Source organism: Chelmon rostratus, chromosome 2 (genome assembly GCF_017976325.1).
Source record: "Chelmon rostratus isolate fCheRos1 chromosome 2, fCheRos1.pri, whole genome shotgun sequence".
NCBI classification, from domain to species: Eukaryota; Metazoa; Chordata; class Actinopteri; order Chaetodontiformes; family Chaetodontidae; genus Chelmon; species Chelmon rostratus.
In genome coordinates, this window is record NC_055659.1 from 24873873 (window position 1) to 24936037 (window position 62165).

Consider the following 62165-nt stretch of genomic DNA (forward strand, 5'->3'; position numbering starts at 1 on the left):
AATAAAGGGCCTCGGAGCAATGGTACGGCAGCACATTTCTTGGCTGAGCCACAGCTAGGCTAATTGTCTCCTGGCTCTAGCTTCACACTGAATGGACAGATGTGACGGTGTGTCATCTTCTCATCTCATTCTCGGCTAGAAAGCGAGTAAGGGTATTTCCAAAATGTCTGACTCCTCCTGCAGTTTAAATGTTTCAGTTCGACAGGCCTGAAACTCATGAAAATCTTTCAGAATTCATCTGGATGAACTTAAAAATGCTCGGTCATCAAGCTGGAGAAACAGATTGTGTTTCTTAGCTCCTGAAAAGTTGACATCTTAGAGGTTTTCACCTGACAACAACGATATTTTGGAAAAACATCCTTCACACAGAATTCTGCCTTAAAGTCTGAAACTGTATTTTACAGATTTCTTTTTTTTTTTTTTTACGCAGAGAGAAGTGTGCTGAGGTTTTTGATGTTTCATACTTTTTGAATTATGGTCTGGGTTTTTCAGAGTAACGCTTTAATCTTCCTGTAAGAACACACTTTGAGGAAACAAAGAAAATGCCACCAGCCAAACATAGAAGTGGGGGATTCCAGATTGAGATGCAAGATGGATTCATATATATTCATGAATTCAGTCAGAAAAGTCAAACGGAAGCAGTATGATAATCTTGCAGTAATTGCATTTTTCCCTCCAACTGTTTTTGGCAGAGCTGAGAGTCACATCCTGAGACACGCGACAGGGAATGCAGTCTCGAGGACTGTCACAGCGGCGAACGGTGGATACACTCTGACCCTGTAGCTAAGGCCAGTCAATCCACGGCGGGGTCAAGTGGTGGTTATGCCAAATCCACTGGATTCATGGGTAATGGGAAGACTATCATTAGTCCTCGGATGGTCAATTATATGTTTAATTAAGCAAGACAGACATCAGATAATTGAACTATTGACTGGCCTCTCCTAGTCACATCTGTCTTCTGATTCTGGACAGCACAGCTGAAGTCATATCACATTTGTTTGCAGGCATGAGATCCTGATGAGAGTGGAAATAAAATCCAGTCCTTTCATTGGATGTTCTGACCTCTGACTGAAGAACTTTTCGGTCTAATTTTTGGACTGCGCACTCATTCTCTTCCAGGCCTCAGGAAATGCCATTATAAGTGCAGAAAAAAAAGGAATATCCAAAGGACCATATTTCAAACTATCAAGCTTTTTTCATACTTGTCAGTCTGCTGGATACATGTCAGCAGCCGTCTGAAAAGTGCTGACATTGCTGCCCTCCTGTCCGGCAGCCCGCTCCCTCTGTGTGAACTTGGATTTAGCTCAAGGGTATAGCCACCCTGCTAATGTGATGTAGCTCCAAGAAGGAAACAAATTGGCCTGACGTCTCATACACTGCCTTGTCTTGATTGTGTGATGGCTTCTACTGCTAATGTGTTACGATGGGTAGACCAGCACATGGAGGGAGACGTGTGTGTGTGTGTGTGTGTGTGTGTGTGCGTGAGACAGAGAGAGAGGGAGGGAGAGGGAGGGAGAGGGAGGATGGGGGAAGGGCCTCAGTCTGCAAGATCAGCACAAGTGGAATTGCATTGATTCAGTTAACTGCAGAGTTGGAGCGTGATGTGGAATTCTGTTTATCAAGGGTGGAGTTTACACGATAGGCTCCATTTTGATCTTATTTTCTACATTGCATTCATAATCAGTCCCTGCTCGCTGACTTTCAGCAATAAAACATCAGATCATCTTTATACATATAGCTCAGCCCCACCTGGAGTTTCACATGTGCAATAAAATGAGCAGTTTTTCTCACTGATTTACTGTATTAATTTAAATGGCCACATATTGTATTTCCCGAGTGCCTTTTGTAACAAAAACATAACCGCAATTGCTCACACAGCTCAGACGCGATGATACTGGCAGACACACACTGTAAACATCATCATAATCTCCATTAATCTACCAGATCAGATGTAAACAATTGACATCATGTTCTGTAAATCACCAGGAAACGTGCCGCATATTCCAAGTAAATACTGACTCGTGTTTTATATTCAAACTGAAGCCACTGGCCCAGAAACGACATCTGCTGAATCTTAACAAACTGCTAAATAAATCTCAAACATTGTATTAATTATAGGGAACAAAGCTTAGAGCTGTAGCTTTGTAACTGGCTCGTTCTTATGAATGAGGAGTGGTGGTTGAAAATACACAGACAGCACTGACGACGTGATGTATTTATTATCCTGAAAGTACAATACAGAAAGCACATAGTGAAACTGACTGATGTTCCTATATAATAAATCTGTGTCACATCAGATAAGATTAGCTAATATATAAAAACCCTACAGCTGCTGTTTTATGTGTTTAAAAGCCGTCTGCGTGCAGTAGGTCTGCGTTTTTGGCTTTCAGGGAGGATGCACGTATTGTAAATTAATGAGGCTCTCTCTTAAACATACATTTAAAATGTGCATGTTGCAAATATATTTTCGTTTCTCCTTTACCTCTCTTCCCCTCTTCCCTCTCCTCATTTCTCCGTCTAGCTGCAGGGAATTTGTCTCTAAGGGTTTATCATGACTGCCTCATATCCCCCTCCCTAGTTTGTCATTTTGCTGATCCAGACGCTTTTTCATATTTCAGTATTCTTATCATCCACTGGCAGTAAGATGATCCATTTCACTTATTTCTTAGAAGTGTGACTGCCTAAGTCAATATCTACAGAATGAATTCAGTGAATGGAGGTCCAGCCGAGGAGGGGCAGCTAGTTAGCGGCTGTGGTGGTGGTGGTGGTGGTGGTACTGGTGTAGGACACTTTTTTTTTAAGAGTCAGCAAGGGTAAAATGTCAAGCATTTCTTAGGGAAGCAGCTCCATAGGACTCCATTCAAAGCTTTAATCTTAATTGAGAGCATCGCACATTGATATTCCATAGGCCTCTTTGCCCTTCGCCTCTCAGCTACTTTCATTTAGAGGACAGCCGTACTGCACTAGAGCATGGGGATTGCTTTGTCAGACAGCCAAGAGGCCAAAGGCAAGGTCAACGTCTCTTTGTAATGGTGGCTCACCATGGAGTGAAGGCATCACCTCTTTGATGCCGTCAGTACTTTTATGAAACATTTCCGAATCTTCCTAAAGTGAAACTGAATGAAAAGCATCACATCCCGACCTCGTATCGGTATGGAATATTGTGGCGGACTCACATTTACTTTATTATATCACAGGAGTAAAGTTAGTTTCACAGCTTCCCGACTTGTGGATCTAAAAAAAACCCACTTCTTTCCCCCGACAGCTCGGGGCCAAACAGAATGACAATTTCATGCAGTGTGGACTAAAGGAAGATATTTGCATATTTAGCAGTGAGAGTCCATAGCAGCCCCAGAGATTATTCAATTATGCTTAAGATTATCTTAAATAATCGTTCGACTCTAAATACGGACTCTTCACAGAGGAAGAGATCTGTGCCTCGTCCGTGTCGGAAAGCTCCCAATTTAGTGCTCCGTAGCTCACAATGCCTGCAGAAGCGTCGCCTAATCCTCAAACAAAGGGGAAGGACTAACTGGCCCCGCAGATGCAGCGATAAGGCCCATGTCATTGAGTAAGGTGAGGAGAGGAGGAAGGTGCGGGACGGCAACGCTCTCGCCACTCCTGTGGGAAGACTCGTCATGCCACCTTTCCAGAAGTGATGAAAACAGATGGAAATAAAGACTCACGACACACACACACACACACACACAGAAACCGTTTACAGATGAGTGCACAGCCCCTATCCATGGGACTGAGGACCGAGCTCGCCTCCATTTCTCATGCTCCTGCCTCAGCCTACTGCTGACACAGATATACTGTAAAGAGATGGCAGCACAGATAGGTATGCACGTGCATGTCAGAGAAGCCCCAGGGGTAAGCAGTTCTGAAAACACAGAGTGAAGGGATAACATACGATCCATCTGCCACACTTTCCTCATTAATCTCAAATATTTATGTGACACTTAAAACTGATTTGGGAAGCAACACTCGAGATAACAAGTTTAAGTCTGTGCAGCAAACACAAGTGATTCTTCTGCTGATGAAACACTGAATCAGGCTTAAAGGATTAGTCCTTCAAAGATTTGTTTTACTAGCACATACTATGAATAACAGGTTCCTATGGAGGGAGTGCAGCTTCTGACAGATTTATCAGGTGATCAGGGCTTGATAAAGCTTCAGAGAAGCTGCTCCTATTTCAAAGTCCTCTGCTCTGGTTGTGTGGGAAAGCCCAGTGCTCCTGCTTTCCACTCCTTCCACCAATCAACCACAGTGGCCTTTACTAAACACCCCAGCAGCCACTGACAAATCAACACACTTAGCCTCCAGATCTATCCAGACAACAAAGCAACTGAACTCCTCAGCGGGACATTGGGAAAGAATCTTTAAAGAGAGGGTTCACTTTATCACATGGGTCAATAAAATCTATTCTAACCACGCAGTGATACTTCATTCTGTCCAATAAAATGTAACCTACTTACTAACGTATCAGGAGACATGATGACTTTGTCCAAAACAGATATATTCTTTTTCATTTTTCATATCTAATTGTTCCTTCGGAATTGCCCTTTACTTCTTTTCTTCTATTTCAGGTTGCTGTTTGGCAATATTTGTTTCAGCAATCCTGCAAGACATTACAGAATCAGCGTCTTGAAATAATCGTGTCACTAAATGGCATTTTATTTTGGGCGACTTTTCGAAGAAGAGCAATTTTCTGTGTGGAAAGAGCGCAAGGCCCTGAGCCTTGACTCAGGGTCCATGCGTGAGTCAAGGCTGTTCCTCTCCTCGGGATTTAAATATAGCCCCACTCACCATTACTGCTGTCACTCTCAGACTTATAGTGACCTTTTGACCCTGCCTGTACAAAAGAGACTTGAAGCTGACATGCTCCCTCCAAATGTTTTTCACCAGAGCAGAAAAACAGAGGCAGAGACATTTTAAGATTGTCTAGTTGTCGTTTTTTCTGGGCTCTGATGTTATCAGCCTGCGGTCTGATTGGCATCATTTCCTCTCATCTGTCTGATTTTGTCTAAGGTTTCATCTGCGTAAAGGCACGGGAGGCAGGCAGATTGGGGGTTCCCACAACAATTGGACAGTTGAACATTTCTCAACACCTGACGCGCAGGCTGAGGTCAGAGTTTGTTGGGTTACAACTCAGAGGCCACCTACGTGTGTTGTTGTTCGGCTCGGGCATGTTAGTGCTGCAGGCCATTGCTTGGCCACGTGTGGGCGGTGTGTTCCTTCTCACAACTCACTTTCCCTTCCCTGACACTGGACTGCTGCCTTTTTTGAAATCATTTGCAGTTTTACATCAGTGGCTTTCAGTTAGTTTCTTGCCTCGTAAAGGCGATAAGGACTTGTAAAGTCAGTTAACAATCAGCTGTATCTCGTGATAAATAATAAGGAGACGCAATATAACGCAATCCAGCATGACATCACCACAAACTACAGCCTCAAAACTAACTTTTAAGTTGGACAAACACATCAAATACCTGCTATAATAACTTGAGTCTCCATGATTGAAATATTTCCGCAATAGTTATGGAGTGAAATTGTATACAGATATTCATGTTCCCCAGAGGATGAATCCTACAGACTTCTTCCATCCCCTGACTTCTCCTCAAGCACCACCATGAGGTTGATATTTGTGGTTTTGAATAAAATGTCTCAACGGCTATGGCATAGATTGGCATGAAATTTTGAAAAGACATTTGTGTCCACCCGTAGGATGAATGGTAACATATTTGGTGACATTGCAATGCATCATCGTGTCAAAATTTGAATTTGTCACTAAACTAAGAGGGTGAACATGTGAACATTGCACTTGCTGAACATCAACATGTTAACATTGTCACTGTGAGCATGTTAGCATACTGATGTTATTAGCTCAAAGCACCGCTGGGCCTGAGCAGTGCTCAGCACAGCCTCACAGAGCAGCTAGCTCGGCTGTAGACTTTTAGTCTTGCTATATTAACAATGGATGAAATGACAACGTATAAGAGAGTCGCTTGTAATGATAAACAGAGAATTATCACCTAACTCTGCAGATCCCCTCAGCTCTACAGTATCAGGCGTTTTAGTATCTTTCAGCTCACCTTTTTGGTTCAGTCTTGCTGCCCTCATTAAAATTTCAAGCAGCTGTTTTCACAGAAAAAAGTTCTGATTGAGCCTCTGTCTGCTTGCCACATCAACCTAAAGGCATAGTTTGACATTTTGGAAAAAACTTTTATTCACTTTCTTAGATGAGAAGACTGATACCACTCGTCACTGTGAGGTTCATAAAGTCACTGCTTCCAGCCAAGAAATGGCACATAACCCCCGTAAAAACACAACTTGACATGTTTATACTTCAGTTTTTTTTTTTCCAACCAATTCTACAAGATACACTGTGTTAGTCTGTCATATTTTGAGGGCCTGGTAGGAGGATTTTTTTTATCTTTGAACAGAGCCAGGCTAGCTGTGTCCAGTCTGTACGCTAAACTCAAACTAATCCTTTAAAAGGTGATAATGTGTGTTGCATTTTTCATTTGTTTATGCTCCCCCTAAGTGGCCAAACATTTCGTTTAAATCAGGTTTGACTTCATAAATTATCAATAACATAAAAATGATTCGCATTTACTGCATTTGTCAAAGTTCACCATTTGCAAATAAGCATGAGAATTTTATTTCTGTTTGCAACAATCAGGACAGGGGGAGCAGATTTATGTGGCTGCTGGCACTTTCAGACATTTGTCTTACAAGTGAACTCTATCTTAATTTCAGCGGGCAATCTTATTACACCCTCCATAAACTTTGTTGTTTACTTGTAACCTTTCATTTAATTTTTTTGAGAAGTCAGGGTTTCTTTTTTTTTCTGCTGTTAAATCCCAGAACAAAGTACTTCCTGTATCTTGACCACAAAAAGAGCAAACAAGTACATGGGTTCACTGTAGTATAAAGGCCTGCATCCCCTTAAATAGATCCCATATAAGTTCTGTGTTGGCCAATCCCAGGCTTCTCTCCCTGACAGTCCAACCACAGCACACAGTTGGTTGTTCCTCAGTTGTTGTAGAGGAGGCTTAACATCGAGCATGATGACAAAGATGGCCAGAGAATCAAAGAATGGGCGTGTGAACACTGTTCTGCCAAGCTCTGCAGCTGCGTTGAAGCCAAAGACGGATACCGCTGCGCTAAAATCAGCCGAAAGGGAAAATAATATGGCTTTAAGTGCAGCGTACTGCTTCTGAGAAACATGACGGAAGAGTTATGACACAAGGGAGATGTTAACATGACACATTAGTGGGAGCGTGACACACCCAATTCCGAAGAGGCCTGTTAGACTTCACCAGAACGTATGACACTGCTGCCATATTCTCAAGTCAGCGACACCTGCAGAAACGAATGGAGAAGGGCATTGAATGGTATATGTGTAGTGACAACAGTAGCTTCAATTTCAAACCCCACCATCTGCTCATATCTCATTTTCACACTATTTTTAAGGGAATCTATATTTAATCTACAGTATGTCAGAAACATTCATGCATAAATGACATCTCTTTTTTTTTTGGAATTTCCCAAAAACCAAAAAGTATCTACAGTATCTACTAAACACAAAATCACCACAAAACATGCTTTCCTCTTTTTTTATTCCTAACAGCAGCAAGTACTGTCTATTTTCTCATCTGCACCACCACCAGCCCCACCATTACTTTTCCTGGATGCAAGTTTGTTATAAACCAGAGACATAATATGGTCCCAGAGGGCTGGACCAGCTTTCCTGGTTGTGTTAAACTTGCCAGGGTGCACATGCTGGTGTCTGAGCAGGAGCTGACCCTTAATCAGCCCAGCTTTGCCAACAGCAACTGAGAGCCACAATTATCTGCCCTATAGATAGGTAGGTTGTATACTGGGGGCTGGGGAAAGGGAAGAGGCTGTCAGGGGGGGAAGAGCCTGAGTTAACCTCTGTGGCTCGTGTTTCTACTGTGCACTAATGGACGCCTGTCATCATTATGGACAGAAACAGGAGGGCGCCTGCCAGCTGCATGACCCCCATAAAACAGAGCAGGAAATCCTAGCAGGGAATGAAAGGGAAAGAGATCTCTTCTTTTTTCTACTCTTCTCTTCTCTTTAATGATCCTTCCTCCACTCTTGGGCTTGCAAACTGCAGTGTCACTCAGAAAACAGGAGAATATGTTGTGCATCTATCGTAGGAAAGAAAGTCAAGGTGTTGGGGGAGGAGGCTTATTGGAAGGTATATTAAATGATTAGTCACTCTGACATTAGTTGCATGGTTCATTTAACCCTGTTGTGCATGCTTGTAAAACTCCTCTGTTTTTCACCTCTTTTAAAAGACTCAGGGTGTTTTATAATGTTTCTGTCACGCTGGGAGGAACCTGTATAATCATTACATACAGTAGTTCACCCTTTGCTCTGTAACCAAAGTCCAGGGTCTGTAATGTGACAGGACTTTGTCACACTTGTCTCAGTAGTGTCCACTTAAACGTGACAAGCACTTTATCAGACGGCCTTCCTATCAGATCCCCAGGAGTTCATGCACAAACACACTGAACACGTCCCCAGGAAGCCAGATTGCTTATTGCAGCCAATAAGATAGCAAGAAAAGCTTTATTGTAGTTCTAAAGCTACACATTAATCCACTCTGTTGGAGCCTGCAGAGCCCATCATGTGATAACTTTAGTCATTACCAGTAGTACAATCATAATTGCCGTGGAATCTTACACAACGTGGCAACGGGAAAAAAGTCCTCGTACTCCAAGTAGCAGCTAAGGCAATCAAAAAACAGAGAGACACATTCCTGACAAAAAAAAAGAAAAAAAGCCACAATCACATGATTTTATTAAAAATACGTGCCTTTGTGTGACTGATGAAGAAAGTGCACATACACATGAATGTCTGTATTTGCATACGCATGTCTGCGTGTGTGTGTATGTGTGCTATGTCCATGGAGACGTCTGTGTGCGTGTGTGATCACTGCATGATTCACGGTGTCACAACCGTGCGCAGAAACGACTGGACATCCTGACCGGAAACCACAGCCGCCGAAGCTGCGTTTTCCTGCGACATACAACCGAACACTCTCACAAAGAGTCACTTGACTGGACCCTCATATAGGAAGTGAAAGAGGAAGCCCCTCGTCCATCCTGTCCTCCATCCCAATCTCTGCACTGCGCTTCACGTGAAGCCGCTCTCATAGACGATCACCAGTGTGAGTCTTTACTGTTGCAAAACAACAGTGAAAGAACTGGCTGTGGCTGGAAATGGCTTGTTATTGGGGGTCAAATGTCTGGTTAGTTGACATTTAGCCACTGAAGATTAGTGGCAATCACTACAGTGAATGCAGAATTCACCAACTGATCAACAGGTTTTGTTTGAAACAAAAGAGTATTTACTCAGCTGATCAACTAATTCTTATTTGACGGGTCATTTCGTATCTAATCTGGCAGTTTTTGTGACAGTCAGTTAGGAGCTCTACAACAAGATACTCAGTGTTTAGACAGTCAAGCTGGACCAAGTCAACACTGTCCAGAGGAGATGGATATGATATCACAGATGGAAGTGGTGAGTGATGTTTGACTGTGGGGTCCGTTGGCCCTGGCCTTCCCTCATGGCTCGAGGCCTCTGGCTGTGTTCATTGGTGACAGTGTACGTAGCCTGGCAGCCTGCATTCCTCTGCCTCTCCCCACACAATGGTGAGTATCTGCAGCATTCCTCTGTCTGTGTCCACTGTCTGAGATGCAGCCAGGCCTTGGCAAACTCCAGCACTCAGCCAAGAGGTTGGCACCACGTTTAACTGATTCTGACGGACACGTTTTGAATGTTTTCACTGAACGCCAGTCATCTACAGTCATAGTTAAACCTGGAGTGAACACCTTGTCATATTGGTCCCTTCGTAATAAAAAAGGCCTCTGCTGAAGAGGTTTTGGAATAAATTCAGGAGATGTTGATGCCTCCTGTTTAAGCTGCTTCATCGTTTCCTTCTGATTTTTTTTCTGAGCAATCGTTCTTTCTCTCCATCTGTTTTTTAAAAATGCAAGCATGTCTATTCTACACCGTTTTCACCGCTTTTTATCCTTCTCCAGCTATTTTGCTTTCTCTCTTGTTCTGATGCCACAGCCGTGCAGACACCTTTCCCTCCTGCTGACTCAGTAGCCAGCCTCAGGCGCTGTGGGCTCGGGGTGTTGGTGGCGGGGAGGAGGAGGAGGGGGGGAGGGGGGCAGGGATGGGGGGTGGGGGAGTGTGAGGCTCCCACATCAGGCCCACCAGCCTATCACATGCGAGGGAAAAGAGCTGGCTAATCGTTTCTACAATGGCACCCTGCACACTGTCACACAGTACCACAAACCGCTCTCTGGCCAAACACTTCCACTTCCACTGTATCATTCCGCTGTTGCTTAGAAATGCACATGTGATGTATGCAAGTGCGGAAAAACGTACGACACTGAACAAAGAAACGCTCTGTTTGAAAAGCCACACTAACCAAAACACATCAGTGTATGCAATATAAAATATATGCAAGTATACACATGCATGCATACCTCGCGCACAGTTTTCTTCAGTATCGCTGTGGAAACGAACGCCTAGACGTCAGGAAGTCCAACCTAAAATGCTGTATCATTTTGGAAATTTTTAGCTGATGTTAAGCATTCAGCGTTTTAATATTTCACCTGATTATGTAATTTACAAATGACATCAAGACATACAGAATTATATTCACTGGAGACAAAAATATTAAATGAACAAAAAATGTAACTCAATTAATTTAATTCTAAAAATCTTTTAGAGTCTGCACAGCAGTCATCTGAGGTTTACTGTGAATGAGCATATTAACGAGAGCACTTCTAAAGTAGAAGAAGCCTTGCATTAAAATTAATCTGCGCCTCTAAACAACGTCTTATGCCATATATAAGAACCACTGATTAATGAGCCCCTCCCAATAACATTAAAATATAGAGGAGCATTATTCATTGCCATAACCATCTGGTTATTTTCTGCTACATCCTTGAAACTCACAAACGCACTCATCTACGTCATACACTCCCAGCACAGCCGGCCGACCTTCGGGGATTAAGCCTGTTTTCAGAAGGAAAGTGCTTTTGCACCTGTGGTGTGGCTGCTTTCCCTCAACAGAGGGGTGAGGTCAAAAATGTCAGGGGTCACACATGAAAAGAGAACCTGGTTTCCAGGTTAAAGGGTGGCGCCATTAACAGAGCCACCTGCCCAGCTGAACTTTCACAAAGGGTGAAAAGTGAGAAAGTCTCCTGTGACAGTTGAAAAACCCTCCAACATTTTGGAGCGCACAGGCTGTCACAGAGGTTATAAACTCAATTTACAATGTGACCACTTATCTCACATTATCACAATGGCCTTGGAACTATTATGGTCATCCAAATATTATTGTAGTCCTGAACTGAGAATGATCTGTGTGCAGGAATTTTGCCTGAGGATTTCAAACTGTAACAGCGAAGGAAGAAAACAACCAAAAAACATATCGAGTGAAAAAATTCCTGTGGAGCCGGCCAGAAGAGCACGGAGCAGCGTGCCGTGGTTGTTGTTTCTCTCTTCCTCTGTTAATGAATGCAGAGGTGATCTGTTTGTCTGAGGAAGAGAGCAGAGGGGAAGCCTGATTTCCACTCCATTTTATCTGTGCCCCGCAGCCCCTGCCAGTCAGCCCCCTGTGCTTTCACATGCCGGGGTCCCGCAGGAAGCAGCACTCCATCAAGGGCAAAGGTCAGGGAAGGAGAGAAAGCCACTCGTCCTTTCATTCACCACCAAACCAACAAACACTCAGCTCTGTGACTGTTCCTGCGCTCCTTCCTGTGGATGACTAACAAAATGCTTATAGCACGATAACGAAGTGATGTGACGTTTTGAAACTGACAATGTTAATTTATGAGTATTTTGATTTTTTATAGGGTCATAGTATAATTTTATGGTAGAACTTTATATTGGAGACATGTGCTTGCAGTCTTAGTGTGCAAACAAATAGGACAATTCAAGTTCAGATTTCTGTACTATGCTTAAATACCATAGTTTTATGTCATGTGCACAGATGTTATGTTGGATTATCTTCTTTTATGTATTCAGGAATATTTACTTTGCATATTGCAAATATGACCATCAAAAATGTTGAAATAGGGTAATAACAAATCCCAATACCATGATGATGTTGATAGGCAATTTGCGCATGTGAGGTAAATGTCTTTTGTCGGATAGCAATTCCATCAGCAGATGAGACACAATTTTAAAAAGTCACAATAGGTTTATTGATCCATAGTAAATGAAAAACAGTAGATGAAAAACAATTTGCATAATTATATATTATCTTAAAAAGAAAAGCAGAGAAGGAACACATCTGTCCAGCAGAATCAGCTTCATAAAAATAATAGAAATGTTTAGCATCATTCTTTTCAGTATGTTTTCTATTTTAAAGAAGCATGAACACAAAATATAATTTGAGCTACAAAAACTAAGCAAAGCAAAAATCACCAAAATGCAGATTGAACAGTAACTGAAGCAGAAGGATTAAAGTTGTAGATCAATAAAAAGGGAATATTCTCTGATTTCAAGTATCTCCTTTCAGACAAAATACGGATATGCCTGTTTAAAATAAAAACATCTCACACATGTCCTGCATGCATGCTTCATTGTAATTTTCCATTCATAACTTGTTGCTTACAGTTGAATCTATTACAATTATTTGTGTGATATCCTTATGTCCAACATTAATTAGAACTTGTGAATCCATGGGATTGTTTTTTAAGGAGCAGGGTGAGCTGTCAACATAATGCCTCCCTACGGAAAAGAATCGGTTCTGCAGGAGATGGACAAACTCACATTAAATACTCGGGTGAGGAGGGATTGTCACTGGTGGACCCAGTTTCGTGGTAACAGTTTGCACCGGACAGTTTCTCGCATTTAAGTTTGTATGCATCCCTCTCCCGGATCAGTCTGTTGAGTTCGTGTTTCAGCTGCTCGACCTGTGACACCAGGCTGGTCTTTTCGTGCTCCAAAATGTGTTTCTGCTGGACGCGCTTGAAGCGGCAGGACTGCGCGTAACCTCGGTTTTTCAGGGTCCGGCGCTTCTGCTTCAGACGCATCACTTCGTCCTTGCTGAGGCCTCTGAGGAGCCGGTTGAGCTCCCTGACGGACATGGACACCAGCTGTTCGTCTGAGAAGTGGCTGTCGGCGTTGTTTCGCCTGTCCTGGCGGCTGTGCTGCTGCTGGAGACTGTGGTGCGCGCCGAGGACGTGCTGGGCCTCCGGCGACTGAGGGGACGCGCAGCCCATGTCATCTTTGAGATAAGGGTCTTGGCAGTGACTGCTGGGGATGCCTTGCATGTCGGGGTGACCCGGGAGTCCCGGGTAGTGCTGGACAGCCTCGTTCAGGTGGCCGTACCCGTCGTATTCTGCTTGGAAAGGTGGCGGATGGTGGCCGTGGGGCGCAGATGGGTGGCCCTGCTGCGCCGTGGCGCCGATTAGGGCCTCCATCGCGTCCTCGGGTGTCAGACCAAAAGCTTGGGGGTACATTTGTTGAGGGTAACCCCCGTTGTTTGGTATCCAGAACTGGTCGCCCCCGGGGTTATTTCTCTGCTCGTTTGGATTCAGGTTTGGCGATGAGGGGACTGAGTTGCAAGGTGTGCTGCCAGGGGTGGAGGAAACAGAGTCTGGTCTCTGGAGCTGGCTGCATGGCCCAATGAAGGAGCGGTCTATCCCCTGCATCGCCTCCTTCTTGACGCCGAACTTCATCAAGTCGAAGTCGCTGACGAAATCCATGGTGCTCTTCTGCAGTCCTAAATGTGAATGCGCCTCAGCGGTCATATTAAATAACAAGCTGGTCTCTTCAAAGAGCTCCAAATGTCCACAGCTATTTCATGCAGTCAGTGAAAGCGCGCTTACTTTAGAAAAATAGTAGTAATTCCAAACTTTGAATTCAGCTCAGACGGCGAAAAAAAAACCCTGCGTGCGTAATCGCCTCCCACCTTCTGAAACTCTGTGCGAACTGGTGATTCTGCAGCGCGCAGCTTGTTCGGCTCCAGCAGCCACACACTGAAAGTCTGATGCCAGCGCACTGGACGCACCTCTGCCTGTTCAGAGGAAGCGCACTTTCTTCATAAGGCTGCATTGGCATGATGTCACGCCTTCCAGACTACACCTCCACGCTCCTCTCCAATGAAAACACGCTGAACAGGGCGATTTGCATAAAAGCTGCTACGAGCTGTTAGTGATGATCACTTGACCAGAAGCTCTAAATGCACATTATCTTCTGCAGTATGTTTTTTTTTTTTTACCTTATTTGAATTGTCCTCCATTTCACATGTAGGCCTATTTTATCCCACAGGGCTGTTCAGTGTTCAGTGTGTTTACAGCCCAGTCAAACACACACACACACACACTTGTTCAGGCAGACTATTTTTCAAATCCACTAGACGTCTGGGATCATGTTTTGCTTACTTCAAATACAACTGAATTACAATTAGATTTTTTCTTTCAGCCTAGTCTGAATTCTTGGTGTTTTAAATGACCGTCTAACTTCACATAAAGAGTGAAAAGGAGGCTGCAGGACTATTCATTCGAATGTTGCTGCTTCGCTCCTCAGTTAGTGCACAGGAGAATACTGGCATCTTGTGTCCATCAGTCTACACTGCACAAGTGCTGACACCAGTATCCACTCTCAGCTCGGGAGTGGAAGCATCACATGCTTGCATGAGTGCAGGAGGAAGCCATTGTTTTTATGAGGCCACTAAACTGAGGCTCATATTTTACCTGCAAATTAATTAATTCATAATTAATTGTACGCATTTTGCTGTTGTGTTGATTCGCTTAGTTTTGGGGAAAGTTACAATGCTGTAATTCTAGGTGATTCTCAGTCTGTAGGATTGTGCACATATGAAACATGCACATACAAAAACATCAGTGGGAGAGCCTGTAGACTTTTACAGTAGGTCAGCCCTATGTGGCTGAAGGTTTTAACGAAGCATATAAAGAAAGGTCAACCTTTTAAAAATAAATGAATGCAGAGGTGATAAGTATGTGTGGGAACTGGCTTTTTTCTTGGGATTCCCTGCACCACAAAACAGACAAAGCAAGTGGTGTGTGTGTTGCCTTCTACTCATCTTGAACAAATCGTCCCGCCAGATATCACGAGCTCAGCCACATCTCTACCACGATGACAACCTCTGGCATGTTCCAGGATCTGCTGTCCGTTTCAGGGATGTCACCCCTAGTGGCGTCCAGAGGCGACACAACTGCACAGGATATTGAAGGGTTAGGCGAAGTTCCTGCCCTTAGGTGACCCTCTCAAAGATAGTGAAAGCTTTGCTGACAAGATAGAGGACTGGTGCCAAAAAAAACAGAAAATGCTGTCCGAGAACGCAGAGGCATTGTTTAAGCCAGTTGTAGTTGCTGGGAATAAAGGAAAAGAGGAGACAGTGTGACTGAGCGAGGATGGCTGGGGGACACGTTAGGATTTATGCCAGCAGGGCGGGGTCACAGTGTGTGGCATAACTTATGCTAATGACAGAATGCTAACAGCCTAAGTGCACACCAGCAGCAGACACTCAGATCATATTTCACCTCAAAAGCACACGCAGTAAAACAGTCATTTCTATACACCAGTGTAATCAATAATGATCATAATCGCCTCAACAGCTCTTGGAAACAAGGCTTCACTTTATTTGCATCTGAGAACCGAGACCATTAGGCAGACACAGATATCAATTTGAAATCAATTCTTTGTGCCAGCCCACCTACAAACTCCACCAATCATGTAGCTATTATAGAGGTGGCTAAGGATCGGGCTAAGCATAGCTGGGGTTTGGGTCTGCCAGTTCTATTAAAGTATGCAGGATTTATATGTCGCTGGAGAGGCTGGAGGCATGGATGCTTTCACATCCCAAGGCCCATTTGACATGACCCGTGTTGCCATCGATTACAAAATGTTACAGAATGCACATATAAGAAACCACACATAGTAGAGGACAAGCACTCTCGCCAGCGCATCTGTCTGTTTTTCTGCTGCCAGACAGCCGTATGACCACCTTTAAAACGTGACCTAACACAAGCTCATCCAACACATAACAATGCGTCTTCTAGAAAGCTGTAACATCCACACGCCCCCCAAACAATCCAGAGTTTCATCTGCTTTGTGTTGCAGATTTTCAGATTTTTCAAAATGATTGCAAAAATGCCTATGAAGTTCAGAATTCTTCACTCAAATAAACAAACCCTTCAAAAACACAGCCTGCATCACAACATCCATTAACTGGCTGTAGCCGGCTGATCAGCCCCATGAAGGCCATTAGCAAAGAGTTATCATGTGGATGCCAGCAGTCTTTATTTGTTTTCTCTCAAAATGCAAAAAAAATGTGACTGCTGGTAAGCGGGGAGCAAGTCAAACATGTCCGATGTACTGTCACAACAGCCAACAAGAAAACCAGAGCCAGCCTGAGCCTTAAGAAGGGAAAAGAGAAAACAGAAAACATGATTTTCAACACAGGCCGGTTTTCTTTTGATGGATGCTGCAGGTCCGTGGCACCCTGACAGAAATGTACAGTACCATGTCTTTGTCTCTCTTTCCTACTGTATACACAACATCCTCCTCACATGGCAGTGGGGTTGTGTGTGTTTCAGTGCCTATTTTGTAAACACAAGGGGCAATAACTAAGAGTGAGCTTCACTTACTTTCTAGTCCACAGATAGCAAACATGGAACGGACAAGTAGCATCAGGAGAAAAGCCATGGCCAGACAACATAAAGGAGAAGTCATGATCGCCGGAGAGCAACTCAGGTATGAGGGCAGAGAGGGGGAACATGACATGTTTATGGTCCGGTTTACAGGAGCATCAAGGTCTAAAGTTAGACAAACAGCTGATTGGATTTTTAAAATTCAGGATTATGGCTGATTTGAATGTGATTTCAAGGTTGAGGCTTCACGATGGAAAACTGATCAAGGACCGACGCTACCACCTGCGCACGTATCCTAACTGCTTTGTAGCACAGGAACTTATAGACTGGCTTGTGGGCCATAAGGAGGCCCCAGATCGAGCGACCGCTGTGTGCCTCATGCAGCACCTCATGGATCACGACATCGTTCACCACGGTAAGAGGGGAGCCGCAGTTTCAGCAAGGGGACACTGAAAGACCTTCTGCACAAATTAAAAAACACAACCAAAAGCTTTTTTTTGGAGAGTCACTTAATTCAAAACTTATTTTAAAGCTTCATTTTTCCTCTCTTAGTCTGTGATAAGAGGCCAGTATTCAAGGATGCCAAACTGCTGTACCGTTTCCGCAAAGATGATGGCACATTTCCCTTCAACACGGAGGTGAAAATCTTCATGCGAGGACAGCGACTGTATGAACAGTAAGAGCTGCTGCTTGCTGGGATTCTCTGGTTCGAGCAGGAACAGCTGACCTTGATGTCCAATGTCAGCCACACTCATGATCTCACACACATCAATATGATTAATTGGCTGGCGTTTCACACACAGTAAACTCATATATTGGTAGTTTTGTCTGTTGACGTGCTGCTTCAAGCACTTTTGAAAGAGTAATTTGCACGGGATGACACGTCTGATTTTCGAGTCTGTGTGTTCAGTCTCATAGGGGACAAGCACTCCATTCTGCAGCTAAGAGAGGGGCATGGCGTTGCATATCAGCGCTCTTTTCCCGGCTGCCAACTGATTGACTGGCTCCTTCAGAATGGAGAGGCAGAGAGCCGGCGTCGGGGATTGGAACTGTGCCGCGCATTGCAGGAGCATGGCATCATTCAGCACGGTGAGGGGCGTCCTCATTTGCCCTTTGATGTATGGCGCCAGGAACGAGCTGGCTGTCAGTGGCAGCTGGCAGCGGGTGGCCAGCTGGGATTTTTTGCACTCTAAAGCAAATACACTCATCAACTCTTTGCGAAACATCCCATTAATTCTAAAACGTGTCCCCCTCTTGTTATGTGCTCTCTCTCTGCCACTCCCACCACTAGTGGCAAAGAAGCACAACTTCTTCGACAGTGGACTGCTCTATCAGTTCTGCATCAATTTTCGCCGCCGCCGCCGCCTTTCTGAGCTGTTAAACGAAAGTGAGCAGGACGATAACGAAGGTGTGGCAGTGTCAACACAAGAAGACAACCATCCTGAGAGTCCATTTGTTCTGCGCAAAAGCCAACCTCAGGAGGGCAACAGTGCTTTCCAGTCTGGTAAAAACAAAATTCAAGAAATAAAAAATTCTCCTCACACTTTGTTGTGAATGCCAGTTATTGCATAATAATACTGTTAACTGAATTACAGTGGAGTCGAGTAAAGACCTGAAACAGGTTATCAGTGGGGGTCGAGGCAGCTTGAATCCCGTTCAGCTTCACTCAGATGGATTTCCATCGCTTGTCCAGCTGTCGTCAGCTTCAGTGGCGAGATGCAATCCAAAATCAGGCAAGTGCGTCATTAATGTTCAACTGACGTCGCAAAATGTCTTCAAAGGCAAAAGATCTGGTGTACAGAGGTTTGAATGTGTCCGGAAAACGGTGTGAAATCTTGTAATAATTTCACAGTGCTAAGAAGAAATTTTACATGTGAAGAGTTACTGGCGCCTGGAGCACCCTTTATCAAGAGAGTGTTGACGGTGAGTTACTGTACCGGCTTGACTTACAGTATGTCATCTCTAGGATTTAACAGGATGAAGTCAGTAAAACCTGAACAACCAGTCCTCCAAGGTCTAAAAGTGAGTGATTATAGCATTTAGTAGGGTACAAAAATAAAACACTCCTCTACAAACTTAGCGGTGGTGAGCTTTTGCCTACAGGTATATTGTTCTCCATGTAGACTAATGAAGTTGTATCCTACCAAGTAAAGTCAACTGTATAGACACCATTTCATTTCAACAGAATGTGCACTCTATCTCACCCTCCGGCCATCACAGGTGATTGGAGACGCCCTGGGCTGGGGCTTTGTTGTCAGAGGCATGGCTCCCTGTTACGTGCAGGCTGTTGACCCTGGAAGCCCCGCAGCAGCTGCTGGAGTGAAGGTTAGACATGATCCACACACAGCAGTGAAAAGCTGTTATAACCTCAAAGGAGTTTGAAAACAATACATATTTGAATCAGAAGAAAATAGGATGTATGTAGCTGACTCACTTACCTCACTTTCTCCAGGTGCGGCAGTTTGTGTACCAGGTGAATGGACAGTGTGTCCTCTACCTGGACTACAGGACAGTCTCCAGACTGGTGATGACAGGAACTCGTACTGTTGTACTGGAAGTTATGGAACCACTGGAATGACAACAACTGTCTTTAAGTGTTGCTCTTGCTTTGAATGCAACTGAAATACAATAAATATTTTTTCAGTTATACACTGGTATGGGTAGAGTGCTCATTTGTGGGAAAATCAGTCACTGACTGTGGTGTTTTCATGAATCTGAATTCCTGAACAATAAATTGTAGTTTTTAATGACTCAAAAATAAAACACGATAGTAATACGACCATAATTAATACTAACTTTTGACCATCCAGCCACTGCCCAACTCGCTTGTACGACTTCCGTCGTTTTGTCGTCGCCATTTTGGATTGAGAGTTGTAAAAGGTAACGTTAGCTAGCGGACCGGCCTGACCACCGGTACAAGTATAAGTACTGCTCAGAGGACACGGCTGGTGGTCCTGGCAGGCATCATTTTCGGAGTATACTGGTTTCATGAGATGTGCACCACTCTGTGCTGCCTCTCGTTCCTCCAGCTAGGTAACAGCTGCAGCAAAGCAGATGCGACAGCTAACTAGCTAGCTAAGTTGGCTAGCTGTCGAGCCGAGCATCAGCACCGGCTTTGACGAGAGCGAGCATCTCCATCAGTTTACACGCCCGACCAGCCAGTTAACTTGTTAGCCATTTATGTAGTGAGGCAGCCAGTGGGAAGCTATCCCTCAGACCTATCATAAGGTGAGTGAAACGCATCGATTGATATGGTCAGTGAAAACGAAGAAATAACATAACGATAACTGTGCTGTGCAACGCTAGCTTTGTTGCTAAGTACAGTAGGTGACCAAGCCTGCAAGAGCGGGTAACACGGCTAATTTTGGCTAACACATTAACGCTAGCCCTCAAGGCTAATAACATGTACTGCAAATCTCTGATTGCCGAAATCACTGGTAACAGTTGCAGACACCATACAGATGTGTTCTCTGCTGCAGTATTTCTTGTCAAACCAGCACTGAAACAGAAATGAAAGCTAACTTGAAGCATGCCTGCTGAAACAGCAACGTTGCTGCCCTCCGTCTTTGTTACGATAGCATTATATACTGTGATTTTATTTTTCGCTGCTCTATTCTGTACACATGACAGCCAGGGAGTGTCGTGTGCTGTGCAGATTGTAAGCCATTTGAGGCAAGTTGTGATTGTGGTCTGTATCAATAGAATTTACTTGACATGAAGTCGTTAACATTGATAACGTGATCCTGCCATCATAAGTAAACATGCTGACGGCGGTTTATTGAAGGGACACACGTGTTGAAAGGGCCGATTACCTGTTTATGAACTCAGTCTTGTATGATGTTGATGATTATTGGTTGAACGCTAGTGTTAAATTATAGGACATTTTACTGAATTTGCTTTCCGTGATTTGGCTTGAAACTAAGCCTACTTCAAACCAATAAGCAGTTTGTTTTCTGTGTGTCAGGAGAGATGTATCAACTCCCAGTGAATAACCTTGCAAGAATCAGGAGAGCTAGGAAACAAGTGAAGAAAGCACTTGGAGACATTGGACTGGACTACTGCAAGGAGGCAGCAGAGGTGAGTGTATTTTAGCTTCATGTGAGCAGAAACTCCAAATGTAATTATTTTAAAGTTTCTGGATGTCATTCAGGTTTTCAAAATACAGTTGTATGTGTTAGTAGGTCTGTATTTTTAATCAAATAATCGGCTCAGCAGAATTATTCAGAAGCTATTGTGGCTAATAGTTATAAAGTATTGTATACTGCCAAACATTGTGTATGAAGAACATCATACATAAACAGATATTTATTGTATGTTACATAATAGCATATGTGCCTTAATCTTTCACATTCCTTCCACAGGAATTCAAAGAGTTTTGCCCTGATGAGCAGTTTGTGAAGGGAACACTTTGCCTTGATATCTGTGCATGGGACCCATCATACTCTAAAACACAGGTAAATCATACCTCTGTGTCCAAGGCCTTTTCAAATACTTTTGCACAAATCACCAAATTTGTCTTAATGCCATTGCTTTTTGTGCCTGATGTCTTTTTAGGAATACAGATCGAAGCCATTTTGCTGCACAGAGTGCCCATTCTCTTCCAAATACTACTCAGGCTACAAGAATCACTTCCGCAATGTACACAGGAAAATCTTTGAGAGTAAAATTCTGCTCAACTGTCCATACTGCACATTCACTGCAAGCAAGAGAACTTTGGAGACGCATGTTAAAATATTCCACAAACCCAGTTCAGCACGGCAGAACTATGGGAACTCACAGGGAACTGCACTGGGAAAGGACAGAACGTATTTTGATAGGGCCAGACAGGGAGATGGTGTAGAGAAAGCAATGTACTTTTGCAAAAAATGCACGTTCCGGGACACACTCTACAATGTGGTGAGAAGACACATCTACAGGGAACATTTTCAGCACATAGTCTCACCATATCTTGGTATGGTTTCTGAATCATCTGTCAAAAATGGTGCTAACTCGGTCAATGGTAACAACATTCTCTGTAAACGCTGCCAGTTTTCCACTCGTAGCTATGAGGCTCTAGTACAACATGTTGTAGAGTACCACGAGCGCATTGGTGCTCAAGTAACCACCATGATTGGACATGCTAATATTATTGTCTCTAGGCCTCAGTCATTACCAAATGCATCTCAGAAGCCCCCTCTGATCATCAGCAGGGGCCACACACACAGAGCCGACCCAATCGCACAACCAGTAATTGGCTATTTAAAACCAGCGGTTTCTATTGTTAAAAATCAGTCTTCCATTGCAGCCAGTCAGGTGCGCGTCACAGTTCCTGGCAACAGCACTGTGGCTGAAAATAATTCTGCAGGTGTAAACACAGCCCAGACACAGAAGTGGAAGATCTGTACAGTTTGCAATGAGCTTTTTCCTGAAAACCTCTATAATGCTCATTTCGAGAATGCGCACAAGGCAAAGAAAGTGTGGGCGCTAGCCAAGTACATCATGAAAATCCACAACTTCACCAGCAAGTGCTTGCTTTGCAACCGTTATCTACCCAGCGACACGCTGCTTAATCACATGCTCATCCACGGGCTCACCTGTCCACAGTGCCACTCTGCTTTCCACAGTGTTGAGAACATCATGGAGCACGTGGCACAGGCTCATCCCGATGACTTTGTTGGACCCCCTGGAGCATCACCTTTAACATTTGATCTCACAATTAAACAAGACAAGTCCAGTAACGTACAGCTTGTTGTTCTCACTTTTAACATGAAGGAATCTATTAACGGTCAAGATCAGTCTGCCCCTGCTCAGAATAGTGTTCCACCTCTGGTCAAAGTCACCGCTCCCAGAATGATTGAGAAGAAGAGTGAACCACTTCCTGGTAGAAGTTTCCCCTCAGCGACTCACAAGAGCGAGGTTGGAAAGACTTTGTGTCCGCTGTGTTTCACCATCCTTAAAGGTCCCATCTCTGATGCTTTGGCCATACATCTGAGGGAGCGACACCAAGTGCTCCAGACAATGCATCCTGTTGAAAAAAAGATGACGTACAAGTGCATTCATTGCTTGGGGGTGTACACCAGCAACATGGTGGCCTCCACAATCACGTTGCATCTTGTGCAGTGCAGGGCTGTTGGTAGGACCCAGACAAGCCAAGGCTTCAAATCTGCCTTGACTCTCAACTCATCTGGGGCCGGCTTCCTGAAGAGGCAGCCACCAATGCAGGCCATGTCCAACCCCAAGAAAATAAAACTAAGCAAGGAGTCAAAGCTTTCCTCCACAACCGTCAGAAATCAGTCTGAAACTGACGGCCTTGCTCTGGATCCTAGAAGCTATGAGCACAAGACGTACGAGGCCAGGAAAGATTTCCTGACAGCTTACTTCAACCGGCGACCATACCCTTCTCCTCAGGAAGAGGAGAAGCTGTCTGCAAGTCTCTGGCTGTGGAAGTCCGACATTTCTAGCCACTTTGCAACCAAGCGGCGGGTATGTGAGAGACAATGTGAAACCAAGAAGGTGTCTGTGCTGCTCGGCTTCGACATGCACGCTGTCAAGAAAGTTAAGCATGACTTGATATTTGAGGAGAGCAAGCTTGATGGCATCTCAGTGGGGAGATCCGGAGGCCTCAAGTCTGGTACTCCAAGCACGGACCAAAACAGGCAGTGTGAGACACTGAACTGTACCTTGAAACTCAGCACATGCACAGAGACCATTTCCATTGACTCAGACAGTGAACCAGAAACAGAGGATAGACCTACTGAGAATGGAAATGTTGACGTGAACCAACATGAGAATGTAAAATCCCAGGAGCCAGCAAACCTGACAGGAGGGACAGAACCTGTGAACACTGTAGATCCTTCTGGAGGGAAGGAGAGCTCTTTGCAAGATGGGAAAGCAAATGCCTGGATGACCTTCTGTTAGTGTCCCTGCTCAGCAGTGTGCCTTGGTTGAGTAACAGTTCAGTTGTATAAATTAAGATGAAGAAAATCTACCAACAGTTACAAATCACAAATATTTGGTCAAATGGCATGGGTCAATAAAAACCTTCAATTACAGATGCTATCAGTGTTGGAAAGGAGGAAAAAAGTTACATTATAGTGCATAAGTATATGCCATATGTAAGTGACATTGTATATATTTTAGCCATTGTCCTTTGTTAGGTTCCGCATACAATGTGTTATTCACCTTTTAACTGTCACGAGATTTCTCAATTATGCCAACTTCCCTACTTCCATAGCTTTGCTTTCTCAACTGTGACAAACTGTATGATATTGTCATTTCACATTTAGAAAGTGTAGGGTATTGGTAATTGCTTATGTAGACGTTTTAATAAATGTTTTAATAAAAACATATTAAGTTCTTTTCTACACCATCCACTGTGACAATTATCTCTTGTGCCAGGTCTAATGAAAACGGACATTTTTAACATTTAGTACAGACACAGCAGAGCTCTGTGCTTTTAAGGTGACTTTTATGTAATCAATGCCTAATTTCAACGGTAAAGTAGGCCTTTCTAGATTTTATGATTACAGGTTTTTGCTGAATATTTTCTGACAGGGTGCAGTGAGAGAAAATGACATTAACTTGATGGGTGGATGTTACAATCAACCAGAGGTCTATTTCATTGAAATCTTTATTCAACACCGATCACCACATTTTCACATTGAGCCACTTCATGTACACAGCACAACTATCAACTGTGAAAACACTGCAAACTTTTTACAAGCTACAGGACCACTTTAAGGTAATTTAACTTCGTTTTAAACTTACGTACGTCACCTCTTTAATTGTGGTGCTTTACTGTTCTAGCACGAAACTGAGTAGATGAGAGCAGGTTTGGAGCCCGACCGCGCAGGCTTGTGGACGTGAAGCAAACACAAGCTTTTCCAATGAATTTACTTTCATCTCACGGGCCCCTCGGTTTCCGGTATGTCTCCGACTTTGATTGGTGCAGCGGCCGGAGGAGGCGGGACTTCTGGCTGGCACAGTAACGGAATTGGCCCAGCGCCAGCGTGCATCAATGTCCAGGCCACAGGGTCTGCAGCTGCAAAAATGTCCATATTGTGTCTGAATTCACAACTACAGCTTTAAGTAACTTCATAGGTGCGTTCACTAAGGGGAAGCTACCAGCAGTTGTAAGTATAATTGTCCACGATTACCTCGTTTAGGTCCCGTGGCTGTAGTTTGTAGCTGTGTTTGATCCGTTTCCTATGGAGTGTTTATAAACAGCTAGTTAGCACCTGAAGCTAAACCTGGTAGTATCTGCGCTGTAGTCAGAGCTGTCAGCCGCGGCAGGTTGGCATCTTGACGCATATATTTGTCTTTATATACACCGTAATGACTTATTCTCTACTGCATTTCATAATGCTGAGCTTGCAAGGCTGCTGTTTATCTAACGTTTCCTAGCACATGTTTATTTTCAGATGTTTGCTGCAGTTGGAGGTTTTTGGATGCATTCTTGCCATTCCAGTTATCCATTAGTGTCCATATATTTCTGTACAATAGCAAAAACCCATCAACATATTGCTGAAACATGCAGTGAACATTTTACACCTAATCATTGTCTGCTAATGCAGTGCAGATATTTCCAATCAATCTCCAATTAAACTATTATCTATGATAATAATGACTGCAGACTTGATTTTCACTGTGATGGATTACAAAACTCAAGCAAGTTTCAAGAATGGAAAACACTGAACATTAAAACACAGATGCGTAGGTTGCTAAATGTTTGCTGACAGGCATTAATGTCACTTTTTCTCATCTCTGTGTGCTCTTCTCACCTCTGGCTAGCTGCAGTATACAGTGAAGAGGCTCTGCAGTGACAGCTGACAGACTGAGAGGAATGGCAGGAGAAATCACAGGCACTGTTTAGGCTGGCTGTGTGTTGGAGGTTCACAGTGCGGAAACAATGTCGTACAGTAACAGAGAGCTCGTGGAGTTCTTCATAAGCTACAAGTTATCTCAGAGGAACTATCCCACCTCCCTGCTGAGGCCAGAGGACGCTGGTGGAAGGACTGAGGGAGACAAGGCAAGCTCTGCTGCCAGAAACGGCTCGCTGGTCACCAGCAGGAATGGGGGTGACCAGCCAGGGACATCTACGTCCCCAGGTGCTGACATAGAGGCTGTTAAAGCAGCTCTCCGGGACTCAGCAGATGAGTTTGAGCTGCTCTTCACGCAAGCGTTTAGTGACCTCTCGTCGCAGCTTGATATCACTCCTGACACCGCCTACCACAGCTTTAAGAGCGTGATGGATGAGGTGTTCAAGGACGGAGTCAACTGGGGACGTATAGTGGGCCTGTTTGCCTTTGGCGGTGTGCTGTGTGTGGAATGCGTCGAGAAGGATACGAGCGAGCTGGTTTCCCGCATCGCAGACTGGATGACCATGTACCTTGATGAGCACATCAGTCCCTGGATCCAGAGTCAAGGAGGATGGGTGAGTTGGCAGGGAATTAACTTAACATGCAGCTTTATTTATGGTGCTGTGACAACGAACGTGTTGATCTGATACTGATCAGTATCTGCACCAATACAGACTGGATAATGGCCATGAGGTGACCAATACTACAGTTTCTTTGTCAGTATTATAAAATCCTGTGTTTTCACTTTAAGTTACAATCATTCTCTTATGGTTGACTGTTGAATCAAGTTTTTAGTGCCACAGCAATCACTGACCTCATATTACTTTGCATTAGAGAGTTTCATGCATGGAGGTATACAGAAAAAAAGGCAGCTGCTGGCGGATTAGTACTCGGTATTAGCAGTACCCTCAGTTTAAAAAATAAATGAATAAATAAAAATAATAAAAAATCATTATTTTACTGGTGGGAATTCCTGGCGTAAAATATTGCCACATTGCTGATATTTTCCTACGTGTACCAGAAATCAGTTCTTCTTCACTGCTCTAGAACAGTAGTTGTCAGTGGCTGCACAGCACAACTTGCAGGAAAGAAAAATGGATTTCTGGGAACAGTGCCATTTTTGTTTTGGAGAAACTACTTTAGATTTTTTGGCACTTTTGTCCTGGCGCGCTTCCTCTGTCACCCAACAGATAAGCAAAGGAAAAATGTAAGTTTGCTGACATGTACTTGAAGTAATACACGTCCCCTGCCATTTACAGATATTGGCTACTTGTGCAGTAAAAAAAGCTGTTAACTTGTGTACAGGTGCATTTAAATTTTTTTTAAATTGTATTAAAAAGGTATTTAATTGTATTTAAATGTTAGGACTAGAATCTTATGTATTACACTGAAGGCACATGCAAAATGATATATTACAGTTTTGTAGGAAACCATTTTCATATTTGGAAAAACAAGGATTTTTAAGGATGCACATACATTAAAGTGGGTGTAAAGAAACCATATAATAAAAATTCTCTCCTTTTTTTGTTCTTGTCTGAATGCATTTCTGGTTCCAGGACTGCTTCGCTGAGGTTTTTGGGCGAGACGCCGCTGCAGAAGCGAGGAGATCTCGGGAGACTCTGAGTAGATGGCTGCTAGTTGGAGTGGCGCTGCTAATGGGAGTTGTGGTCGGTGTTCTCATCGCTAAGAAACAGTGAAGGTGGTGCGTGTCTTTCGCCCGCAGCACACCCTGTGTAATGCCAACAGAATGAAAATGAATAGTTGATGTTTACAAAAAGCCCAGTCTGCTTGTGCACTGACAGAATGTGGATTGGCTAAAGCAGTTGTGGAAGTATCCATAATATGTAGCTTGGTGAGCTGTTATACGTCTCACCCCGCTTTGTCCTGCGTCTTTTATTTTTTTAACACAGAGCAGAGATTTTCAGTTGTCAAAGGGTGTTCCTCTCCAGACTGGAAGTGCTTTAATTGAACCCGATAAGCTAAGAGACAGTGAAACAGATTCAGCTGGTTTGGTGAGACTGCCTATTTTTATTTTTGCCTTTGTGCATTATCCAAGGACCAATTTTTACTACTTACAAACTGACAGCTGCCAGAGTTTTTAAGTTATATTTCCTTTTCACTGTGTAATGCTCAGCTCATTTTGTTGGCTGTACTGGAGTTTTAGGCATGCTTCAAAAAATAAATCTATTTATGTTTTTCTTGTGTCTTTATTTTCTTGCTTCTATAGATGATCATGAACGGCCAGTGAAAAGTACACATCTTCGTACACTGTCAAGCTGAGTCCAACAAACTGTAATTTGGCAACATATCTCCCATTGGACTTACAGCGCTGTCATATGTTCCTGTTATAATGAGTTACTTATTACATAAAGAAAAGTGCTTATCTGGCTCCAGACATCTTAATTCAAAGTCATAGAATAAAGTGAAAATAAATATTAGTTCAGGCTGATTATCATAGTATGACATTGAAAGACCAGATTGTCTGTCAGATTGTACAGAAGAAACAGATTTACATGCAATAACTGGAGCAGATGCAGTGTTGTGAATCCTTTGTGAGGTTCAGCATAGATGAGAAGAGGAGTCCCTGCATACCGACTCTAGACCACACAAGTCGGATCCCAGTTGGCTCGACATCAGGTCAAAATGTAGAAAAACTGGTTACTCAGCCCATATACAGTATATACCCATAAACTTACATCAATAAATGCATTAATATATGGAAAAGACCTTAATTATATTAAAAATATCTCGAATAGTTATAAGGAACATGAAGGCAGGGAGACATTAAAATATTGCACATGATGGGAACATATGGTATCATTTGTCAGTCTGCTGTCTGCACCAACACATTCAAACCTAATGAAGGATGTAATGAAACACCTATTATATCAAAGTTTCTGACCAGAGTTAAGATTCCTTAGACCTCAGTCTTTTACACCAAGTACATAAAGAAAAGGAGCAAGGATCAGAGTTGTGAAGCATCCATCACCCCGCTTGTCATCTCCATCAGTTATGGAGGGATGCACAGTATATATCATAATCTGTACTGACTGAATGCTGAATGTTAAACACAATTCTAAAGCCTTTAACCTAACTTGCCTTCTGCAGTGGTGGGTAGATTGCATAATGCATGTTTCCCATATGTAAAATCTTTATTTAATGTCCTCTTGGCACAATATATGACACATGAAAAATAATGACAACATAATAGAGGTCCAGAATGGACACCGGAAATGACTGTGTCACATTTTATTTTGATCCAGTTTGCATTTTTATGAACATGCTATGGCCTAATTTTGATTTTATTTTATTGTAACCCTCCTCCTTTCTTTTCCTTGTTTTTTTCTTTTTTCTTCATTTTATGCCATTTATGTTATTACTGTTATTATAATTTCTCTGTACCCTGTGCATATGTGCGCGTATATGTGTGTAGAGGTTTCTATGTACTGTATGATATTACTATATTTGTAAAAAAAAAGGACAATAAATACAATTTAAAGAATACTGTACATGATGGTATGCATTAAAATGTATTTACGCATATGCATCATATTCTTTCTATTTCCATACATTAATGTTATCACCCAAAATAGGTGTGAACATACAGAATCTCAGTTTACTGGACGTATTTTATCTCATCCTGATTCAGTCACCCTGGTGTCGTAGTCTAAAGTGTAAAGCACACAATTCACATTCAGTTCAGCTCCATCATAACATGCATCAGCTATGCACATGACAATATGGACTACACCCATACACATAAATGTGTGTTATCTCTGAACTGCAGTGTTCAGGTTTTACATCCTGTGGCAGTTTTTTGGGGGGGGACTGGAACTGCAGTGTTTTGTTCCTACCTTTTGGGGGCGCTCGCATACCACATGTTTCAAAAAGAGTGTATAGTACATCAAGATGCGGTAGCTTCATTTAGTTCGTTAGTGCTTGCTGTAGATGACAGTGTAGTGGTGACAAATTCAAAAGTGTCTGTTTCTTCCTTCAGGAAGGCTGAATCAAAAGCATGAATCTCCCAGACTGTCAATGATAAATCATTTACCTCCCTGTTATATCAGTTTATACCACAACTAATGCAATTGTGCAACTCTGCAGGATAAAACAGGCTGAATGGGAAAAGAGACAAACAGCGAACGAGCAAGAGAGAGAAGGCTAACGGATGGCTTACTGAGCAGGCCTGTGGTTGCTAATCTATCCCAGACATTTGTTGCCATTTCCCCAGAGCAGAGCTGGCGGCTGCAGCAGATAAACAGCAGATAGAGACAGTTAAGGAAAAGAGTATAAATTACGGATGTGCTCCACAAATCATCTTAATTTTTCATGTGTTTTTCCCCACTTGATTATTTATCCCGTGTTTGTTTTACTCATTCTGATCATTCTTGACGAGAAAAGCTGTGGATTTTGAAGGTTTCGTCTGCTTTAGTGTGATTTCGAGTAAACTTTAGGTATTTGTTGTAAATGGATTCAAATAGAAACCCCCTTCTCTCACTCTGTTACTTCAGAGGCCATCATCAATGCGTACATTCTCATCACCAAGGTCCTGGGCGAATCAGGCGAATCAGGCAAAACAATTGTCGACTGTCGATGAAATTGTGTTGCATTAAGAAGAATCAACTATTTTAATGGTTTTTTCTACTCAGTTTAAAAGGTAACTCGGGTAAATGCTTATAATCAACATTTCTGCCTCTGAGGTGGTTTATCCCCAGACACTCAGGGGAGTGACTGTGTGTGTTGTGCAGTGTCATGAGTGGGTGGCATGCCTGCACAGATGTTCACAGGGCTGTGCTCACTAAGCTGAACCCGAACGCATAAAATTAAGTCTTATTTTTCCCTCAGGTCTGCAGTGAAGCATGCACAAATATGTTGTGAAAACACACATCGCAGCGTGTGTGATCATCTATAGATTTGTCTCAAGTGTGATCTCAGATTATGAAACCTGACCGGAAAGTGACATTGATTTTGAAACTATGAGTGAAGTCTTTTGAGCAACAGTCGGAGTTCATCCAGCGACAGATGACACCAATGATACATTTGTTATGTTTGCCATAACTCTTTCTGGTGTAATGTCTAAAAGTGTAGATGGTGCCCCTCACTGAATAACTGACAGGGGGTGTGAGAGTGGCGGTGCCAGCAGCAGGTGGATGGTTTGGGGTCTGTGGCCTCAGTGATAACATATCAGTCATCCCCCAGTCCCGAGCGAGCAACCCCAGCCCTGCTCAGCAAAAAGAAACTGCACTGCACGTTCATACACGCCACTGTACGACTGCCTGCATGCCATTACTGAGGACACTGCAACACATTTAAACTGTTTTTTTTTTTTTTTTTGCATTAAAGGATTATCACCTTTCCTTTGTGGGAAAATTTTGTCAATAAACCTTCCATATATAGTCTAATCTCATCAGTTACTAAGACATGGTCACAGGTTTGATCAACGTGAATCAGTTATTTCTGGGATATAAACAATCAAAGTAGCCCAGCATGTATGAAAATTAAATGTCAGCTTGACACAACTAAAGTCATGCTGACATCTACACAGGAACTGTGTGATAAAAACAAATATACATACATTCATATATATACGGTATACACGCACACACACATATATATTTTCCAGCACAACATATGATGGGCTTAAAAGAGGAGCTGACCAGCCACAACATTAAAATGCTTCTTCATGCATCAGTAAAAAACAACCTTTGCTGTAATGCTGTATCATTAAAAACCCAGAGAAGGGCTGTGCTGCCCCATAATAAATACTTCTTTGTTTGATGTCTTGAGTACATTTTGCTGGTTTTACTGGAGTAAGACTTATAATGCAGGATGTAAATACCTCTTCCAGCCCTGCTCATTATCTGTAGAGATCAGAACAATGACATAAACATAGTTCACCTCAAGGTTTGAAGTGTCCTCACTCAATCCACATATTTCTTTCGTTCATATGACCTTTACATTCAAGCATGAGCGGAAATTCTAAGCATGAAAAAATCCCCCCCTTCTCAGCATACAGTGAGGTTGCCTTGTATCTGTGTGTGTGTTTGAACATGAAGCCCAGTTGCTCATCAACTGGCAGCACTGATCTAAATATATAACCCTGGAGTAAGTGTTGCACTTCAGTTGAATGTTTGTCACTTCTGCAGAATGGAGAATTTGCATACATGTACAATTACACTGTCAAAGTGGAGCTGAGCCTGTACAAAGAGGCCAGTGTACCTGAGCAGGGGAGTACAATAACACCACTCAGGAGGCCTCACTGTGGTCAGTTCACCGAGCTGAACGGATAAACTGAGAATTCAAATGACATCAGCCTTCATGACTCCGGCAGAATCAGTCACACGTTTTATTATTTTCTCTGTAGAGTTTCAATATGGTAATATCAGTTTTGCAAATACAAAACAGATCCGTGTAACACAAGAACAAAGTATAATTTTACACTATGAATAACAGGAGGAGGGATTAAGACTCAGGTACGGCAGTCAAATTGGATATTTGTGTTTGTATTTACAGCTAAAACAAGTCCTTTTGATTTCAAACAAGCACTAGAATTGGTGCTTCCTCCTGAATACAGTGGAAATAAACAGAAAACCCCATTTACAAGACATCCAGTGTAGAAACACATATGTACAAATTCACACAAATAACTGGCAAGCAAGCAAGCGAGCTGATTCCCGATATACACAGCTTTCAGGTGCCGGTTTTGTCTTTTCACACCAGTGTGGGCACCATGCCGGTGTTGAGGTGGTGTGTGTAGGGTAAGGAGGTGGAGGGATGCAGGGGGGACGGTGTCGGGATGAGGTGCGGCGTGTGGCTGTAGGTGAGGAGAGTCCCGGGGCCGAGGGAAAAGGGCCCACCGCTGCTGTCCAGGGAGGATGGCTGGGTCACCTCCGAATACGGCTCAAACATGGCGGCCTTCTTGCTCTTCTTGTTCTTGTTGGACACTTTTCTGTTGCGCGTTTGAATGCCGTCCTTCTTCATGGTAAGGGGCCGGTTGACCTGGGAAAACAAAGAAATCAGCGTCTCAGAATTTTGCTCTACAAGTAGATTTGAGATGCAGCGTTGTGCAGCAGTTCAATAATTTTTTTTAAGAATGTAGTTTTACCCAGATGACTGACTCACATTGTGCAATTTAAAGTAGAGTCCACATGCGTTACACACAGGCTCTCCATTGGCATTGCGTCTCCACAGTGTTGTTGTGCTTGTGTGACAGTTGGCACACAGCGTGCCTGCCCGTTTGCTAACAATCTGAAACACAGAAAAGAAATCTTCAGGGTTTCTAAACTGCTTTGGCAATGATTCATTACTTGTTGAATCAAAACAAGCCACCCAGAAAGACAGAAAGATGCGTTAGTGTGTGTCTCACTGGGTCATACCAGTCTCTTCTTGGGCCGGATTAGCGGTCTGTTTTGGCCGTTCATCTTGTGGTACAGTCCACAGGCGTTACACAGGTAGTGGCCTGTACCATCCCGACGCCACAGAGGGGTAGCTGTGGCTCCACAGTTGACACACTCCCTGGCCTCTGTTTAAGTACACAGTTGTTACTGTTCATGTAGCATTTTGTTATTATTACAAAATGCTGCCTGTACATGAGACAAACTCTCTCTGAAATAAGTCAGGCAACATTTGCAGAAAATATTTTACATGCAAATGTCTTACAATGACTCACAATATAGTGAATACAGGAAAAGATTATATCTCATTATTGAACAAGATTCTTTTTCTGTCACCACATTTTGTCTATTTGTTTATTCCTCTTGGGCTTTCACTCAGATCACATGATCACATCAGTTGTCATGACAATGTAGATGGTCAAATTCCCATTTTCTGAGCACTTTAAGAACTAAAGATCTCGTCCATGTTGAGCTTGAATGTTTATGTTGATCTGGATATTTTTCCTGGAATGTGACCGTCTACCACAGCAGGTCATGTGATGCGATCGAAGGTTTCAGAGCAGCCACTAAATGGACATTGTGGTGAGATTGTTTTGTCACCTGCTGTTTCCAAGGTCAAGAATGAAGTTTTGATCTTAAATGTTTTAAATCTTGATTTATAGGCTGATTGGTTGCATAATGATATAACAAAATAAGATCAGAGAAAATGACACATCTTGGTGGATTCTCACCTGGAGTGGATATCCTCATCTTACTGTGGAGTTTAGGCGAGTACGAGGGGCTGATCCAGGATCCAGGGCTGGAGTAGAGGGCAGCAGAGTTGTACTCCTGTGGACCTGTCATGTATGAGTTGTAGGGGCTCAGCATGTGTGGGTGGGAGTGGGACGACGGAGTGTACATACTCCCAGCAGCAGGGGTCAGATTCAGGAAGCTGCTGCTGGCCCCCGATCCCCCCAGCGGGCTCAGGCGCTCGGCCTTCAGGACCTCCTGAAGCCGGGGGCTCTCCCTGCCCTCTCTGCTTGGAGACGAGTATCCGTCCCTGGTGGCGGTGAGGGAGGAGGTGATGCCAGGGGTGTAGAGGGAGGTCGGGGTGTGCGAGTGCAGCTGGGTCTTGGTGAGGGGGCTGCTGCTCCAGGCGGAGGCCGAGGGGTTGTAGGGTGAGCTCAGGGAGTGGCTGCCCGGCCCGTCCAGCAGCTGGAGGTTGCTGAGGAGGCTCGGCGAGGTGAACACCTGGCGGACTTTAGAAAGTGGGACAGAACAAAGTCAGATCATGATTTGGAGGGTGGATGAGAAGACAGATTCGATGGGTGACGGTGGGGTGGGAGCACTCACCCGAGCTGTGTCTGTAGGTGGATGGCACTCGGCCGTGGCTTGGGTTGGAATAGAAGGAGGGCAGGCTGGTGTAGTCTGTGTCCTGGCTGGTGAAGAAGGCCTCTCCCTCTTCTCCTGGAGGCAGCAGGCCGGGCTCAGAGGAGAAGCCAGCCAGAGGATCTGAGCTGAGCAGAGTCGGAGACACCCAGGGGGACTGCTCTGACGAATCCTCCATGCTGACACAGCAATCCTCAACCTGAAGCATTACCACAGCAGGGATGTGAGAAAACTACCTTTGACATTTGTGTCAAATGCACACTCAGAGGATCATTTATTTTAAAACTGAAAGCTGGTATTTTACCCGCCATGAAAATGCATTGCACAGTCAGCAGTTTCTGATTTACTGTAACTCTGATTGAAGCTGGTACATTATCTCCACACGCTTCACATCATAACAACTCAATAGAACGTATCAGCGACAAGATCTCGTGACTGCAGGTTTCTTCAAACTTCCTTTTCTAGGAAAAGGAAGTTTGACAGTGACTGAAAGTAAAAACTAAAAATAAATGGGTCTATAATTGTCATGATGCAGCCAGTGACCGAACGGTTACTAGGTGGCCTTTCTACTATAGGTGTGCCAGTTAGAAGAATGCAAAAGATATGTCCTCAGGGACGTCCTGCGGGGCAAACAGAGCTACACTCCAACACTGTGTCTGCAGGCAGATTTTTGGAGTGAAAGTTTCCATCACACATCATAGATTATGTGATAATTCACTCTTCTGAATTAGTGTGCAGCCCTGTGTGTGTGTTCTTATTGTGTAGTTGTTCAGTGATGGTGTCTTTTGACAGTTTTTCAATGTTTATTCTTGTGACTAGAGATGAAAAGCTAATTTGCTGCCCTTTAAAAAAGAAAAAAAAATACAGTTGTAAAACACTGAAGAAACTTGCGCGGGAATTGAGAATTGCACGACCAAGCAAGGCCACTCTCGCTCCATATCTTTAGAGGAAAAAGAAGAGGCTGATAGTGTCTGATAAAATCTGATAGACAGCATTATTACAATGCTAAATATATCCAGCTCCACAGATACAACATGACCCGACCCTCATCTGATTAATAGAAATCTGTTTGGCTAGAAATGTGCAAATATGAAGACACAGCATATTGTGGAGAGCCGATCAAACGAGAGAAGAACAGGCAGCAATAATCACATTCTGATCGATTTTCAGCATTTTAAACTGTTGTTAGCTGTTCGGATATAAGCGTCACACAAAAACATGCTTAATTAATTGAGGTTTAATCATTATTCTAACTGAGAGATCGATGAATAGGCATTTAGTACAATTATTTATATTAGTACATATATAGAGACTGGATGAGATTTCGAATTGGATTTGAATTAATTTAAGCCAAATAAAAGCATGATGATCATGATGAAGATGATGATGATGATGAATTTGATCACTCATTTGCATAGATCCATGGAAATATGTTGAGGACGGAAAGTTGAACAAAAATAATGAATTGCGAAAAAATTACAAAAATAACAGAAATCTACATAAAACTGCTCATTTCATCGGAAAGGAGACGCCGCTGACCCGAAGCAAAGTCCTCACCTCCCATATCCAGACAAGTCACATTCAATCAAGCAACACAAGGCCTGAGGTGATAATAAACCACAGCAGAGACAGTTTGAAACACATAAATACGCGTTCATAAGACGGATCTTCTTCACTAAGTCGACTGGATGTGGGTGATACTGGTGCCTATACTGAAGAATAAGACCAACAAGGGAGAAGAAGAAGAGGGGTCGCCTACCTGAGTGGATGCCACAGACGAGCGAGGTGGGCTGCAGGACTTGGGGTTAAAGTTATGTAGCCAGGAGGGGCTCGCGTGTCTACCTCTGTGTTTGCTGAAGGCTACAAGAACTATCGTACTTCTCCAACCACCAGCGAAGTTTAGGGCTAAGTGACAGACCGTGGGAGGGGTTGGGGACAACTTTTAAAAAGACACACCTCTTTGGTCCACAGAGGAAAAACTTTGTATGAGAGCAGATGTGACAGAAAAAGCAACTCTCAAAGTAAAATTGTGTATAATTTATCTACAAATAGTATTAATAATGGTTGTCTTATTAAAGGCTTTTGGCGTCTGAAGACAGTAGGAAAGGTGGAGGTGTCAGCTTTAAATCTTGGTTCCTCTTCCTTCATGCCTGTGTGTGTGTGCTGGTAGTGTAGTATTGATAACACGTTTGTATCTCTGATGACTCCCACAGAGAAGGCCTCACATATAAAAAGCATATCAGCCCCAAACCATCATCAAACAATTAGGTATAGCTGGCTGACAGAAACAGCAGACTAAGACTATCACAGATACACACATACATGTATTATAAAGGACGTCCTACAGCCGTCGCAGGCAGGGCAGTGAGGGTGCAGGATGGGTGCTTTTTGTCTGTTGATGAAATGTGCATACAGGCCCTGATAAGACACACATGGAAAAGAGTCGACAGACATTTGAACAAAGCAAATATAAAATGCAAAGACTCAATTTCTTTGTGGTCCAGCAAAGCTTAGAGTGGAACACAGTAATGCAAATCGGGAAAGGAGCTGCAATCATGGGGGAGAGATATGGTCTGGACACGGCCTGGCTGCGCACAAGCCCGACACTGTGCCAGTCATTTGATAGTCAAAGCAGCTCCCTAACTTTCCTCTCTCTTTGTTCATTTACAGTTTTCAGGGAAATCAGGGGAGGAAAACAGTTGGGAAGAATTGAGGCTTTTTTAATTTTAAACACTGGACCTTTTTCTGCTACTTAAAAATCCGCAGTAGTTAAATTAAAATAACATCCTCATGAGGTTGTGAGGGACAGTTGACCTGCATCGGTTAGGCCAGATGCAAATAAGCATATACGTAGGTCATGGTAACTGTGGCACAAAAAAAAGTGAGTCTCTTATTTCCCTAAACTTTGGATTATTTCTGCAGTTGCTTGCCATGAAAAACTCATTGTGCATCAACAGAAAAAAACGCAGAACACAGTAAAGGTAAGCAAGGTCACAGGTTCGAAACCCTGCAGAGGTTCTGACTAAGGGGTGTCATGAAACACATTCGTACTGAAACCTCCTGTTCATCAGTGCTGTTGCTGCCATCGAGGACACTGGGCTCATGTACTTTTTGGGGGAATGTGGGAGACTGAAACCTGTTGGATGAATAAAGTTACTTTAGTTATTTTTTTTTAGTTTAGGCTCATATAATCACATAGATTATAACCAAATAGTCATTTTTGAGAAGGGTTGGAAATTCATGCTTGCATTTTGTGCAACACTTCCATAAAAATAAGACTTTAGTCACTTTTGAAGACATGTCAATTGGCATAATTGGAAAACTACTTGTTAATCATTTTTCAAACCAAACAACCCCGCTCACTTCTTATCTGTAAAAGCTTCATTCAGGATTCATGACCACATTATCTCTAAAATTGTGGCTACAACCCTGTTCTTCATCCCCTCTATGGGAAATTTCTATTTATTCCCAATGAGGAGGAACGCAGGTGCAAGGAGGCTGTTGGAAGTACATTATTACCTTAATTTGATAGACAGACTTGAAAGATGGCAAAAAGTGACAGGACAAAGATGCAGACAGATACCCTTCATGCCACTGCTAATAATGATAATAATAATAATAATAATAATAATCATTTCATGCTGGTTTATGGCTATGGGCTTGTTGCTGGCACTGTTGCCTCAGTATTAAGTCCCAGAGTTCTTAGTTTGCAGGTAAAATAAAGTGGACTCTCTAAATTGCCTGTATGTGTGAATGTGTCTGACAGACTGGCTGACCTGCCTCTAACCCAGTGCATGCTGGGTAGGTTCCAGGTTGCCTAAACCCTGAACAGGATGAGTGTAAATGTATGGAAAGATGGTTGGTGATGCTAATTTATTGTGTGATCGGTGTCTTTGTTTTCTGAGTGCATTTGTTTTCACTTGCTTTTGTGTGCTGGTCTCTGTGCAGTTTCCTTTCAGGGACTGAATGGAAATGAGCTGAGCCGCTCATGGAGCACTTCGCTCTGCGTCAACGACAGTGACATTATGAGAGTAAGAGTGAAATGAGGTCTCGGTGGTGGCAGTGTGGACAGCTGGGCAGGGATGTGGCTGCTGCCGCTGTGCGAGCTGGCTGCTCTGCTCTGATAAGAGGTTATCAAGATGAAAAGAGGAGGCCAGGAATTACAGGCCCGCCGCTCACTGTCACACAGCAGCACGGACGTACACACAGATTTTGTCTGTGGTCATGCCATGAAACTCGTAAGCCTGCGAACACACATGCACAGACATACGCTCTGTTGACAGTATCTTGACAGAAGCAGTTGGAGCTGACACCGGAACGTCTTGTTGGACAGTTGGGAGGTTGTGCGAGCTGGGTGACGGATGGTGTTGTGTGTCACCAGTGGACTTTGGGGACAGCTTTCTAATTCCCAAGAAACAGGCTTCTGTGTAGGCGGTGGTCTTATCTCTGCCATGCAGGGCTGCAGCAACATACCCAAGAGAGCTCTCTCTCTCTCTGTCTCTCTCTCTCTCTCTATTTCACACACACACACACACACACACAGACACACACACACACACACACACACACTATCTCCTCTATTGTTCTTTAGTTTTATCCCTTTTTCACTCACATTTTTAGTCAACAAAGTAATAACTAGTATCCACGCAGCTTTCTTGGTACACATGATGTTTGAGTGTGTCATCTCTGTAATGACTAATAAAGTGAGCTGGTTGAATGGCTGAAGCTTGCCACTCCAGTGTCACTCAATGAGATATCATGGTGTTTTATATTGCTGATTTTGTGTAATCTCAGTACTCTGCTGCACCTCTGACAGTCTCAACAGCACACAGATATGCAAAAGCACATGAGCATTAGCTTGATGTGTGTAACTGTAAAAGCTTTTCTCTCTTTTATTTAAAACTTCATTTGTTTTTAACGCAGCTCTCCGTTTTCATTTCCTGTTAAATTACTGTTCTGTTGATCATTTTGAATATTTTTTTGTTACTTTTCACCCACCTATAATCATCTTTTGTACATGTTATGTTATGTTATGTATCATATTTCTTCATGTCATTGTCTGTGTTTGTCAGTCTGCTTTATGGTATTATGGTATGGTATACAATGTTTACACTGTGTGAAACATTCAAACGAAAGATGTGTCAGCATCATTACATCAGCTTTCTAAACATTTCTCCAGTCATCCTGTCAGATTTGGCATCTTTGGAAACTTTTAATCTTTGAGAACTACAGTTCAGTGGGGTTTCACACTGTTTGGCTGCAGGATATCTTTATGATGTATGATTGAGTATTGCTTTAGGTTTTCCTGTTGTACACTTTTATTATTAAACCTGGAATTTTCATAAATATTTTAAGATTTTATTGTGATATTTGTCTAATGTTGTACAAATGATTTTAAAGAATGTTAACTGTTTTTCATGAAGGCAGATTAATTAAAGCTTGTTACTTATTTATCCTTTGAGAGGAAAAGCCAAATGTGAGTAAATATAAGCAAATATAACTTTTGGTGCCTCACATGCAGTTGATATGGTAGAAAACACCACCTGACGACTTCATCACCTGATGCATACACTGCCCCCTAGTGGTACATAAAGAAGAAAAATTATTTTGTAGAATTTGGGAGTTTTAGAAACCCACAGGGAGATTAAAACAAAACTAAACAAAACAAAACATTTGGTGGGCATTAAATTGGCTCATTCTAGTACTTTTACACTCAATAAAATTATATTTAATGACTTTTTGGCAGCCAACAGTAAACATTCACTGTTTCCCTACCAGAATTTGTATTCCTGGCATTGGAGAGAGGACGCTGAAACAGCCTTTGGACTTTCGTGTTAGGAAAGAAATGTAGTATAAACAGAGTTGAACAGTTTAATAAATAAAATAAGATAAAATATAGAAACAATAATAATGACAAATAATAATAGTATGCGTATTATTACAAAGTCAAAGTAGTATACAGGGTCTTAATGCAGAACACTTACACACTGGCTAAATGTCAGGGGAAATATAGTGGCGGTCAAGAATCACCAAACACATCAAATATACGAGAAAGATAAAACACGCAACTACAGAGATACTGTAAGACTTCAGACAGCATAAAACACAAAGAGTACAAAATATACAGTATGTTATAGTTCAGTCAAAATAAAACACTCAAGTCAAAGCCCTCATTAAGACCCAAGCTCTCTCCGGCATAACCTCCTGCCAGCATCACCTCCTCTGTGAGGAGCAATCAGGGTTTCTAACATCTGGCTGATTAAAAACACTTCGGCACACGTCAAATTATCGCAAGGCAAAATTACGTGAAGCTCTTAAAGGCATCAGCAGCTGCGGTGGAAACACATGTCGGCACAGACGCGACGATGCCGGGCGGAAACTGTCCGGTTACACTGAAAATAATCCTCACAGGAAGCCCCGACTAACGTGAGCTACCTGCTTGTTAACTCTTCACCTGTTCATCTGTTGCAACAGAGAAAAATTTATTTGCTGCTCCGTCAAATTTGTTTCTGTGTTCCTGGCCCACCTGCTGAGACACACCCCTACACAGGACAGAGCACTGACACACAGTACAGGAACATGTCCCTCAGATGTGGGACACAGCAGGACCGAGGGGTCCCAGTCTCTGAGCACACTGCTGCACGCTGGTGTCACATCCACAGGTAGTTTGTCTGTTTTAGAGGGGGTGGAGGGGGGAGTTTCTGATCCATTTGACTTCCCCCTATGTTGCTGGGAAACCAGACTGATCTGGTCAAGCAGGGGGTCCGTGAATATGCCCTCCTGTCATAAAGGACTGTATTTTAAGGCTTGTACAATAGTGAACCACAGACGCCAGGATTCAACTGGTGTTTTTTGAAAGGTAACCTATTTTTTTTACACTGAAGTTTGACTCTTTTTTTTCCATCAGGAATTTAAACACCCCCTTGGTCAGTACGTGTAATGTGTTGCAGAGATATCTGCTGAGGTTAGCATGCTAACCAGCTAGCCACAGCCCGTCCTGTGTCATAATACCAGTTTTTAACACAAGCTGAAGAGGCTTTCATGTTTTGTTCTATGACATAAAATAAGTCAGTTAATACCCCTGAATATTGAAGCTTTTATATGTCTTAACCCTTAGTTAATTCATTTAGCCTTTTGCTTCAGCTAGTTGCATGTACACCTCAAAACTCATAAAAGTGGGGTTCATTTTTATCATTATTATTCAAAATGTTTAAGTGTCCTAAACTTTGATTTTGCAGGAATCTGGGCTACGCTAAATACAAAACCTGCGAAAACATCTCACCCCTGCAGCACTCTATGGGGCCTCTAGCTGCACGGCTAACTGAGCTAACCAGCTAACAGCAGCTAATAGAGCATAGTGAGCAGCAGTCTGGTGAAATGCTGCCCCCTATTTGTTTGGAGTGACCCTCGACACGTGGCCATATCCTGCGCTGTACCTTTAATATTCAACTGTGAGTCCATGTAGCCACAGCTGGCGTTTGAATAATTCACCTTCCGGACACTTTAACAGGCATTTTTCGCCATTTTATTTCCTAATGCATTGAGAAAATAGTGGCAGACTACTCGGTAATGAAAATAATTGTTGGAGCCCTGGTCACAGGCAATAGTTCCCAGGTAATAACCATTCTGTATTTACTACATCCAACATCCAACCTGCAAACTTCACAAAATGTACTTCTCGCCGTTCCAAAAGCAGTTGAATACAATACTTAACTGTTAAAATGTATTTGAAAATGTTGATTTGTTTTTTCCACACAAAGTGTGCTGTGCTGCCGTGTCAGCAGTGTTTGATATTTGTGCTGTGATCATTGTTTCCTTGCAGGTGTCTGGCAACCAGGCCCGTCAGTGGCGTGAAGAGACAGGAGCCGAATGGGAAGAAGCGTGAAAGTGGATCAAGATGTGGAGGAGCCATTCCTGAGAGCGGCTCACAACAGGTGATTCAGTTTTTTTCTTTGTAGATAAAAACACAACAACAAAGACACGAATGTCTCTATGTTTAACATGTTTATTTTTTGATGATAAAAGATACATTACTCCCTACAGTACAAAAAACACACATTGGAAAATACAGGACATTTCCAGATAACCTGCAAACAGCCGAGAGAAACTCGCAACACCTGTGAGTGCTGAGAGCAGCACTCGTCCCAGTGTGGGAGGGAAAGTTCAGAGAGACCTCGGCACTGCTGATGATGACCTATCTAACATGGGTGCAAAAATAGTGACCCAGCAAAAGTACTGTGGAAGGAAAGGACACAATTGTATACCACATGGAGAGAGGAACAAACTCATTAAATGTTTTTTCTTTTTTTTTTTTTGAGAACCTTCAGCTTATGGTCTAACTTAAGGCATCACTACTAAAATACACTGCTTTTGCATGCATGTCTAGTTTTGTTCAACAGACACACTGACACGCACAAAAATTATGAATGCATGAGGAGAAAGTTCATTTCTAGAAAGAAATTGGGAGAAACCACAAATGGAAACCAAGGTGCCGGCCGGAGAAAAGGCGGCAAGCAAAAACCTCGGCCCTGATCTTCCTGGCAGTTACCATCACAGCTGAATCCGCCCTTACAAAGTAGATATACACTCATGTCCAATCAGAAACCTTCTCCCTGTACAAGTTTGTATTGTAATGAACCTAGCAGTGATTCGGACTCCTACAGTGAATCAGCTTGACAGAAGCAAATTAGAACAATCAGGGAGACTATATATATTTATATATATATATATTGTTTCTTTTATAAGTAAAGACACAAAAGGCAATCAAGAGATGACCAACATGTAAAAACTGTTTGTTACAGGTAATTATATAAAAGGCCAAGATGTTTTTTTTTTAATGTTTTTTTTAAATTCTTGCTCTATGAACGAACTAATTTACATGTGAGTACACTCCTGCTATGTAAGCTTTCTTCCCAAGACATCCCCATTCAAAGACATACGGGTTTAAACATCACAGTTAGCTTGCACACCATCTGCAGTCTGAAATACAGAGTCATGGAAGGAAAAAATTAAAATTTATTAAATGGATTCACATACATCAATAGGATAGGGAAAATATGTCTACTAATATAATTTGCCATTCTAAAAATTAAAGAAGAGGTGAGACACCACATTCATGAGCATAAAACGTGTAGGACAACTAATCGGGATATGAAGGTATGAAAAGATCGGATGTTATTTTTCCTCATACCCCATGAAATTCCATGTTTGGCAAACAAAGCAACACAAGCATTGAGTAGTAAACAAAGTAAAAACTCTCCTCTCCCTGGGTCCACTTCAAAGTTCCCTTCAGTCCTATAACCTCTGCAGTTCTACTTTGAACAAATACAAAAGTCTTTCTCTCGTTCATTACCATCCGTTAACAACAAGAACATACAACCAACTGAATGAAGACTTAAAAATATAGTGGCAACCTCAACACAGCCACCCAGCTTCCCACAAACACAAACTATGGGGATGAACAACAGTTAAAAAAAGTGATGTTTTTAAAAATGCACACAACATACACATACACACAGGAGAAAAAAAGCTTAAAAAATACAAAAATAAACTACACAAAAGATCTTCAGCGTCATTGCTTGCTAATTTTTTGGGAAGATTTTGCAAGATTTTTTTTTGTGTGTGTGCTGCAAGTCTCAGTCCTAGCAAAGTCTGTCGTTCATTCTCTACAAATCTCTTCCTTGGTCACTCTTTTCTTGTCCACTTTGAAGTGTCAGCCACCAGTCCTCATCTTGGGGTAAAAAGCGCACAGTGATGACATTACCAGGAGACTGGAGTCCAGTATGATGACTATAGACTTGGTTCTCGATGAAGCAAATTTGTTTTGAGCAAAAAAGAAAGGAAAAAAATGATGTCCTCTTTCGTTGAGGACAAGTGCTTTATTTGTTTCCATACCGATTTTTCCTCTCACCTAAACTAATGCCTCCACAGCCTTTTTAACACTGTACATCATTTCATGTAGTCTCTCTCTACATCCCCCCAGGATTCACAAGAAAAAAGGAAAAAAAAAAAAAAAAAAAAGGAAATAAAGAAACATTGCGCTCAGGCTGGCTCCCAGTTTGTGAAAGATGTAAATGCTTCTCTATGCTGCTCAACTACTGAAACAAGCCAAAAATAGATGTTAAACGATAGAAGGGGATGTGACTGAAAAAGATAATGTGCTTCTAAGTTTGTGTTGCTCTAAAAATAGTACGACCAACAGAACGAGGAGGAAAGAGGGTTTTTATCTACAGAAAACATCTCTCAGATCGACTTTCATCTCGGCTTCATACGGCTGTTCTGCCTCCGTTGCTGTCTTGATCTGAGACTTGAGGGTGGAGGATGAGATTAGGATGAGGATGAGGAGGTGGAGGAGGGGTGAAGGTCAGTCTTCCTGATAAAGGACAGCGAGTGGAAAAAGGAAAAAAAAGACTGGGAGGGGTCTCTGGGCAAACTCACTGGTCCGTCCTTGCTTTCTTTGGACCAGTAGCCTTACTGCAAGAGTACACACAAGACCAAAATGAGTAATGCACGTTTTATTCACCAGCGTCATGTTAACGTCTATTCCTGTGTGCTCAAACATGAACACCGTACTTACGTATCAGGAGAGGTGCCTGGTCTTTTGGGGGCCGGTTTCGCAGAGGCAGCATCTTTGCCAGATTCTACAAAGCAGACAAATTGTTAAGATAAATCTCTTCATGCACGAATGCACTGCTCACTTACTAATATTTGAGTACTAGTTTGTGACTCTATGTGCTCACCTTGGAGCCATCGAACTTGGGTGGCAGGACCGTAGCCCTTCTCATTGCGGGCGGCGATGCGGAAGATGATGGCTGGCTTGGTGGTGTAGTCGATGTGGGCATTGGAGAGGCTGGACGACTGCACCAAGCAAGAGGGGTTGGGTCCACAGTACACGCGCATGAAGGCAAGCTGTGCTGGGGTGGAGGCCTTTGCTTCAGCTGTCTGGTTGCTCTGGATGGCCAGGTACACGGAGTACTCGATAATCTTCCCTGACGTCACCGAGGGTGGCTCCCAGGTCAGGTGGGCACCATCTGGGCTCTACAGAGGCACAGTGGACAAATACTACTAAGTGTCCGAAAGCATGGCTCATGAGAACAGCTGCTATTATTGTCATGATTTACACACCTATACCCTAATGCCAAATCCACAACTAAATGAGAAGAAAACGAGGGAAAGGGCTTTACTGATTGTGTTTACCTTGCTGATTTTGATGGCGCAAGGTGCCCCTGGGAAGCCTGGTAGGCAAGTCTTGAAAGCAGAGATCTCTGAGAAGGCTCCGCGACCACAGGCATTGATTCCAGCAACACGGAACTTGTAAGCTGTTCCAGGCTGCAGCTCCATTTTCTTCATCTGGCTGTAGTCTGGCATGATACCAGAGTCATCCTACCAAGCAAAAAACACTGATTAGAGATGCACTGACCACAATAACCATACAGTCACCTAAACATGAGAACGCCTGCTGAGACACTCACATCTCCTTGCGAATCATCTCCTGGCACATAGAAGTGGGTGACAACCATATTTGTCACTTTAACAATTCCAACATCAAACCACTGGTTCTCTTTCTTTACAACAGGCTTCACTGGGGTTGGCTGAGGGCCTTGCTTCTGTAAGACAAACGAACAATACACAGTCACATTTCTTCTCTTTGACCAAGCTCAACCAGCCAGATGTTCAGTTATACTACAATGACTCACCTCTCCCTCGATGCCATTGGCGACCTCTGCTAGAGCAGCTGCTGCTTGCAGCTTGGCCGGACTTGCCACCGATACAGAGGGTGCAAATGTGCTTGATGGAGCAAGTGCTGAATGAAAAAAAAATAACACAAAAAGGTTACCCTGCTGTACAAAAAGACGCCCAAACTAACAGTCACAAAGACCAAGAAGCCTTACTCTCAGCAGTGGTACGTGGCAGCAGTGATGCCACAGCACTAGTGACTGCGGCAGCCATCTCGTTGTGTCCGTTGCTCTCGACAGAGGGGTCGTTGAGGCTGTCAGCAGGGGCGAGGCCCTCAGTGGGTAGGCTTGTGTCGACGGTGGCCTGCTGTGCAGCAGCCTGAGCCTCTTGCAGCTGCTGCTGCTGTTGGACCAATGCAGCAAGCTCCTGCTGGGTCAGCATGATGGGGATGTTGGTGGGTTGCTGGCTCTCTCCAGTGGAATCACCCTCATCTGTAAACAGAAAATATGTAAGAGTTCATATAACCACAACAGCACGAATAAGAAACTGTAAAATCACTGTGGAAGCTGCTGTAGCTGTACAGCCAACTATTTCTGCTGATGACCATGCTGCTGTTAATTGTACAGCCAGGCCTTGAACTAACTTAATGTTCAAAATCAGAGCAAAGCCAAGGTAGAAATTGAACTATACAAGACAATGGCCAAACTTACTCATGACGGCTTGCTGAGCTGCCTGGAGGACAGCCTGGATAGCGAGGGCCTGAGCTTCTTCAGTGGCTGCTGCCTGAGCGGCTGCCTCTGCTGCTGCGGTTACAGCTAGCTCCTCGTCCGACAGCCCCGTTACCATGAGTGTGGCTCCTTGGCCCTCAGACATCAGCTCAGAGGGAAGGTTCAAGGCTGTTGCTGTGGCTGCTTCTCCCTGAAAGAACAAATTACAGGTCATATAGACACTGTCATGTTTGATTGAATGCATTTTAAAAATGTCATGCCAACAGTGGCTTTGCGTGACATTATACTGCATTTACTTCTGCTTGTGTCTCCATTGCAGTGGTGCCCTCCTCTGCAGGTGCAGCCTCTGCTGATGCCGTCTCATCGGTTTGCATGGGTTCCTCTGTGGAGCTGGCAGCGGTGGTCACACCCTCTGTGATAGATGAAATCGACTGGAGAGAAACAAAGAAAAAAAACATATGGATTGGTCACAATTAGGGACCATCACATTTTGCCAGCAATACAGATTGCTGATCGTCTGTGAGCTGCATCAGCTGATACTGACTGTTTTTGGGTTTTGTTACAGCAGCTAGTATAGCAGTATTATAGGTCAGTTTGACTGTTCTGTAGGGTATTGGGCCTTCCACCAGGTGGCAACATAACCTAGGCTAGAAATTTTGTGTGACTGGACTGTATAAAGTAAAAAACCACAGGTCAATCACTTGGTTTCCTATTGTGTCAACGACATTATTTTACTCAGTCTGTTCAATCAACAGAACAGCACATTATGGCTCACATAATGCCATCAGATTCAGACATGCAGCCTTAAGACATCTGCTGAATAGTTAGTTATTACAGCTACTCAGCATTGGTGGTTAGATCATCTGCTAATTCTGCCAGTAAATCAGTGCATTTCTTACAGGTACAGAGGGTCCAGGTGCCGGTGTAGACTGAGTGACAGTAGTGATGGCCCTGCCCTGTGTGGTGGTAACCGTGCCAGTTGCTGCAGTGGTGGAGGCCACTTCTGTGCTGCTGGTATCTTCTGCTCCCTCCTCTGTCTGTTGGGTTGCTGATAGATACAAAAACACAATTTAAGCTTGATTTCAAAGCAGTAAATGGATTTTACACAAATGTATTTCGTATCTACTGAGGGCAAGAACAAATTATGAGATGACAGATACTGAAATAACATCAGGAATCAAGAACGATGTATCCTTGTGAGCCAACACAGGTAACGTATATGTGGCCATACCTGTGCCTTCACCTGTCTCCATGCTGCAGGTGGCAGTGGTGGCTGTGTTGGTGGTCCCAGTCTCATGTGTTTCACAGGGCGGGTTGGAGCAAACCCTCTGGACCATGCCTGTCGCCGTGCTGGTCTGTTCACCTCCCATGCTGGAGGTGGCTGTGGACGGGGTGTTGGTGGTCCCTGTCTCGTGTGTTTCGCAGGGTGGGTTGGAGCACACCCTCTGCGCAGTACCAGCCTGGCCTGCATTCATGCTAGATGATGCCTGGGTGGCTGTGTTGGTGGTGCCTGTTACATGGGTCTCACAGGGTGGGTTGGAGCACAGCTGTTGGACTCCTCCCATGTTAGCCGATGCTGTGGTTGCTGTGTTAGTTGTCCCCGTTTCATGGGTCTCACATGGTGGGTTGGAGCACAACTGTTGGACTCCTCCCATGTTAGCCGATGCTGTGGTTGCTGTGTTAGTTGTCCCAGTTTCATGGGTCTCACATGGTGGGTTGGAGCACACACGCAGTGCAGACATGTTTGAAGATGCAGTTGTGGCTGTGTTGGTGGTGCCCGTTTCGTGGGTCTCACAGGGTGGGTTGGAGCACACCTGTCCTGATCCAATTGTAGCAGAGGAGGTTGTTGCTGTGTTGGTGGTTCCGGTCTCATGGGTCTCACAGGGTGGGTTAGAACAGACCTGCCCTGCCCCAATGGTGGCAGAAGAGGTGGTTGCCGTGTTGGTGGTTCCTGTCTCATGGGTTTCGCAGGGTGGGTTAGAGCAGACCAGGGTGACGGTCCCAGAGCCCTCTCCAGCTGCTCCAGCCTCGGTGGAGCTGGGCTGCTCAGAAGTCGGTGAAGCCAGGATGGACACTGGTAGATCCTGCACTGGTTGAGCTTCTACACCACTTGGAGTTGTGATTAGTGTCACCTGGGTGGGCTGGTTCTGGCCAGAAGAAAGTAAAGTCATTCAGCACGTTTTTCATACTCAAAAATAAATCGTTTTATTCTCTCTCACTAGCTCTTATCCTGTTGTTTTAAAAGCAGCAGCTCCATCATTGTTCTGTAGTTAAAAGAAACAGGCATCATCGGCCAAACGTTTGCAGTATTTTTTTTTTGTAATATAGTAATTAAAAGCTTATGGCCATACTGCTGCCATGATTTAATGTCTACATGAAGAAAATGATAAATACTAAAGGAAAACAAACCACAGGATTTTACCTGCACTGTGATTGTAGAGGAGGGCAATGCGGAGGCAGAAGTTAGGCTGGTCTGAGCAGTTGACACAGTTATGGCAGATGGGCTGATGACCTGGCTGGACAGGGTAGCAATGGTTCCCAGGGTGGTGATGGGGGTAACCAGAGAGGCGTTCGAACTGTCTACCGTGCCACCGTGGCTAGTGGAGACTGTACCAGTCACCGTCCCAAGAGTGGTGACACCTGGAAAGAAGACAAGTTGCAATAAAAGATGAAAACCAAAGGTTCCAGAACACATTGTACAAAGTAAATTAAAAGAAAAAAAAATCTTAGCTTGAATGTCACTCAATAATTAATCATTGCAAACAAATCAGAGGAACATAGTTACTCGTACCAGTAGTCCCTTTGACAACCAGAGTTGTGACAGTGGGCTTAACAGCAGACACTGTCACTGGTGTAACAAGTCGAACACCACCCACTGTGCTCATGGGCACTGTGCGCAAAATAGTGCCAGGTTGCCCAGGAGCACCTTTCAAAACCACCTAGAGACACAATTCAGGATTAGTCTCCTCAGTTGCAACATACAGAAATGGGCAGCGCATTAAAATGATATCTATCAATACTACTGCAAAAATAGTCAGTTTTACCTGTGTCAGGCCCTGTTGGCCGGCTGCAGTAGCAAGTTTGGGTACTGCAGTGATGATTTTACCAGGAGTTCCAGTTGTCATCACCTTTGTGGTGAGGATTGTGATAGGCGTTTTCATGCCTGCACTGCTTGTCACACCTGCAAGGACAAAAGCATTTATGTCTGAAATCAAGACACAATACCGTTATATAAGACCTTGATTGACTTCAACCTGCAGATAAATCTTAGCATTTCTTTATATTCACACTACTGGCCTAAATGTTAAAGCCATTGTAGGAAACAACGGTAGCCACAATCAAACTTGAGGATACATCACTTCTGTTCTGACATGCCATCACCACTCATTTGAAAATTCAAGCAGGTAACAAATACAGAAATCATTCTGACCTAGATGTTCACTGATTAAGGGTTCTCCAGAAAGTTCAGACATTGTATGAACATCTCTTACATTGCTTTACTAATCTACAGTCACCAACTTCTATTCTTGTCATAAATGCAAGGGCTGATATGTAGCTGTGACATGATACACTTGAGAGACTTTAGACCTGTGGCTCCAGGCTGGGTCATGATGGCCGACATGGGGATGGTCTTAATAATGGTGGTGCCCTGCTTAGTGGTGGTAGGAGAGACGCCACTGATGTTGAGAATAGTGGGCTTGTTTCCCGTTCCCCCTGCCTGGGAAGTCGTGATGATGGTTGTGGGCTTGCCATCTGCAGAGGTCACCAGTTTCAGGATGGTGCCGGCTGGGAGGGGACCCTTTGTCTGGGGAGAGAGGCACATGTTATGCAAAACCATTTGGAGAAAGACATCTGGTGCCTGTCTAAGGAGTTTTAAGCTATCTCCTGTTTTTTTCCTGCACTCATGCAGATAGCTGACCTGTATGATCTGTGTGAGAGGGTTAGTGGAAGCCTGGCCTGTGACAGCTGATGTCTGCACTGGCTTGGTTTGTACCACAGACATCATCTTGCCAAGGTTGGAGATCTGCCGACATAGGAGAGAGACTCAAGTTCATGAGTCACCAAAAAACATCGGACAGCACAGGGGAGGTGGACCACCAAACTGGTGGCTCTATGAATCATTCTAGCCCTAACTGATCGACAGTCATGCAGATCACTAACATCATGCTCCCTTTTTCTGTAGTAGAGTTCTCCAACAGTCACTGTAGGCCAACCTTTACTCCCTCCCCCACTGGTTCAAGCTTGGTGTTTGTTGTCACTGTCTTGTGACAAGACAAAAAAACACTCACACACATACACCAAGTGTGAAAAAAACAATTTACAGAACCCATGATTTACAGCATGCGTGTGACAGTGTCAGTATTACATTGTGTCACAGAGTGCTGTTTTCTTACCAGTGTGCCACTGCTGCCCATGGTGAGGGGACTCTTGACAAGGGTAATGGTCTTGGTGACTCCTCCCACCACAGTGGTTACCACCTGGGCCTGTTGGGCCACTGTGACAGCACCAGACTTGTGCACAGTGATGATGGGTCTGGTGGTGGTGGGGGAGGATGCAGTTGCTGTGCCAACCTGGGCTGCAGCAGTTTTCAGCATCCGGGTGGCCGGGTTACTGACCTACAACCACAACATTATTTTAAGAATTGACCTGTGACAGACAGAATGCACACAATGCTAGAAATGTGAATGTTTAGTAGGATGTCTACCATGACTGGAGAAGCCACTTTCACTGTGGTTGTGCCAGGAGAAACGGCTACTGTTTTGAGAATGGTGGCACCTGCAGGAACATTGAGGACTGTGCCTGCAGAGGAGGGCGGGATCTTCTGTGTTGCTGCAGCTGCTGCAGCTAAAGCTGCCATGCCACTCATCTGAGGGCTACTGCCAATTGGCTGAAAACAGAAGAAGTAAACAATTGTTGAACACATTTGATCATCTGACATGATATATACTTCAAGTCTTAAACAGGATAAAATACTGTGCAAAATTGCTCATACCGATCCTTGGGTGGTCTGGGCAGGCACTACCATTCGGACACCTGGAGGAAGGGATGTCACAGTGACGGGGGATTTCCCGGGCTGGCTGGGGCGGACTGTGACAACAGGAGTGCCTGTGGCCGACTGTTGAGCTGCAACCTTCAAAACAGCTGTAAAATAATGGAACCTATGATTAGACTTTTGTGGCTGTTGAGCTTGCTGGTGTAGTGACAACAATGGACATGAACGAGTTTTGAAAGCGGAATCACTGGTCACTGGTGTAATTACCTGTCTGTGGTAGGCTTTGAGCAGAAGGTGCTGCAGCAGCGGGTGCGGGGCTCTTTGGAGAGTTCACAGGCTGCGAGGGGGTTGCACTCATGGCTGGTGAGGCTGCAGCCGGAGTTGCAGGGATGTCATATTTCTGCAGCTGCAATAAGTAGGTGTCAGCAGTTGAGACGGCACCCCAGCTCACTTCCAGAGAGTTTGTGTTGGCACGGACTAACTGCACCCTGGCAGGGGCGTGTGGCCGCTCTGGAGAGGTGGAAAACCAGAATTTTAACAACAATGACTATATCTCCTCAGCCACTTAAGTCAGTCTAAATTTTGAGACCCATCATGTTGCAGCAAGCCTACCTGTCTCCAGGTACCAGAGGTCTTTACAACAGACTTGGTTGTTCCAAGCTTTACGATAACCATCACGGCCACTCCAAACATAAAGTCTGGAATTGATGGCCACAGCACAGTGGCCGGCACGGGCCCTGGGGATGTTGTCTTCAAGAGTATCCATCAGCACTGTCTCCCAACACATGGTGTCTATGGAGAAAATGTGTTACAAAAAGTAAAATGAAGCCCATTTTACAAAAACCTATTCAAAGTGAAATCTACTATAATAAGCACAGAATTAAACAAACCAAGATTTAGGCAGGCAAGAGTGTTTGTGCACTTCCACTCCTTCTCGTGTGTGGCCACTTTGACATCGTCCATTACCAAAGGGACCCATCCTCCAAAAACATACATCCTGCACATTGACAAAATTATATCATGGTGAGATACTGCTACCAAACACAGCAGAATTCAAATATGATTAAAAACAAAAATCAGTGAGTTATCAATTAGGAGCAGCAGTTTTCTCACTTGTTTGTGATGGTGGTGGCAGAGTGAAGACTTCTGGGAAGCGGTGCTGTCCCGCTTACTGAGGGTTTGTTCCATGTCAGGGTATCTGGAGACATTGACCAGCAGTAGGATGTTACACAATGTATTCTGACAAACAACCAGAAAAGTAACAGCACCACAGACAAGGCAAATTCACTCAAAAATTATTGCAAAAAATCGACTTTTTTCCTCTCCAAAAGTGTGGGATTCTTAGGTTGAAGATATTTGATCTCCTTTGATCTGACTGGGTGTAAACAGCAGCGTTGTCTCTGAGTGGCAGTAGCGGGGCAAATAGATTTGTTGTGCTGTCATTTTTCCCCATTCACACTTTTAGAAACCCACCAATATCGAGTGTCCAGAGATCTCCAAGACGACAACCGCTCATCCCTCCATAAATTATCAGGCGAGATTTCCTGCTCGTCTTTTCTGTGTATACCACAGCAGTGTGGCTCTCACGGGGAGGAGGCAGAACTCCATATGTGATTGGAATATCCCATCCAACCACGCTGGAACCCGCACGAAGCTCAAGTGTGTACAGATCATTCAGGTATCTGAGAATGAAAAACACGGACATCATGAGTCACACTCATTCACGCTGGTTGAAACAGAATCTCAAGCAGTTGTGAAGGGCCCTACCAGCACCTGCTGGAAAAAAACATCTGTACCTGGGAATGTTGTTTTTTGGGTCCTCGCTGTCATTGGCTAGCCCACCAAACAGGTAGCATTTGTTGCCTACCAAAGAAAAACTGTGGCCAAGACGAGGACAAGGAGGGGGGCCATTCTTTGGGTTTTTTGCTTTCAACTTTTTCCATTCCCATCTGCTGGCCTGTAACAGAAATCGTGGTCAAAACAACATATTGATTTTTTGAGGTCAGAGCTGAAGCTGTAACAAACAAGTCACGAGTTCACCTCATTCCATATTCTGAAAAGCTCATAGTAAGGACATTATTTTTTACCACTAACTCTATTTTAAATTTTGCAGCAATTTATTCATTTTTTTTATTTCATTTCCCAGTGACTGAAAATCCACCTTTGATTGAATATACCTGAAACAGAGCATAATAATAATTTCAACTTCTTTCACTGTGTAAGAAATGAAGGTTTTACAAGTAGGAGAATAAGGACATGCTTTTATACTTGTTAGGACTGGTTAATTAAATTTTGTTAAACTAAACATTATTGAGGAGCAGAATAACACATGCCGAGTAAGTAACTTACCGTGATGCTTAATGGTAAGTTACGAACTTCATTACCTTGTTAGACTCTTCCTCAAAATTAGTCTTCTCTGTAGTTTTTTTAAACGCGACAGCTGAGTAGTTCATCATTTTGTCAGTTTCTGGAACTTGGTCAAATGACTGATCTCTGAATGAGGAGTTTTGTAAATCAATTCTGAATCATTCAAAAATGAGAAATGTGATGAATCTAAGAATCTATTATTTTTCTGTGTCTTTTAATTGTGTAAGACATTGTGGGGTGGGGATGGACTGAAACCATTGCATTGCATTAACCACTTAATTTAATTATCTGAAGCGCAGTCAGAATCAGAGCCAGCGGCACCCTACCAACTATGTACCACATGTCTCACTGCATGTAGCCATTAATATCAACATGCACAAGAGTGAACTTTACAAAGATCAGCTTAATTTGTTTTATTTGCCTGTTCCTGTGCTTATGTAAACAGCTACAGCATAAAATTTGAACTATAATGGCTTGACTTTGATCTTACAGTACCTGCAAGACAACCTACATGTAAAATGTTTTGTGTTGCACACATGTTCATCTTCATTTGGTGTTCGCAATGAGCTACAATAAGAATTATTTTAAATAAAACTAACAAATCTGGAATATTCAGGTTTGAGGCGAACTATTTTAACCCTGTACTGTTGTCCTCAAGCAACAGGAAAGCTTTTTGACCTTCACTCCTCCCTCAACATTTTTTCCCCAGTCCTACTCATGACAATGTGTCATGATATGTATGTAAACAATGAGGTGCAGAGGGTACTGCTGTACTGTACTTCACTTGATACATGTTCTGAGACTATTAAAACTCTTCTGTGTTTTACTACCCTTACAGTACAGGGTCCTTGGTCGGGGGTTTGTGGGGAGAGGGTGGCTTGAGAGAGCCTCAATATCTTCCAAAAAACAAAACAAAACAAAAAAAGAAAAAATGTAATTTACATACATTTCAATATCTTAATGTAGACAGATTACCTGTAGCTCATAGAGATCATTGCTGTACTTTCCATACTCCACCATTCCACCAAACACCAGCAATCTTGTGCCATCACAGACAAAACCATATGCAGCACAACCAGGGGGAACGTCACCACGGACCGCTGGGATAAACCACTGGTTTGTTGCTAGAAATTTAAACACAACAATAGCAGTGGCGTTATGAGTTGAGGTTAACCCATATCAAGTCATTCAAATTATGAAAAAAAGTTACTATTACAACCAAAACACGGCTGGAAATTCCTGACTAGTACAATCTCTGAACAACTATCTTGTTAACACTGGAACATAAACCCAAATCTGCATTTAAGGATGGGGAGATATATACTAAATTAGCTGAATTTGTCTGTCCTTACTGGTTTATGTGCAGGAAACTGGGGCAGGGGATATGCTTAAACCAAGCGACATCATCCATTTTACTTTAGCCCGCCTTTTTTTAACGTGTATTAATGCCCGATCTCCAGTAGAGGGGGCCAAATTTAATCAGACACTGATCTGCTTGGCCTGCTGAGGCCTGTACACTACTTAATTCTGCATATCAAGAATCGATCCTCAGAAATAAAAGAAAATTAATTTTAGACGAAGACTGAAAATGCGTTGTATGTTACTGCATATTTACAAATTGGTTATTGTATGCTCTGTATTAAGAAGAAACAACCGATAAACTTATACATGCAAAGTTAATCTTACCAGTGTTGTATACATGTAATTCATCCACAATTCCTTCGTTTCCACCGCCAAAGACAACCATAAGCTCCTTTATAGCCACAGCTCTGTGTCCATGTCTGGGCCGGGGAACAGGACCGGACCATCCGAGTACCCGTTTCCACCGCGGCTGCAGAACCGACGCCGTGGTCCCAGACACCGCGGAGCCAGGGGCAGACATGACTTCTGCCAGAAGAAATAATGAAACAGCATTTGTCTTAACTACTTAAGTAATCGTGATATTTTACGTATATATCGCAAACTCAACGGCATCATCTTATCGTGTACTATAGCTAACTTCTAAAACAGTTTGTGCGATCATAGACGCTAAAAAGCTTAATAGTTAGCAGTTAACGTTAGCTTTAACTCACGAATACATGCAAACCAAAACACCTATCGGAGTAAGATTAATATTAAGGGGTTTCGAGCAAGTACTCGTTCACAATCCTTTGTACTGATTAAATCTTTCCAACATATAAGTTGTGTCTCAGCTATCTTAACGGTAGTTGTTTCTAACCATTGAATTCAATCCATGGAAGCAGCCATCTTGCAACCAAACAAACCCCCGCTAACCCGACTGCCAGTCTGAAAAATGGCGGAAGCGAATGAGAAAGAAAAATACATGATAGCTAGCCAACTACACCAGCAAATTAATAAACTACAATAAAAATAAAATTAAATAACCTAGTAGCAGAGCAACTAAACGGATTAATACATGGTTGTAAGACAGAATTAACCCACGGCCAAAACCCGTTATCAAGAGTCGGCTATTTTCATGCTTCTCTGGGAGTCGCCATATTGTAGCTAGCAAGCTTAGCATTCTCTGCAATCCTTTTAACGCAGTTATTAACATTAGAAAAACACTTGAAGTTTACGTTAGCAGTTGCGACACTGTGGAAATCACATGTCTTAAGTCCCTTTGAACAATTCACTGGGAAATACTGAAAATCTAAGCGTTCTCGTAGTATTCAAATTGTTAACGTTAGCTATACTCCGTTAGCGCTAGCGGCTAGTTGCTCAACCTAATTTGCACAAGCTAACAGCGTTAGCTATGAGGCTGGCATCTGTCAAAGCGTCGCCAAATTTTAGAATTAAATGCAATGTAATTTCGTATAATTTTGACATGCATATTTTACCTGATACAAACGTAGTTGCAACACCACTCTTAAAACGCAGCTAAACGGAAATAAACTGCATAAACAGGGTGTTATTATGTTTCATGCCGTCTCTGGAAGCAGCCATCTTTTCGACAATCGGCCTAGTTCTATAGCTCCCACAAGAAAAATGGCCGGACGGTTTGCCACAACAAAACATAACAACCCGAAAAAGGCGCAAATATTTCAGATTTATACTTACTTATTTCGATGCAGTAATTCCAAAAACAATGGTCTGTGGTCTGATCTTGCGGCAATAATCCAAATTCATTCGATTTGTGAAGAAGTATTTCCTCTCATGCCTGCCTGGAAGCTGCCATCTTCTTGACAACCAGAGGCGGAGGAAAATGGAAGAGAGTCGGCGTCACCCAAAGTAAACATGGCGACGGAGACCCACTCGCGAACCATTTCAGACAAAAACGCATATACGTGTTTTGTTATTTGCTATTCCGAATCGGCGAATGATGCTCTGGATAGTGAAGTGCGTTAAAGAACACTTGAAACTTACATAAAATAAACATACAGGGAGTTTCCACAATTTACAACAAGTTGTGTTATACCACTAGGCTTATTGTCCCTTACTAAAGATGGCGACATCCGTACTGGAACAACTTTTATTTTAACATTGCAAGCTGTGCTGATTTTATTCCGCCAAAAACCTACTTAGACACGTCCATACACGCACTATAATAGTGTACAAGCACTAATTTAGAGATTTACCACTCACATATATTAAAGTTGCCACGCCCACATCCACCAGCACTGCGCCCTCCACTGATACAAGTACTGCGTTACTATAATACCATCGACATCAGTAACTCCAGTGTGACTCTTTTCTCTACAGACTGTGTGTTCTGCCACATTCTCAGTTGGACTCATAATGGAAAGGCACAATAATGTTCTTACATATTGAAGTTTTAGAGGATTGTTAAACTTATCTGTCTAATTTGGTTTGTGGACATAAATCCATGTGGTTGGACAGGTGTATTCAGTTGTTGTCCGAATTAAAAAGACAATCAAGATAATCCCCGTTTGTTTTAAAACTGGCCTCTTGGATAGGATTAACAAATGTAGTTACAGGGAAATGAGGAGCATTATTGTGTAGTATGGACAATGGAATTTAGATTTGATACTGTAGCTACATGATGATATTACACCCAGAGTCAAACAATATCGCACAAAGCAATTGATGTTAATGCAGTAAATCTGTATTATTATTGTTGTTGTTGTTATTATTTCTCTGTTTTGTGGTGAGCTTTTTTTTGTTGTTTTTTGCACTTGAGTTTCCCTCTGTGGCTGTATACATGTAATTTCATAGAATTGTTCTATGCATATCATTGACTTTGATTTTAAAGTCTTGTATTTATTTTATTGTATTTTTGTTGTTCAGTTTTGATGACTGTGTGATCATCCACCTACTTCCTGAGATATTGTTATGTAGCCTGTGCATGTAGTCACTGCACTGAATGCCTCAGAAGTTGCCAGACTCCAGAGATTTGTCAGTTTCAGAGTAGCTGAAAAGAAGAAAGAGGAAGTATATGAGGCCTTTCAAAAAAACAAAACAAAATAAAACAAAACAAAACTGCAGCCTATAAAGTGAATGTGCTTACAGTACACAGCATTGTGTGTTTCACTCAAAGGTCGTCCTTTTTGCAATACCTGATGTGTCCATTGGATGGCAGACTTGTATCGCTGTGCACTGTTTTGAATGTGGTCTGCAGCTTGCAATGACCAAGTTTTGTACAAATACAACAGTTTGATTGAGAGATGTTTTAGCTCTCATCATTTACATATTTTATTAATGTAAAGAACTATAATTACATGTTAAAATCCCTGCACATCCACACAGGAGTAGACACTCATTCCGTCTGATTAAACATCTCCTCAGGTTGATGACGGGCTGAGCTGTGCTGGCACTCCATGTGCCACTAATAATGTCATTTGTCCCGTCCTAACTGATGCAATAACGGGAGAGTTGGAGATCACGTCAATCAAGCACAGACTGTAGACGCCCACACAGCTGTGAAAAGAGGTCTAATCGCCGGTCAGTTGAAATGATGTGCGGGTGTTCAGGGCCTTTAAATGTGGTTGTTTTATTTTGGTTATGAAGCAGTAAGAGTGCAATGGCAAAACAGGTCACAGTTCGTTATATGCCTGACTGAAAGACAAAAAGGTCACAGTGGAAAATAAGACCAGACACCAATTACATTTCATCAGTTTTATTATGTGAAGAGTGCAGTCACTCCTGGCACCTTCTAGCACCCATTTCATATAACCACAGAAGAAAATGCTGACTCATTTGCTTTTCTTTTTGCACGTGTCATGCTGTGTTCACAGAATGTAAACCAGTCTTTTTTCTTACTTTTTTAATATTTATGTACCACATAACATGTAGTTTTAAACATCCCTCTCTGCTAACATACTGTGTGTTGTTGTACCTTGTCCCATGCCAAGCTTCAAGGTGAGGTCAGAACAGAGGTGAATGGCATTCCTTCTTGATGAGGGCCACAGCATCAGGCTGCACCCTCAAAGTTCTACAGTACCATTAGACAGGCAATCTGCTAAAACCCAATATTCTGATCAATACTTGATCTATCCTTCAACAAGCAGTAATTAAAAGTATTTCAAATGGTAGACCATGCGAATATGGATTAATATACTGAAAAATTCAAAGATCAAAAATGTTTATGGATAACTGAGAATGGACCCCAAACTGTGACGCCAGATCCACTTAATGCTCCTTTCTGGTTCTCTGGGTGTGACATCAGGTCTTGCCACAAAACCAGTTGACAATCTTAACTTATTCCTCTTTGATGACTGGTGTCATTTGGCAAAAGTTTAGTTTTGTGACATAGTGTGCTCAAAGTTTTTTTAATCTAAGATGAATTCAAGAAAAGCTAAAGCAAAATGAAGCTGGTGGAAATTTGTCAGCGTGCTTCTCATGGACACTCATTCTGATGATGTGGAAACAGAGCGGAGGCTCATTAGGCCCGTCACTGAAGGAATGATTGGATAAATGGATGGAACATTCCAGGAAACATGACTGCCACTGAATCTGTACAGAAAGAAATAATGGAGCTCTCTGAGCTCCATGAAATATTGCACATTTACCTTTCAACCAAGCTAGCAGTCGATACAGTTAAAACCTTCTCCTCTTAATCATTTCTAGGCTTATAATAGAATGTCACAGTCATTATCATCATCACTGATTGGATGTGATGTCACACATCCATTTGTAGCTACTTCCACTTAACTTATTAAAATATTGGTGATTTAAATCCATCTGAGCCCCAAAAGCAAGAAAAATATAAGCATTTGTTTCAATTTTAAGTAGTGCTGCTCATCCGTCTTATGCTGAAGCTGTGAGCCGTGAGCAGCAAAGTTAAACGGATCAGTGGAGCTCAGACAAACACCTTGACCTTCTATACTGATCTGAACTGCCTCTAATGGTTTACGTATGGTAAGAGTCTTATGAAATGGCTGGAGAACCCAACTTTGAAAGCCTAAACAGATCCTGACGCAAAGCCTCACAAGTGACATGGATCAAGGATTATAGCAGCGGGAAGTGGAGGTGTATGTAGGTTTTCACCGACCATAAGTGTCCCAGCAGATCAGTGTGTCAGCCTTTTTTTAAAAGAACTTTTTAAAAAGTATTTCTTGTGCTATCACATCCTGGTGATGTCTGGATTTAAGAACATATATTTTGTTGCTCTTTCATCAAACGACTAAAGGGATGTGTCACAGATTTGTGACAAACGAAAGCACACAGGATGACCACAATCAGAAGTCTAAACAATTGAATCATATTATACCGAACAGGCTTGTGAACACACTTCTTGAACATCAACAATCAGCTGTTTCTGGTCCACTTGTGTATGCAGATCCATATGTGATGGAGCACCTGTCTCAAAAAGTATAGATGAACGGATTTTGTTTTTTTCGCCAATATATTTGCAGTGGAACAAAACGCCGCTTACCTTTCCTGTGCTGACTGGTCATTGTGGCGGCAGCACTTGCTGTTTACTGTGCTCCATGCATTGGGACTGTGAAGGAAGAATCACAGTGATGTATTATTCCTCATTAGATGTCATTAAATGACTTATGATGAAAGAACATCCTAATGCTCTTGTAAGCCGACTGTTTCCAGAGTCTCATGCCAATTATTGTAGTTGCGTGTGTCCTCAAGCTGCTTGAGATGCAAAGTCCCGCTGACCTGCTGAAAGATGGAAACAATGATGTACAAGTATTTGTACATTAAACAGCCTTTCATTCTGAAACTTTGCTCCATATATCATTACAACGTTTCACCTAAGTCAGTCTAAAATTGTTTTTTTTATTTTACTGTGTTGTATGGCCTAAGGGGTTTATTTTTCATTTAATGTCTAATGTAAAGCAAATAAATGCTATTTTTTCTCTTCCCAATGATCTGCTACTGTATTTGTCTTCTATAGCATTGATCCCCAACCCGTGGGCCGTGGGTCATTTGGTACTGGGCCGCACAGAAAGAAAAAATAATTTCCATTATTTTGTTTTTTCACATAATTTGAAAAACAGGTGGTGCCTGACAGTGCCAGTCTGCAGCCAGGTGATCTTGACATGATTAAAAAGTGGATTTACGTTCATTATTATTGTTATTATTATTATTAAAGAGAAAATACCACAGTTTTTAATGCCAATCTTATCATTTTATTTTGTTTTTATCTGCTACACCTTTAGACTGGGCCGTGAAAATATTATATTATATTATATATATATAATATTTTTCATATTCCAGCTGAGCTGTTTCAGCTCGACCTCTCAATCCTGCTCGCTGGTTGGACATGAGCCCACACAACATTCTACAATAATACGAGTAGTAATGATGGTTGAGATCATGAATGAGACTAAGAATAAGAATACACACACTTGACTATACTGATTAACCTATTTTTGATACATGTATTGTTTATTTACGGGTCTACTTTTCAACTTTATAGCTAACTTTGATACAGCAGAACATTTTCCATGCAGTGCATCTCCTCTGCACCTTCCTGTGCCAGCTGCTGCAACAGTCTTATAAAGGGGGCAGTTTGGGTAAATTCCTGGTATTGCATTACCTGTCAGAGTAATATATTTGACAGACACTGGCCTTCAGGTAGCACTTTAAAAAAAAAAAAACAATAATTGCTGTTCATGATGTAAGATTTTGTTCAGCACAAGACGTTTGTGTCCAGCAGAAAGTATAGAACCCCTTATGGTCACTCACATGATAATGTTCACAGAACATTC

The 62165-nt window shown here is 42.9% G+C and overlaps 6 protein-coding genes across 8 annotated transcripts; 3 read left to right on the forward strand and 3 right to left on the reverse strand.

The window, feature by feature from the left end:
* Positions 1-12242: 12242 nt before the first annotated feature.
* Positions 12243-14125, reverse strand: mafbb (v-maf avian musculoaponeurotic fibrosarcoma oncogene homolog Bb). The gene has a single exon (XM_041952216.1). It carries the CDS (start codon positions 13812-13814, stop codon positions 12828-12830), a length of 987 nt encoding a protein of 328 aa, XP_041808150.1. The 5' UTR covers positions 13815-14125; the 3' UTR covers positions 12243-12827.
* A 2536-nt stretch (positions 14126-16661) lies between these two features.
* Positions 16662-19315, forward strand: si:dkeyp-97e7.9 (DEP domain-containing mTOR-interacting protein). Of its 2 annotated transcripts, none has more exons than XR_006007815.1 (9): positions 16662-16782; positions 16916-17094; positions 17232-17355; positions 17590-17768; positions 17971-18183; positions 18275-18412; positions 18532-18782; positions 18900-19004; positions 19132-19155. XR_006007815.1 is itself a non-coding variant. In XM_041960471.1 (9 exons), exons 1-9 carry the CDS (start codon positions 16700-16702, stop codon positions 19255-19257), a joined length of 1218 nt encoding a protein of 405 aa, XP_041816405.1. In that variant the 5' UTR covers positions 16662-16699; the 3' UTR covers positions 19258-19315. The 2 variants fall into 2 exon arrangements, 1 of the variants encoding a protein (XP_041816405.1); XM_041960471.1 differs by having other exon boundaries at positions 18532-18602; positions 19132-19315.
* Positions 19316-19543: 228 nt separating this feature from the next.
* On the forward strand, positions 19544-24007 carry adnpa (activity-dependent neuroprotector homeobox a). Its single transcript, XM_041960459.1, has 4 exons — positions 19544-19907; positions 20644-20756; positions 21041-21133; positions 21234-24007. Exons 2-4 carry the CDS (start codon positions 20649-20651, stop codon positions 23574-23576), a joined length of 2544 nt encoding a protein of 847 aa, XP_041816393.1. The 5' UTR covers positions 19544-19907; positions 20644-20648; the 3' UTR covers positions 23577-24007.
* A 651-nt stretch (positions 24008-24658) lies between these two features.
* On the forward strand, positions 24659-28938 carry LOC121616843 (bcl-2-like protein 1). The gene is made up of 3 exons (XM_041951672.1): positions 24659-24790; positions 25449-26091; positions 27073-28938. Exons 2-3 carry the CDS (start codon positions 25567-25569, stop codon positions 27211-27213), a joined length of 666 nt encoding a protein of 221 aa, XP_041807606.1. The 5' UTR covers positions 24659-24790; positions 25449-25566; the 3' UTR covers positions 27214-28938.
* A 2901-nt stretch (positions 28939-31839) lies between these two features.
* gata1a (GATA binding protein 1a) lies at positions 31840-36170 on the reverse strand. Its single transcript, XM_041951660.1, has 6 exons — positions 36038-36170; positions 34243-34477; positions 33642-34148; positions 32893-33038; positions 32639-32764; positions 31840-32515 (listed from the first exon to the last, which is right to left on the reverse strand). The coding sequence occupies exons 2-6, from the start codon at positions 34454-34456 to the stop codon at positions 32228-32230; spliced, it is 1281 nt and encodes a 426-aa protein (XP_041807594.1). The 5' UTR covers positions 34457-34477; positions 36038-36170; the 3' UTR covers positions 31840-32227.
* A 7100-nt stretch (positions 36171-43270) lies between these two features.
* hcfc1a (host cell factor C1a) lies at positions 43271-57232 on the reverse strand. 2 transcript variants are annotated; one of them, XM_041954251.1, is made up of 28 exons: positions 57100-57232; positions 55729-55929; positions 55018-55166; positions 53472-53632; positions 53149-53357; positions 52789-52873; positions 52566-52672; positions 52288-52467; positions 51943-52185; positions 51676-51824; positions 51388-51570; positions 51077-51298; positions 50602-50706; positions 50271-50487; positions 49727-49863; positions 49474-49621; positions 49105-49322; positions 47914-48829; positions 47582-47730; positions 46979-47113; positions 46665-46872; positions 46170-46445; positions 45975-46081; positions 45750-45884; positions 45475-45660; positions 45018-45315; positions 44855-44918; positions 43271-44751 (listed from the first exon to the last, which is right to left on the reverse strand). In XM_041954251.1, the coding sequence occupies exons 2-28, from the start codon at positions 55922-55924 to the stop codon at positions 44712-44714; spliced, it is 5223 nt and encodes a 1740-aa protein (XP_041810185.1). In that variant the 5' UTR covers positions 55925-55929; positions 57100-57232; the 3' UTR covers positions 43271-44711. The 2 variants fall into 2 exon arrangements, with proteins under 2 accessions (XP_041810185.1, XP_041810194.1); XM_041954260.1 differs by lacking the exon at positions 50602-50706.
* Positions 57233-62165: the final 4933 nt, after the last annotated feature.

Bases quoted from the DNA above. Each gene is read 5' to 3' on its own strand.
- mafbb (XM_041952216.1), bottom strand. From the start codon at position 13,814: ATGACCGCTGAGGCGCATTCACATTTAGGACTGCAGAAGAGCACCATG.
- si:dkeyp-97e7.9 (XM_041960471.1), top strand. From the start codon at position 16,700: ATGGAACGGACAAGTAGCATCAGGAGAAAAGCCATGGCCAGACAACAT. The intron at 18,184-18,274 runs GTAAAAACAAAA...ACTGAATTACAG, and splicing joins CAACAGTGCTTTCCAGTCTG to TGGAGTCGAGTAAAGACCTG. The intron at 18,603-18,899 runs GTGAGTTACTGT...CGGCCATCACAG, and splicing joins TTATCAAGAGAGTGTTGACG to GTGATTGGAGACGCCCTGGG.
- adnpa (XM_041960459.1), top strand. From the start codon at position 20,649: ATGTATCAACTCCCAGTGAATAACCTTGCAAGAATCAGGAGAGCTAGG. The intron at 20,757-21,040 runs GTGAGTGTATTT...TTCCTTCCACAG, and splicing joins ACTGCAAGGAGGCAGCAGAG to GAATTCAAAGAGTTTTGCCC. The intron at 21,134-21,233 runs GTAAATCATACC...ATGTCTTTTTAG, and splicing joins CATCATACTCTAAAACACAG to GAATACAGATCGAAGCCATT.
- LOC121616843 (XM_041951672.1), top strand. From the start codon at position 25,567: ATGTCGTACAGTAACAGAGAGCTCGTGGAGTTCTTCATAAGCTACAAG. The intron at 26,092-27,072 runs GTGAGTTGGCAG...TTCTGGTTCCAG, and splicing joins TCCAGAGTCAAGGAGGATGG to GACTGCTTCGCTGAGGTTTT.
- gata1a (XM_041951660.1), bottom strand. From the start codon at position 34,456: ATGGAGGATTCGTCAGAGCAGTCCCCCTGGGTGTCTCCGACTCTGCTC. The intron at 33,039-33,641 runs GTGAGAATCCAC...GTACTTAAACAG, and splicing joins GATGAGGATATCCACTCCAG to AGGCCAGGGAGTGTGTCAAC. The intron at 32,765-32,892 runs GTATGACCCAGT...TCTGTGTTTCAG, and splicing joins TCCGGCCCAAGAAGAGACTG to ATTGTTAGCAAACGGGCAGG.
- hcfc1a (XM_041954251.1), bottom strand. From the start codon at position 55,924: ATGTCTGCCCCTGGCTCCGCGGTGTCTGGGACCACGGCGTCGGTTCTG. The intron at 51,825-51,942 runs GTAATTACACCA...ATTATTTTACAG, and splicing joins TCAAAGCCTACCACAGACAG to CTGTTTTGAAGGTTGCAGCT. The intron at 49,864-50,270 runs GTCTAAAGTCTC...TTGTCCTTGCAG, and splicing joins GACCCAGCCTGGAGCCACAG to GTGTGACAAGCAGTGCAGGC.